Source organism: Rhinoderma darwinii, chromosome 1 (assembly GCF_050947455.1).
Source record: "Rhinoderma darwinii isolate aRhiDar2 chromosome 1, aRhiDar2.hap1, whole genome shotgun sequence".
Lineage (NCBI taxonomy): Eukaryota > Metazoa > Chordata > Amphibia > Anura > Rhinodermatidae > Rhinoderma > Rhinoderma darwinii.
Genome location: NC_134687.1, coordinates 338,456,836 through 338,528,924, shown reverse-complemented (window position 1 = coordinate 338,528,924; position 72,089 = coordinate 338,456,836). Strand labels below are relative to the sequence as shown.

At 43.9% G+C, this 72,089-nt stretch overlaps 1 protein-coding gene and 1 long non-coding RNA gene across 2 annotated transcripts; both read left to right on the top strand.

Annotated features, from left to right (window-relative positions):
- Positions 1–23,581: 23,581 nt before the first annotated feature.
- Positions 23,582–32,093, top strand: LOC142651263 (perilipin-2-like). The gene is made up of 8 exons (XM_075825725.1): positions 23,582–23,739; positions 24,458–24,653; positions 25,390–25,472; positions 25,982–26,234; positions 26,645–26,829; positions 28,445–28,576; positions 28,660–28,950; positions 31,610–32,093. Exons 1-8 carry the CDS (start codon positions 23,710–23,712, stop codon positions 31,724–31,726), a joined length of 1,287 nt encoding a protein of 428 aa, XP_075681840.1. The 5' UTR covers positions 23,582–23,709; the 3' UTR covers positions 31,727–32,093.
- An 11,543-nt stretch (positions 32,094–43,636) lies between these two features.
- Positions 43,637–45,611, top strand: LOC142742195 (uncharacterized). The gene is made up of 3 exons (XR_012881325.1): positions 43,637–43,721; positions 44,505–44,615; positions 45,392–45,611. It is a non-coding gene; the product is annotated as an uncharacterized LOC142742195 (long non-coding RNA).
- The last annotated feature ends 26,478 nt before the right edge of the window (positions 45,612–72,089 follow it).

Genomic DNA, 72,089 nt, shown 5'->3' with positions numbered 1-72,089 from the left:
TCCTGCTCCCTGACTACTCCCAAGCCCGATTAACAGCGTCTATTTGCGACACACATCGCACTAATGCGAAGGGGATCACGCACCAAACCCCCGACACCCGCAAGAAGCGACCAGACAAGGACGAGGAGCGGTATACCTCATTATTTCTCGGACCCGGGCCTGCCTGCATCTCCGGCCCGTCTCTCCAATATGGCGGACCGCACTGGCGCCTCAGGGACGCCGCCTCTGGGGAAGACAACTCCTCCAGCCCAGCCGCAGGATAGCTCGTCGGAGCCTCAGAGGGGTGAGTCAGCCTCTAACCCGGCATCAACACTTATTATGGGCCCTGAGCTGCAGGCACTAACGGCACAAATGGCGGCAATACCCACTAAACGGGATATGGAGGGTTATATTTCCCGCCTTGAAGCGGTGTGCAAAAATGCAAAAATGAGATCCGCTCCTTGAAAGAGGACATTACCCATATTAATGAATCTGTGGAAGCCATTGAGGTGCAAACACAGGAGTTGCAGCAGCACCAGGCCTCCCAGCAAATTTTATTGGATCAACACTCTGCACATATACAAATGCTGTTTGATATGACGGATGATGCAGAGAACAGAAATAGGAGGAACAATATCAGGGTCAGGGGTATTCCAGAAGCTACGGGGCCCCAGGACCTCGTTCACACGTTACAGGGTATATTTAACATGTTGCTGGAAAGACCTGCGGATTCCCCGGTGGAAATTGATAGAGCTCACCGCACCCTGGGTCCTAAAAGCACGGATTTGGCCAGACCGCGAGACGTGGTGTGTAGAATCCACTTTTTTCAACTTAAAGAATCTATAATGAGGCAAGCTCGTAACAGGGGTACACTGGACTTTGACGGGGCTCCGGTGCAATTGCTGGCGGATCTTTCTCGTTCCACTTTGGCAAAAAGGAGAGCCTTACGACCCCTACTTGTCGTACTTAGGGAAGATATCCAGTATTCATGGGGATACCCCTTCCAACTACAAGTACGCCGTGGATCCTCCATGTATTCGGTCTATTCTCCGGAAGATATCCCTGATTTCCTCGCTGCCCTGGATCTCCCATAGATTTCCATCTCAGATTGGCCGTATTTTCCTCCTATGTCGCAACGAACGCCAAGACATAATTATCGGATGGATCACTCCTTGACCCCTGCGAGACGCAGAAGAGTGCAGGGCCCGGGAGCTCCCGCTCATGCCTCTCAGGAATCTTGAGGTTGCTCCTTTGATGCGCCGTTGGCTGCCTCCATGGTGCCTTACTGAGTTATGCAGCGGTCAAGATAGTCATGGTTGCATATGTTGGACTCTGTTCCTCGGGTCCCGAGATATCACCTCTCTGCCAGGTATATTACAGGACTTGCCTGCCCCGCAGAATTGTCTATGAGAAGCACACATAGCAGCTACCTAGACATCGGCTACGACCAGGTCAAGATTGCTGGAATAAGATGTTGGAACATTCTGCTTCGCTGATAAGGAGTGGTTGGGGTTACTCTTTTTTGTCCTAATATGCTGCATTGGGGATGTGGGGGAAGGGGAATACATTGGGTATTTATGTTGTATTCATTACAGATCAGAATGAGCCCCAAGGTCGGGATCATGGGTACATACCTCCTCCCTGGCAATTGACCAGTTGGGTTTATATGGACCACCGCGCATCATGTCTGCAGCCCCTTTGGATATGGTGGGAGGGAGATGACAGAGCTTATGGCCTATATACAGTTCCGCCACGATGGTTTTCGGGATTAACCCCCCCCCCTCCCCTGGATAGGACCCTAGCCTGGAATAAATGGCAGTTTAGTCAGAATAGCAGCTGATATCCTTTCCTGTATGGTAATGGGAGCCGTTTAGATATGATACATGGCATCTTTGATAAGGGGCAGTTCCTCTTTATGGAGGCAGTTGGTGCTAGGCCTACATTAGCCAGGTACGGGTTGTTTGATCATTGTTATTTGACGATGTGGTAATTTACATGTGTGTCTATACAAGGCTTCGGGCATTTGGGAGTTGGTCGGGAGCTTCCTTCTTCCATAGTCCAGTCAAACCCACACTTAGGGCGTGTTCGTTTGAACACTTTACTTTAACTTCTTTCCCCTAAACAGAGTAGTTTTGGGGCTGGATCACTGTCTGTAGTGAATCCATTAGTTCACTGACTCTTTCTTTCTCCTGTTCCCTCTTACCCCTTTCCTTCTCTTTCCCAGATGGAGCCTTTAAAATGTTGCTCATTAAATGTTCGGGGATTTAATACCCCGCAAAAACGTGCTCAAATTTTGCATCATATGCACAAACAACGTGTCCAGATTTTACTTTTGCAGGAGACTCATGTCAGGAACGACCCCGTGCCCACTCTGAAACATCGATACTATACGCAGTGGTTCCATAGTGCCAACCCTGATGCGAAATCCAGAGGAGTGAGTATCGCTATACATAAATCTCTTCCAGTCTCGGTTGTTGCTACACAATATGATACCCAGGGGCGCTTTGTATTTCTGAAACTTCGAATCTGTGAGCGACTGTTCACTGTAGCGAACTTGTATCTCCCTAATCATGACCAGGTGCGCGTATGCAGGAGTTATTTAACGGAACTCTCCAAGTTTGCAGAAGGTCTCTTGGTAACTGCAGGAGATTTTAACTTCACAATGGACAGGGTTGCAGACTCCTCCTCGGGCAGATCCTCCGTTTCCGCTTCTCAATTGGCTTCCCTTAAGTCTAAGCTGTTCGCCATGCAAATGGTAGACATTTGGCGGATTCTCAACCCCCAAACACGGGACTACACCTTTTACTCTCCGGTACATGACATGTACAGCAGGATAGATTTGTTTCTTATTAGTCATCATCTACTTTCCTGGTCCCCGAAGTCTCAGATTGGAACTATGATCTGGGCGGATCATGCGCCTCTTTACTTGTCTCTTACCCTCCCAGACACTAAACAGAGGGAATGGCATTGGCGGTTGAACCCCCATCTTTTAAGGGACGCGGTATGCCAAACTGCGATTAATAGATCCATCTCTGAGTTTCCATCATGAGGTGGACTCCACTCCTCTGCCGGTTCAGTGGGAGGCGTTGAAAAGTGTATTAAGAGGTATATTTATACAGCAAGGCTCGAGACTAAAAAGGGAATGGGCGTTCAAAATTGAAAAGCTCTTGTCCCAGATAAGGACTCTAGAGACCACTCACAAACAGTCCCAACACCCCCAGACTTTAGCGGAGCTACTAGAAGCTCGAAATTCGCTGAGAGATTTATTAGACCAGGCGCATGCGTCTTTTCGAGACCGGATGAGGCGTTTCGCATACGAACATTCTAGTAAATGCGGTAGGGCATTAGCTAGATCATTACACCCACGGGCTCCTCAATCCTTTATACCGGCGATAAAAACGACACAGGGTGAGGTCAAACATAAGCCAGAAGACATTGTTAATACATTTAGGGACTACTATCAGGCCCTATACAACCTCAAGGGGCCTTTGGCAGATATGTCTCCAAGTGCCCTCCAACGGAGGATTGATTCCTATGTTGCACAGACGGCGTTGCCGACTTTAGAGGAGACCGAGACGGCCTCGCTAGGGGAGGCCTTCTCGGAATCGGAAATACAGGCAATCATAAAGTCAGCTCCGTCGGGTAAAAGTCCGGGTCTGGATGGATTCCCGGCGTCCTTTTACAAGACCTTTGTAACTAAACTTCTTCCCTATATGACTAAGGTATACAACGCAGTTACAACCTCCATGCCATTCACTCCGCAAACGTTAGCGGCCACAATTACTGTGATTCCCAAACCAGGGAAAGATCCCTCGGCCTGTCCTAATTACCGTCCAATCTCCCTGATAAATGTGGATGTAAAACATTATTCTAAGGCCATTGCAAATAGACTAGCCCCACTCCTACCACGTTGTATCCACGGAGATCAGGCAGGATTTGTTCGACACAGAGAGGCGAGGGATAATACCAATAAAACCACTCTCTTAATATCCTATGTCCTGAAAAAGTCTCTACCCACCTGTTTAATATCGATTGATGCGGAAAAAGCCTTTGATCGGGTACATTGGGGGTTCCTGAAATCGGCACTAACCCAGGTTGGGCTTGGCCCCATTATGCTGGATAAGATATTGTCCCTATACCAGACACCTACGGCACGAGTTAGGGCAAACGGGGTACTTCCAACAACATTCTCGATTGCCAACGGCACTAGACAGGGATGCCCCCTGTCACCATTACTTTATGTCATCACAATGGAGCACTTAGCTGTGGCTATCCGTAATTCCCCAGATATAACAGGGATAGGAATAGGTGGAGATTGTCATAAACTGGCTTTATATGCCGATGATCTCCTGCTCTTTGTGACAAACCCTGTGATTTCCTTACCAGTGCTCATCAGAGAATTCGAAGTATTTGGCCAGGTCAGCAACTTTAAGGTAAACTATACGAAAACTGAAGCACTCAACATTTCCTTATCTTCTGAGACACTGGAGCTCTTAAAGTCATCCTTTAATTTTAAATGGCAGACGAGGTCAATCAAATATTTGGGAGTCCAGATTCCTAGGGACCTAGTAGATCTTTACACTCTCAATTATCAGCCTTTATTGCAAACCACTCTCAAAAACCTACATTCATATGATCGAGCGCAACTCTCATAGTTTGGCCGCATAAACGCTATCAAAATGGATATCCTCCCTCGGTTTTTATATCTGTTTCAGGCTCTTCCAGTATTAATCCCCGGAACATTTTTTAAGGCATTGGAGAAAGCCTTTCGGAACTTTGTGTGGGGCACTTTGAGGCCGCGCCTTAATCTGAAGTCATTGTCCCGTCCAAAACTGAAGGGGGAGCTGGACTTCCGGACTTGCACACTTATCATCAGGCCGCAGTACTCGCAAGGTTGGTGGACTGGTTTCATAATGGATCCAAGAAACAGTGGGTAGAGATTGAGCAGTCCATAGTCACGCTCTCACTTAGATCGTTGCCATGGATTCTTCCTGATTATAAGCCGCCGCTTGCGACCCTGCCATTGCTAACCCAGCACTGTCTCACTTTGTGGGACAGACTGATGGTTAGAAAGGGCCTTTCACATAGACCCGGGCTCCTTAGCCCGCTGTTTGATAACCCGGAATTTTTACCAGCTGTCAATACGAAACAGTTTCTGATTTGGTCCTCTTCTGAAGACACGAGATTATGTCAGGTAATGTCGGATGGGGGAGGCTCCCTCCTTTGTCCGAGTTGCGCGGGACTTGCCCGGGGATGACGCTTTCTTGGATGGAACATACCCAATTGTCCACCTTTTTACGTTCGGCCCTACCGGGCGGGATGCATATCGTCACTAGCACTGCATTTGAGTCGTTGTTGCTTCAAACCGAGCCTCCGGCCCGGGTGATATCTAACCTGTATACCTTACTTCTAGAGGCCTGTGATGATCAGCCTCCTGCATACGTCAGCGCATGGGAGCGAGAACTAGGAGTAACCCTGTCACGGGCTGATTGGGATCTAATATTTTTTCTGTCTAACAAAATGCCGGTGGCATGTCATGCACAGGAAAAGAACTTCAAAATACTGACTAGATGGTACCGTTGCCCACAGATTCTGAGCAGAATGTACCCTGAGGTGTCAGACTTGTTTTGGCGGTGTGGGACTGAGACCGGAACAATGTTGCACATCTGGTGGTCATGTCAAGTATTGCAGACCTTCTGGAAAGCGATTTTTGAAATCTACACAGAGGTGGAAGGTACACAGCTGGTGCCCACTCCTCAGATGGCTTTGCTATCCCTAATTCCGGGCCCTTTGCCGAGTATTAGGAAGGGGCTACTACGGCATTTCTTGACTGCGGCACAAACAGTTATTCCTAGACATTGGAAGTCTACGGTGCCGCCTTCAGTTGTCGAATGGGTGGCGGAGATGGATTCTTTATGTCGAATGGAATCTCTGGTTGCAGAGGACAGTGATCGCTTTGGTAAAGTTCTTTCTCTGTGGAGTGCATGGTCGTCCTTCAAATCTGGTCCACACTTTGCTAAATGGCTAGGCGGAACCCCCCCATAGAGGGGTCGGTCAGGAGCAGTCTGCTAATTCAGTGGCTTCCGTCTGGGAGAAGGGAACCCCTTCTTTCCTTCCCAGTCCATCCTCTCATTGTCCCCACTGGGTAGGTGGGACACTGGGAGTCTCTTGGTGGCCCAGGGCGTATAGCTCGGGGCTTCTATCTCTTTCCTTGATCTTTCCCTACTTCTCTCTTTCCCTCTTCTTCTTCCTCCCTCCTTTCGTGGTACTTGGAATAATATCACACACTTTACACAAAGCCATGGATTTACTTTTATGATGAGACCTTATTAAGGAGAGACAATGCCTATTGTTTGAGACGTGAATTTCGCAGATAAGGTGTGTGTGTAATATATTGAAACATGCTAAAGTCTTACCTAGGAGAACTACAGACAATACAGACAATGCAAATAATAATATGTATGTATATTGAGATGTTTTCTTTGGCTTGTTTGCTTATGTATTTGTTAAAATTCCTAATAAAAATTTAGATTATGAAAAAAATTAAATAAATTAGATGTTACCTTTATTCTGCGGGTCCGGTTCCTGCCTCTTGGGCCCCGCTGACGACGGGGCATAGGAGGATTCCGTTACTTGCAGACCGGGAGGTAAGTATTAGGCCTCCGATCGCCATTGCAGCCACCGGCAACCCAGTGATCACGTTGCTGGGGTGCCGGTTGTTATAAACTCCTCACATGCTGCGATCTCTATTGAACACAGCATGTGAGGGGTTAATAGGTCGGATCGGAGGCTAGCTCCGGTCCTGGCCGATACCTTAGGGTGCCAGCCGTAACATACAGCTGTCATCCGGCGGTGATGTCGCTGGCTCAGCTCCGGAGCCAGCTCCATCTCTTTCACGTACAGTTACGTGGAATTGCGGGAAAACACCAGCTCCCATAACGTAACTGTACGTGAAAATGCGGGAAGGGGTTAATCCATTTTGGTCCGAGCTTAAAAAATGAAGATCCCTCATTAAAGGTCCAATATGTCCGATCACGAACACGACAACATCAGGCATCATGACATGCATGATCAAAACTAAAATGTGGAACTAAACAAAGAACATAAATTAGTAAACATACAGTTAAAAACATATAAAAAGAGAACATGTGCGTGATTTAATCGCTGCAAGAGAAATTGAGGATCTTACACTTTTAAAGACGATCCCCAGACATTTCAAGTTATAGGGTATGTTCACACACACTAATTACGAACGTAATTCAGGCGTTTTTGCCTCGATTTACGTCCGAAAAATGCGCCTCGATAGCGTTGACAAACATCTGCCCATTGAAAGCAATGGGCTGACGTTTGTCTGTTCACACGAGGCGTATATTTACGCGCTGCTGTCAAAAGACGGCGCGTAAATAGACGCCCGCGTCAAAGAAGTGACCTGTCACTTCTTGGGGCGTAATTGGAGCCGTTATTCATTGACTCCAATGAAAATCAGCGCCAATTACGTCCGTAATGGACGCGGCGTTCAAGCGCCTGCACATGCCGTTACGGCTGAAATGACGGGGCTGTTTTCTCCTGAAAACATCCCCGTAATTTCAGCCGTTACGGACGCTGCCGTGTGAACATACCCTTATTATGCTTGTGATCTAAAAACATTTAAGGCATGGGGGTATAGACAGAGTGCTCTGTGGCATCAGAGGAGGAGATGTAAATAAGTTATTGGCTCAGAGGGAATGTAAATGGATCATCACTCTTGGAACGATGGCCCCTGTTGGTTTCAATGAGACATTAAGCTTTGCGTCATTTCTGTAATTTCTCTACCTTTTGTAATGGCAAGAAGGAGGTGAAGGGAACAAGTGAGCCCTAATCTACCCACCGCCCTGTCCCTGCCTACTTGCAACGACCCGCCCTAGGCGACGGGGTACAACTTGGCGGCGGTCCCTACGCTGTCTAAGTGCAAGGGAGTACAAACAGGGAACACGCAAGGGAAGGGGCAGTAGCCCACGGAACGCCGCGAGGAAACGGAGCGGTGAATGAGTCAGTCAGGATCAGGATGTAGTGGAGTATACCAACGAGAGAACGGAGCAGGAAGCAAGCCAGGGGCAAAGCGAAGCAGGAGAAGCGGAACTGAAGCAAGGCAGAAGCACGGCAGAAGCAGGCTGGAGCAAGGCAGCAGTGGGGCCAGGAATCCAAGAAGAATAACAAGCACTGAGGAAGAGAACACGGCAGGTATAAATGGACAGGGGGCGGAGCTAACTCCGACTGACCAGGCCGCGATAGGCTCTCCCACTCCTGAGCCTGCCACCCTGGTTGGTGGGAGCCGGTATCAGTCTAAGAGGTCTGGCCTCAGGTGTCGACTGATTAATCCCGGGAGTATACACAGACGTAGTACCTGGCAGATCCTTTACAGTACTCCCCCTTTTATGAGGGGCCACTGGACCCTTACTAAGAGGACCCGGTTTAGTGGGGAAGAGAAGGTGGAACCTCCTGATCAATACCCCAGCGTGAACATCACGAGCAGGTACCCAAGTCCTCTCCTCCGGCCCGTATCCTCTCCAATGGACCAGGGACTGGAGGGAGCCCTGGATCATCCTACTGTCCATAATCTTGGCCACCTCGAATTCCACCCCCTCAGGGGTGAGAACGGGAACAGGAGGTTTCCTCGAGGGGGACCAGGACGGGGAGCAGCGTTTAAGGAGGGAGGCATGGAAGACGTCATGTATGCGAAAGGATGGGGGCAGCTCCAGACGGAAGGATACAGGGTTGAGGACTTCAATGATCTTATAAGGTCCAATAAATCGGGGAGCAAACTTCCTGGACGGGACCTTAAGGCGCAATTTCCTGGACGACAACCAGACCAGATCCCCGACGACAAATCGGGGGTTAGCAGAACGTCTACTATCAGCCTGAATCTTTTGTACGCTCTGGGACGCCTCTAGGTTCTTCTGAACCTGGGCCCAGACTGTGCACAGTTCCCGATGAACGTCCTCTACCTCAGGATTATTGGAACAACCAGGAGAAACGGAGGAGAACCTTGGGTTAAACCCGAAATTACAGAAAAACGGGGAGACCCCTGACGAGTTACTGACCCGGTTATTCAGGGAAAATTCGGCGAGGGGAAGGAATGAGACCCAATCAAATTGACAGTCAGAGATGAAACACCTTAAATATTGTTCCAGGGATTGGTTAGTCCTTTCCGTTTGGCCATTAGTTTCGGGATGGAAGGCGGAGGAGAAGGACAGATCAATCTCCAACTTTTTACAAAAAGCTCTCCAAAATAAGGAAACAAATTGTACCCCTCTGTCAGAAACTATATTGACTGGGGCCCCATGGAGACGCAGAATGTGTTTAACAAACAAAGAAGCTAACGTCTTGGCGTTAGGTAGTTTCTTGAGGGGCACAAAGTGGCACATCTTGCTGAAGCGGTCTACTACCACCCACACCACCGACTTGCCCTGAGATGGAGGCAAATCGGTGATAAAATCCATGGAGATATGGGTCCAAGGTCTCTGGGGAATGGGCAAGGAACGTAGTAAGCCCGCAGGTCGGGACCTAGGGGTCTTGGACCTAGCACAAACCTCACAAGCGGCGACGTAAGCCCTAACGTCTTTAGGCAACCCAGGCCACCAATAGTTTCTGGTAATGAGGTGTTTGGTACCCAAGATGCCAGGATGACCAGATAGTGCGGAGTCATGGTTTTCCCTGAGTACCCTTAGCCGGTATTGCAGGGGGACAAACAGTTTGTCCCCAGGGAGGTTCCCGGGAGCTGAACCTTGATCAGCCGCGATGTCAGAAGCTAAATCAGAATCAGTGGCAGAAACGATTATACAAGGGGGTAAAATACAAGCAGGATCCTTCTCGGAAGGAGGATTGGCCATGAAACTACGTGACAGTGCATCAGCCTTAATATTTTTGGACCCAGCACTATAGGTAACCAAGAAATTAAATCTGGTAAAGAATAGTGCCCAACGAGCTTGTCTAGGATTAAGCCTCCGGGCAGATTCTAGGAAAACCAGATTCTTGTGGTCAGTAAGGACCGTTACCTGGTGTCTGGCCCCCTCCAGGAAGTGACGCCACTCTTCAAAAGCCCATTTAATGGCTAAAAGTTCGCGGTTGCCAATATCATAGTTACTCTCCGTGGGCGAAAACTTCCTAGAGAAGTAAGCACAGGGGCGGAGATGGGTGAGGAAGCTGGTACCCTGGGACAAGACGGCCCCCACTCCGACCTCGGATGCGTCAACCTCCACAATAAATGGCTCCCTTTGGTTGGGCTGAACCAGCACGGGGGCCGAGATAAAGCACTTCTTGAGGGTCTCAAAAGCCTGGACGGCCTCAGGGGGCCAATGGAGGACATCAGCACCCTTGCGAGTAAGGTCCGTAAGAGGCTTAGCGACGACCGAGAAGTTGGCAATAAATCTCCTGTAATAGTTAGCGAACCCCAAAAAACACTGTAGCGCCTTCAGGGAGGCAGGTTGGACCCATTCCGCCACAGCCTGAACCTTGGCAGGGTCCATGTGGAATTCATGAGGAGTGAGGATTTGACCTAAAAATGGTATCTCCTGTACCCCAAACACACATTTTTCGGTCTTCGCAAACAGATTATTTTCCCGGAGGACCTGGAGGACCTTCCTGACATGCTCCACGTGGGAGGACCAGTCCTTGGAAAACACCAGTATGTCATCAAGGTACACTACAAGAAAATTACCCAGGTAATCTCTCAGAATTTCATTAATAAAATTCTGGAAGACGGCAGGGGCATTACACAACCCAAAGGGCATGACCAGGTATTCAAAATGACCTTCGGGTGTGTTGAACGCAGTTTTCCACTCATCCCCCTCTTTGATGCGGATAAGGTTATATGCCCCCCGTAGATCGAACTTAGAAAACCATTGGGCCCCCTGAACCTGATTAAAAAGATCCGGAATCAAAGGAAGGGGATACTGGTTCCTTACGGTGACCTTATTCAGGTTCCGATAATCAATGCACGGCCTAAGACCACCATCCTTCTTCCCCACGAAGAAGAAGCCAGCACCTACAGGAGAAGTCGAGGGGCGAATGAAACCCTTGGCCAGGCATTCTTGGATATACTCCCTCATAGCTTCACGTTCAGGACATGAAAGATTAAATATCCTACCCTTAGGAAGCTTGGCACCAGGCACCAAATCGATGGCGCAATCGTAATCTCTATGAGGGGGCAACACCTCGGAGGCCTCCTTAGAAAACACATCAGCGAAGTCCTGAACAAACTCAGGAAGCGTGTTTACCTCCTCCCGGGGGGAAATAGAGTTAACCGAAAGACATGACATCAGGCATTCACTACCCCATTTGGTGAGATCCCCAGTATTCCAATCAAACGTGGGATTATACAGCTGCAACCAGGGAAGACCTAATACCAGATCGGACGATAATCCCTGCATCACCAGTACAGAGCACTGCTCCAAATGCATGGAGCCAAGAAGGAGTTCAAAAACAGGAGTATGCTGAGTAAAATAAACATTAGCAAGAGGAGTGGAGTCGATACCCACTACCGGGATAGGATAAGGCAAATCAATAAAAGGCATTTTTAGAGACATAGCAAATTCCACAGACACGATATTAGCAGATGAGCCAGAATCCACGAAGGCACTGCCAGTGGCAGACGGGCCAGCAAACGAGACCTGAAAGGGAAGCAAAATTTTATTGCGTTTCATATTAACGGGAAATACCTGTGCGCCCAAGTGACCTCCCCGATGATCACTTAGGCGCGGAAGTTTTCCGGCTGTTTATTCTTGCGCCTGGGACAGGTGTTCAGTAGATGCTTGTCGTCCCCACAATAGAAGCAGAGACCATTCTTCCTGCGAAACTCTCTACGTTGTCGAGGGGACATGGAGGCCCCGAGTTGCATAGGTACCTCCGAGTCCTCCGTGAAAGAGCGAGGAGACGGGACCTCGGGGGGAATCGCAGGGAAGTCAGAGGGGAACACATTGAAACGTTCAAGCTGACGTTCCCTGAGACGTCGGTCAAGTCGTACTGCTAGGGCCATAACCTGGTCTAGGGAGTCAGAAGAGGGGTAGCTAACCAGCAGATCCTTCAGGGCGTCAGATAATCCTAACCTAAACTGGCACCTTAGGGCCGGGTCGTTCCACCGAGAAGCTACGCACCACTTTCTAAAATCAGAACAGTATTCCTCAACAGGTCTCCTACCCTGACATAAGGTCACCAGCTGACTCTCGGCTAAGGCAGTCCTGTCAGTCTCGTCGTAAATGAGTCAGAGGGCAGAGAAAAAACGATCAACGGAGGAAAGTTCAGGGGCGTCAGGAGCCAAGGAGAAGGCCCACTCTTGGGGCCCTTCCTGGAGTCGGGATATAATGATACCCACCCGCTGGTTCTCGGAACCTGAGGAGTGAGGTTTTAGGCGGAAATAAAGTCTGCAACTCTCCCGGAAGGAGAGAAAAGTCTTACGGTCCCCTGAGAACCGGTCAGGTAACTTGAGGTCGGGTTCTAGAGGTGAGGTGAGGGGTACTACTAAGGCAGCGTCACCCTGGTTGACCCTCTGAGCCAGGGCCTGTAGGGAGAGGCCCTGCATCTGCTGGGTCAGGGTCTCAAGGGGGTCCATGATAGCGTCAGCGTAGGAGAAATGGTAGACTAGGTATGGGCTTGTTATTATGTAATGGCAGGAAGGAGGTGAAGGGAACAAGTGAGCCCTAATCTACCCACCGCCCTGTCCCTGCCTACTTGCAACGACCCGCCCTAGGCGACGGGGTACAACTTGGCGGCGGTCCCTACGCTGTCTAAGTGCAAGGGAGTACAAACAGGGAACACGCAAGGGAAGGGGCAGTAGCCCACGGAACGACGCGAGGAAACGGAGCGGTGAATGAGTCAGTCAGGATCAGGATGTAGTGGAGTATACCAACGAGAGCACAGAGCAGGAAGCAAGCCAGGGGCAAAGCGAAGCAGGAGAAGCGGAACTGAAGCAAGGCAGAAGCACGGCAGAAGCAGGCTGGAGCAAGGCAGCAGTGGGGCCAGGAATCCAAGAAGAATAACAAGCACTGAGGAAGAGAACACGGCAGGAGCTAACTCCGACTGACCAGGCCGCGATAGGCTCTCCCACTCCTGAGCCTGCCACCCTGGTTGGTGGGAGCCGGTGTCAGTCTAAGAGGTCTGGCCTCAGGTGTCGACTGATTAATCCCGGGAGTATACACAGACGTAGTACCTGGCAGATCCTTTACACCTTTCTCTTTTTATATGTTTTTAACTGTATGTTTACTAATTTATGTTCTTTGTTTAGTTCCACATTTAAGCTTTGATCATGCATGTCATGATGCCTGATGTTGTCGTGTTCGTGATCGGACATATTGGACCTTTAATGAGGGATCTTTTTTAAGCTCGGACCAAAATGGATTAACAAGTACTTCAACATGCAGACATGTCATCTAATGTACTTCTATACGTACAAAATAAATGGATGAATTTCAATACAAACCTTTTTCTTAGTATATTATATATATATTTCCTTCACTTTCATACAATATGTATTCTCTGATTAACACTTCATTTATATATATTTTTTTATATATTTTTTCATAATCTTTATCACCGTCAATAAATATTTGAATATATATTTATATATATATTTTCCTTTATACATTATTCTATTGCTGACCGTTTCTTTTCTGGTCCGCATCTTATTAATGCACTATTTGTTCAATATTTATATTGACACTATATATTTCAGAACTCTTGGTTTATATTTATTATATAACACTATTAATCAATTTATTCTTATTTATTTTTTTTATATATACACAACGTTTCATTTTTTTACTCACATTTTTGAGAAAACATGAAATGTATATCTATTTTAATCTAATATATATTTTCTGTACTGTGTTGATATAGTACTGATTTTTTATTTCTCTTTTGGAATGAGATTTAATATTCTTTGTAGTACATAAATAAAGGCATTTTTTTATATGATCGGATGTCTGTGGAGGATGATGGGTCTTTTTATATAAAATACTTTAAAAGCTTTTTCTAATGGATAAACACTTATCTAGCTGATGTATACTATTTTTTCTATAGTTCCCACGTTATTACCTGGTTTGTGTCCTGCGTGCTGGACGTTCCATCCGGGATCTTCGTTCGGGCTGCTGATTGCACCCTTCTGCGCGTGTGCGGTTTCCGGAACCGAGCATGCGCAGTCGGGTCTCGGCGGTCTGTTACGTCGTTCTCGCGATGCCTTCGTCTGACACGCATAACCAGCCAAGTCAGGATCTCATTGGTGCTGTGCGTACCAGCTGATCAATCAAGTATTATATTTAAACGGTGCAATGAATATTTATTAAAACACCCCTTAATAAAGCCATCCACGCGAAACGCGCGTTGGGGTTTCTTCACCTTGGAGCCACTGGACACTTGGAGCGACATGGGTTAGTCATTCATGTTCTTTTAAACCTATATTACCATTGTAGCTTAGGGATTTCTTCCCCCTTGAGGTTTAGAAGCGTCAAGTATGATTACTGGCGCCTTACTGATTTGACCGCTTGAGTGCTACACAGCATTGTTACAAACTACCATTACCTCCACAGATATCATCATAGTATATACTCTCTCTGTGTTACGATATTGCTGTGTGGATTACTTCTGCATACCCTTTTTCTTGTCGATATAGTACATTGCCACTTTAGCTATTTTCAGATATGGCTATTTAGCCGTCTGTATTAGGCTTTATTCAGACGAACGGGAATTACGTCCGTGCAACGCGCGTGATTTGCACGCGCGTTGCACAGACCTATATTAGTCTATGGGGCCGTGCAGACATGTCCGTGATTTTTACTCAGCATGAGTCCGCTGAAAAAAAGTCACGACATGTCCGTTCTTTGGGCGCTTTGCGCGAATCACGCACCCATTGAAGTCAATGGGTGCGTGAAAACAACGCATGCCGCACGGAAGCACTTCCGTGCGAACTCCGTAATTCGCGCAACAGCTGTCAAAAGGATGAATGAAAACAGAAAAGCACCACGTGCTTTTCTGTTTACAAACATCCAAACGTAGTGTCATTATGATGGCGGCTGCGCGAAAAGCACGCAGCTACGCATCATATGCTGCAGCCACACGGAGCTGTTAAGTGGCTTTTGCGCACGCAAAACGCAGCGTTTTTGCGTGCGCAAAAACGCCACGCTCGTGTGAATGAGGCCTTAGGCCGGATTTACACGAGCGTGTGCGTTTTGCGCGTGGAAAAAACGCTTAGTTTTGTGCGCGCAAAATGTACTTAACAGCTCCGTGTGTCAGCAGCGTATGATGCGTGGCTGCGTGATTTTCCCGCAGCCACCATCATTATGACACTCTGTTTCAATGTTTGGAAACAGAAAAGCACGTGGTGCTTTTCTGTTTTCATTCATACTTTTTACTGCTGTTGCGCGAATCACGCGCGTCACACGTAAGTGCTTCTGTGTGCTGCGCGTGATTGACTTCAATGGGTGTGTGATGCGCGAACAACGCACAAATATCGGACATGTCGTGAGTTTTACGCAGCGGACACACGCTGCGTGAAACTCACGGACTGTCTGCACGGCCCCATAGACTAACATAGGTCCGTGCGAGGCGCGTGAAAATCAGGCGCGTTGCACGGTCGTATGACACGTCCGTCTAAATAAGCCCTTAGAGATTTTTTTGGCCATTTATGTGTATCTCATGTACAGTTGTCCGATTTGAATTCTCGATTTTATTATTATATGTAATTTTATCTGTAATTGTCCAATAAAGTTTGAACTTTTTCTATGCCTGTGGCATTTAAAACCAATATTGTATATGACTCCTTTTTTTCTTATGTTTCAAATTTGCAAAACCCTGAGGTACCAGAGTACAGTGGAAGCTCCCAAGAAGTGACCCCATTTTGAAAATTACACCCCTCAAGTAATTTATCATTTGCCTGGACATATGACCGAGCTCAGAAGTGAAGAGCACCATGCGCATTTAAGGTGTATTTTGGTGATTTTCGCAGCATTGGCCCACAATTTGCAGGGCTCTGAGGTCTAATAGTAAAACAAATCCCGAAATACTGACCCTTATTTTGGAAACTAGACCCCTTAACTGGTTCCCGACCGCTGGCTGTGTATTTACGGCCAGCGGTCAGGGTCCTTAAAACCTGAGCCATAGACTTTTTACGGCTTGGGTTTTAACTTGCTGCCCGAGCGATCGGGCAGCTGAATGTCGGGTCTCCAGCAGTCAGTGACTGTCAGTGACTGCCGGGGACCCTGAGGAGAGGATAGAAGCAGCTTTCGCTGCTTCTGTCTTCTCTGATCTCTTTTACACAACGCTCAATGAACACTGTGTATAGGAATAGAGGCAGCGGCCGCGCCGCTGTCTCTATTGCTCCCGGTGTTCATGTGACTGGTCACATGATCGCCGGGTGCCGTTAGTGGCAGACTGCTGCTGGGTCTTACTAGACCCAGCACAGCCCTATTAGTGACAATCGTCACTATGAGAGGGCTGCTGTGCAACTCCAGTTACAGTAGAAAAGCATGGTGTAAGGCTTTATGCACACGACCGTGCTCGTAATTACGACTCGTAATTACGAGCACGGGCGGGCACGGCCGGCCGCGGGCAGCCGGCCGCTTTTGCGAGCCGTGCTGTCATTATAAAGTATAGCAGCACGGCCCGTAAAATAGAAAAATAGAACATGTTCTATTTTTTTAACGGCACGGGCACCTTCCCGTGAGAAAACGGGAAGGTGCCCGTGGGTAACAGAAGTCTATGAGCCCGTTATTGCGGGTCGTAATTACGACCCGCAATAACGGGTGTTTTTACGGTCGTGTGCATGAGGCCTTAAAGGAAGAAAAAAATCTATAGAGTTCCCCAAAGGTCTTTTTTGACCTTTGAGGGACAGACCATAGCAATAAGAAAATAGTAAAGTAAAGTGCAAATTTTTTTTTATAATAAATACACATAAAATATCCACCCCCAAAAAAAAAGTCCCCCCCCGGCAATCATTGTTGTAACGCTAGCACTGACCCAATTACCCTAATATTTACATGTAATATATTAAAATTTACGGTAAACAATGACGATTACAAATAAAAGGTCTATTTTAGTGTAAAACTGTTATTACCAAAAAAAATATAGCTGAAACGTAAAAAAGCTTATTTTTTTACTATTATTTTCAAACTTTATGAATAAAAATTCTAAAATAGCAAAAAGGATGTGTATAAAAACGATAAAAAAAGAAACCTACATGGTCTACAGAAAAAACATCGCAAAAATCACGTCGCTAGCCCATCAAATAAAAAAGTTATAGCCATTTAACTAACACGTGTTAAAAAGGACAAAACGGTGTCTGGTCCTGAAGGCTCAAAATAGCCCGGTCCTGAACCGGTTAAGGCATTTTAAGGGGTGTAGTGAGCATTTTTCCGCCACAGGTGTTTTTTCATTAGTAAATAATGCGCAGCGGATGGTGCAAGTGTTTTTATTAACTTGAAACTTTTATACACTTTTTTGCAACTTTTTATTAACTTCTTTTTTTTGTCACACTAGGAGATTTGAAGTCCTGCATCTCTGAACTTTACTCTAAAACATTGCACTACCCACGTAGTGCAATGCATTAGAGCTGTCAGTCATTCACTGACAGTAAGCCTATTAGGTCCCGTCTCTGGGCGGGGCCTAATAGGCTATCGTATGTGGCAGACCAGACCATTGTTAGGCCTCCGGTTGCCATAGCAACGATCGGCAACCTCACGATCACATCGTGTCGATGCCAATCGCTACAAACCACTAAGGTCTAAGGAGTTATTGGCAGGAATCGCAGCTAGCTCCATTCCCTGCCGTTACAGCACAGTGTCAGCTGTAATATACAGCTGACACCAGCGGCTGATGTTGACGGCTCACCTCCTGAGCCTGCGCTATCTTCCTCATGCGGCGGGAAGCCTTCTGGGCGGGACCTAACAGGCTTTCGTACTTGGCAGACTGGAGGCCATTGTTAGGCCTCCGGTCTGCCAGAGCAGTCATCGGAAACCCCGCGATTGCATTGCGGGGTTCCGATCTGCTTGTAAACACCATAGATGCAGCAATGCATCTAAGAGGTTAATTGGCTGGATCAGGCTAGCTCCGGTCCTGGGCTAGAAGCAGTGATAGCGTTAAGCTATCATTGCTTTAAAACTGTTAACGCTATGACGTACGATTATGTCAGTTCACGTTAACAGGCCATCGCCCGTGACGTACTAGTAGGTCACAGGGCGTTAAGGAGTTAATGTTCTGCAGAAGACAGCGTTACATTGAGCAGTATTTTGTATTGTGGCATGGGCTTCGACTACGGGTGGTGAGGCCCCGGCGCCACCTTGTACTGCTTAGTGAAGTAGAAAGAGAAGCCGAGTTCTATAACATTTTATATTTACAAGCTAAACACAAATTCAAAGCTTCATTTTACAGAGAAATGTAATAAGAGGCTAATCTTTACTAAGGGGATTTATACTCATACGAGTAGAGATAATATCCATCGCAGCTCCTCAGCGTCACGCCAAATGTTCCTCAATTCGCCCCGAGAATACGCTTTTTAGTTCATTTGAAGGTCACTTTTTAACACTGGATCCACAATGCCGGTTTTTCTTTTCTAGAGTTTCTATTGACTGAAAAGTGGATGAAATTTGAGCTGCAGCTGCTGAGCTGCTTTGAACCTGCGGCTCTCCAGCACAGGAGACCTCTGTTATAGAGCAACTAATATAAAAGCTAATCCCTCCTCACCAGCTTCATCTCTTATTATCTAGCCTGTACTGGAACAATACATGAACTCAGGGCCGCCATCAGGGGGGTATTAGGGGTAGTGGTGTGAGGGGCCCGGCCAAACCTAACTGAAAGGGGGGCCCGGCAACTGCCGCAACATTCTTTTGGTAGGAAAAAACGGGCCCCTGTGATGGGGCCCGTTTTTTTCACCAAAAGAATGTCATGAGCTGCTGCTGCTGCTGCTGCGGGCCCCCTCCCCTCGTCATGGAGGGCCGTCAAACAGTCCGCCCGCGCGCGCGCACCCGATCGCGCGCACAAGGAAACTCCCGCGCGTGCGCACTCGCGAGCGCGCACCCACGAACGCCCGCACCCGCGATCAGCCGCGGACACACATGGACAAAACTTACCTGGAGCCTGGCTGGAGGTGAAGGACTGGACGTCTGGACCGAAGAGCTCGCCTGGAAGACATCGCCGGAAGAGGACTTGAGTGGGAGCAGCTCTTCTGACACGGTGAGTAAATTATCTCAAAGTGCTGTTTATGTATGGTCCTGTTCACACAGTATTTTGCAGGCAAAAAAAAATCTGCCTCAAAATTCCTTAAAGAATTTTGAGGCAGATTTTGACCTGCCCACACTATCTTGCCGCGTTTTTTTGCTGCGTTTTTTGCTCGCGGCGATTGAGGACAGCAGACAAAAAACGCAGCGAAAAATGCATTTTCTGCCTCCCATTGATTTCGATGGGAGGTCAGAGGCGGAACCGCGGCAAGAAAGGACGTGCTGCTTTTTCTTTTTTCCGCAACTGGCTCCCATTGATTTCAGATTAAATCAATGGGAGGCGGTTTTGGAAGTTTTTTGGTGCTGATTCTGACGCAGTGTCCGAGTCAATATCAAGGCCCAAAAACTCTGTGAACTTGGCCTTATTGTTAGGGCTTATTCAGACGAACGTGTAATACATCCGTGCAACGTGCGTGATTTTCACGCGCCTCGCACGGACCTACGTTACTCTATGGGGCCGTTCAGACTGTCAGTGATTTTCACGCGCCTGGCACGGACCTATGTTACTCTATGGGGCCGTGCGGACTGTCAGTGATTTTCACGCGCCTGGCACGGACCTATGTTACTCTATGGGGCCGTGCGGACTGTCAGTGATTTTCACGCAGCGTGTGTCCGTGTGTCCGCTGCGTAAAACTCACGACATGTCCTATATTTGTGCATTGTTCGCGCATCACGCACCCATTGAAGTCAATGGGTGGGTGAAAATCACGCCCAGCACTTCCGCAGCCGTATAAACTATGAATGAAAACAGAAAAGCACCACGTGCTACAAACATACAAACAGAGTGTCATAATGATGGCGGCTGCGCGAAAATCACGCAGCCGCGCATCATACGCTGCTGACACACGGTGCTGTTATGGATCTTTTGCAAGCGCAAAACGCCACGTTTTTTGCGCGTGCAAAAAGCACATGCTCGTGTGAATCCGGCCTTAGGGTAGGAACACAATAGGCATGAACACTGCGGATTTTATGCAACACATTTTATTGTGGATAATCCGCAGCGTATCACAGTCGCAGCCGAGTGGATGAGGTTTAAACAAATCTCATTCACACGCTGCAAAAATAATGGACCTGCAGTGTGGCTTTTGGCTTTTTAAGCCGCAGCGTGTCAATGTATTCTGTGGAATCGCTGCTCCTCTGTTGCGGAAATGCTGCGGTTCTGCCGCAAAAATCACAAATGAGAAAAAAAAAAGGTACTTTTTTAAATTGATAAAAAGTTTAGACTTACCCCGGCCGTAGTCCTGGTGACGCGATCCTCTATTCTTAGCGCAGCCCGGCCTCCTGTCATGACGTTTCATCCCATGTGACTGCTGCAGCGGTCACATGGTCTACAGCGTCATCCCAGGAGGCGGGGCTACGTTCAGAAGAGAGAGACGTGTCACCAGGACTACGGCCGGGGCAAGTCTAAACTTTTTTTCCCTGCAGGATTCCCGCAGCGGACATGCCTCACGAAACCTGTGCCACTATTTGGTGCGGTTTTGCTGGCAGAATTCCCTGCGGCTACCGGGGCGGATAAGCTGTGTAGTTTTACTCAGCATATCCGCCTAGTGTGTCCCTTATGATGTCGCTCCTGGAGCTGCTGCCGGTCTCTAAATAGGCAGTTGGTCCAGTAGAATTTGGAATTATTTTTTTTTGGGAACCAGCTTAAAAAAATACAAAACTTTTGTGTTAGGGCCTGTTCACATCACCGTTCGCTTCCGTTCCGGGGTTCCGTCTGAGGTTTCTGTCGGGTGAACCCCGCAACGGAAAGTGAAAGTGACAGCACAGCTTCTGTTTCCATCACCATTAGCGCAGTCGACTGCGCTATTGATTCCGTCCGAAAACCAGCCGGAATGGTGACGAACGGAAACCATTAGCGATGTTTCCGTCACCATTGAGATCAATGGTGACTGAAACGGAAGCTGTGCTGTCACTTTCACTTTCCGTTGCGGGGTTCACCCGACAGAAACCTCAGACGGAACGGAAGCGAACGGTGATGTGAACAGGCCCTAACACAAAAGTTTTGTATTTTTTTAAGCTGGTTCACAAAAAAAAATAATTCCAAATTCTACTGGACCAATTGCCTATTTAGAGACCGGCAGCAGCTCCAGGAGCGACATCATAAGGAACACACTAGGCGGATATGCTGAGTAAAACTACACAGCTTATCCGCCCCGGTAGCCGCAGGGAATTCTGCCAGCAAAACCGCACCAAATAGTGGCTCAGGTTTGGTGAGGCGTGTCCGCTGCGGGAATCCTGCAGGGAAAAAAAAGTTTAGACTTGCCCCGGCTGTAGTCATGGTGACGCATCTCTCTCTTCTGAACGTAGCCCCGCCTCCTGGGATGACGCTGTAGACCATGTGACCTGCAGCAATCACATGGGATGAAACGTCATGACAGGAGGCCGAGCTGCGCTAAGAATAGAGGATCGCGTCACCAGGACTACGGCCGGGGCAAGTCTAAACTTTTTTATAAATTTTAAAAAGTGCCTTTTTTTTTTTTCTCATGTGTGATTTTTGCGGCAGAACCGCAGCATTTCCGCAACAGAGGAGCAGCGATTCCACAGAATACATTGACATGCTGCGGCTTAAAAAGCCAAAAGCCACACTGCAGGTCCATTATTTTTGCAGCGTGTGGATGAGATTTGTTCATATCTCATCCTCTCTGCTGCGACTGTAATACGCTGCGGATTTTCCACAATAAAATGTGTTGCATAAAATCCGCAGTGTTCATGCCTAGCGTGTTCCTACCCTAAGGCCGGATTTACACAAGCGTGTGCTTTTTGCACGCGCAAAAACGTGGCGTTTTGCGCTTGCAAAAGGTCCATAACAGCTCCGTGTGTCAGCAGCGTATGATGCGCGGCTGCGTGATTTTCGCGCAGCCGCCATCATTATGATACTCTGTTTGTATGTTTGTAGCACGTGGTGCTTTTCTGTTTTCATTCATAGTTTATACGGCTGCGGAAGTGCTGGGCGTGATTTTCACGCACCCATTGACTTCAATGGGTGCGTGATGCGCGAACAATGCACAAATATCGGACATGTCGTGAGTTTTACGCAGCGGACACACGGACACACGCTGCATGAAAATCACTGACAGTCTGCACGGCCCCATAGAGTAACACAGGCCCGTGCGAGGCGCGTGAAAATCACTGACAGTCTGCACGGCCCCATAGAGTAACATAGGTCCGTGCGAGGCGAGTGAAAATCACTGACAGTCTGCACGGCCCCATAGAGTAACATAGGTCCGTGCGAGGCGCGTGAAAATCACACACGTTGCACGGATGTATTACACGTTCGTCTGAATAAGCCCTAACAATAAGGCCCAGTTCACAGAGTTTTTGGCCTTTGATATTGACTCGGACACTGCGTCAGAATCAGCACCAAAAAACTTCCAAAACCGCCTCCCATTGATTTAATCTGAAATCAATGGGAGCCAGTCGCGGAAAAAAGAAAAAGCAGCACGTCCTTTCTTGCCGCGGTTCCGCCTCTGACCTGCCATCGAAATCAATGGGAGGCAGAAAATGCATTTTTCGCTGCGTTTTCTGTCTGCTGTCCTCAATCGCCGCAGGCAAAAAACGCGGCAAGATAGTGTGGGCAGGTCAAAATCTGCCTCAAAATTCGGTGCGCGGTTCCAGGCGGTCGCCGGTGCGCATGCGCGGGAGTTTGCGGGTGCGCGTGATCGGTCGCACGGGCGGCGGTGTTTGACGGCCCCCATGACAACCCCCATGCTACCCAGGGCCGCCATCAGGGGGGGTATTAGGGGTACTGATGTGAGAGGCCCGGCCAAACCTAATTGAAAGGGGGGCCCGCAGCTCATGACATTCTTTTGGTGAAAAAAACGGGCCCCATTGGCAGGGGCCTGTTTTTTTTTTCTACCAAAGGCAAGTCGCGGCAGTTTGCCGGGCCCCCCTTTCAATTAGGTTTGGCCGGGCCTCTCACATCAGTACTCCTAATACCCCCCCCTGATGGCGGCCCTGGGTACCATGATATAGTGCTGGACGGAGTACCGTTAACAGGCGGTGCCACGGTAGGGGGGCCCCGAAAATTTAGCTGTAGGGGGCCCTGAAATTCCTGATGGCGGCCCTGCATGAACTGCTCTATTGCCATGGACATACAGTGTAGAAATCACAATGTGCCGCTGACTTATGCTCTTTCCACACACGCACTCCCTCATACCCTGGACCCCTGCCTGTCGCGCGCCGCCACACTTCCAGCACTCAGGCGAGCAGACTGCATGACGTCACCGCGCCGTCTCACCAGTCAGCTGACTGACGGGAAGATTCTAGGTAACGGCGCCTAGGCAGGTGGGCGTGGCCATCCGCCTATAAATACGCAGACTCCCTGAGCTCCCTCATTCGTTCTTTCCTGCTCGTAGTTTCCTGTGCGGTACGGCTGTGGAGGCGTAAGGTGGATGTCATTAGTTGTGTGCTTGTTTAGTCGGCGGCTTGAGGTTGTTGTCAGTTCTTGTGTTTGACTGTGCTTCTTGCTTTCTATAGTGTTTTTCCTAGCAATATGGCTGAAATGGTGGAGCAGCAGCAACAGGTAACTATTAAGTGTTATGTATGGTGGAAGGAAGAAACTGCTGTTTTCATCTCCACCCTGTTACTAATAGATGTATACTATGGCTGGGAGTCTTGTCAATGCAGTGCACATATTTATAGTGTGAATTGTGCTACAGATCCGTCATAGGAAACGCATGCGATCTTTATATTGATTTGTCTATAACCGCTTATTGTTTATGGTCTAAACTTCTTTATGTTTATTCAATCAGATAGTAATATGTACCAGTAAGTATTCTCAGCTGAGTGGAGTACATATGTAGCAGTGGAAACACACAACTTCCATAGTTACTATTAGTAATCTACTGGTGGTGGTGGTTTCAGGTTGGGCTTTACTGTTTGGTTCTGAGAGCCTCCTAAGATGTATCTGGAATACCCCCGGGACCCAGCTGATCAGAATAGAGGGGCTGTATTGCTCCAGCGATCACTGCTGTCCCTTTAATGCTTGTGGCGTCCCCTCTCATTATATTGGTTGCCAGTGTTTGCTGTAAGAGCCCCCCCCCCATACTGGTGCCCTATCCAAAGGACCGGCTATCAATGTGTTCCTGTTAACCCTCTGTGGGTTCTGCTTTATAAAACAACTCCTCTAATCTTGGATTATGACTACGAGGTTTCTGTGCTTTATTAGGGACTATTTACAGGCATGTTTCGAGTCCTGGCCTTCCATTGTATTTCAGCGTGTTCTGCTCTTTGTACCTTAGAATGTGGTGGTAAGGCTGATAAACCTCCCATTGGTGAGCTCTACCTATGATATGGTGTCTTCTGTCTACGTGAACACCAGAGACAACCATCCGTACTTGAAGTCTGTATGTGACGTCGCAGAGAAAAGTGTGAGGACGATCACGTCTGTGGCTGTGACCAGTGCCATGCCAATCCTCCAGAAACTTGAGCCTCAAAGTATGTTTACGTATAAAGTGCAATTCTTTACCAATGAAAGGGAGTAACTATCGTTTAGATGTTTGGGGTTAGGCACTACTCTGTATTGAAATGATGGTTTGCATGTGTGGTTCTGTTCAATTCTATGGGAACCTATGGGTATGCCATAATCTTGTGAATGTTCTTTTAAGGTGGTCTAGAAATAGAAGGGGGTGAGCAAGGCAATGTGTGCTTCACACTATGGCTGGATTCACACAAGCTTGTTCGGTCCGTATAGGACGGAACGTGTTTCGGCCGCAAGTCCCGGACCGAACACACTGCAGGGAGCCAGGCTCCTAGCATCATAGTTATGTACGACGCTAGGAGTCCCTGCCTCTCTGTGGAACTACTGTCCCGTACTGAAAACATGATTACAGTACGGGACCGTTGTCCTGCAGCAAGGCAGGGACTCCTAGCGTCGTACATAACTATGATGCTAGGAGCCCGGCTCCCTGCAGTGTGTTCAGTATGGGACTTGCGGCCGAAATACGTTCCGTCCTATACGGACGTAACCTGCTTGTGTGAATCCAACCATAGTGTGAAGCAGAGACGGCATGAGAAGCTTCTGCCAGGAGATCTGCAGTTCATTCCATCCTAGCATTGGAAGTGGGTTAGATGTCATGTTGGCTAACCGTCCCTGTATTAACAAGCTAGCCAAGTTCCTGGTAAAGACGTACGAATGACGCTGAGAATATTTACGTGCTTTCTCCTCCCTCAGTTGCTATGGCTAATACCATTGCCTGCGTTGGACTGGATAAGATTGAAGAGAAGCTGCCTATTCTCTATCAGCCGACTGACAAGGTAACTATTGGGGTATGTTCACACGCAGGGTTTTCAGGTGTATTTCTGGGCGTTTACGCCTTTGAAAAAAGGGAAGCTGAACGTCGACTAACATCTGCCCACTGAAATCAATGGGAGAAACAGCATTTAGTTCATACGGGTTGACATTATGCTGCTGTTAAAAGACAGAGCATAAATAGACACTCTGTACAAAGAAGTGCATGTCACTTAAGGCTTGTTTTGCCACTGATTTTTTTCCATTGAACATTATGAAAAACTCCTTAAAAGAAGCTTCATTTTCAGCTGCGTAACGCCTGAGAATCAGAGGCTGGTTTCTCTCTAAGCCGCTCCGTATCTTCAGACGTTCCTTATTTTGTGTGTGCACATACCCTTAGAATAATTCTATGGTCCCTTATAAATGTTATTACAACTAACCTAGATTGCAAAACTGCAGTATCAATTGATGGGTGGGAGTTGATTTGGTGTGCATGAATCTAAAATGTATAAATTGTATTTGTTCCCTTTCCTAGGTTGTAGCGAACGCCTCAGAAGCAGTTGTTGGTGCCAAAGATGCTGTGATTCAGGGTTTCACAGGAGTAGTTGATAAAACTAAGGTGGCTGTGCAGGATAGTGTGGCGATGACCAAGTCTGTTGTGAACGGCAGCATTAACACTGTTCTGGGTAGCAGTGTAGTAAAGATTATGAGCAATCGTGTGGACGCTGCACTAACCAAGTCTGAAACTCTTCTGGAACAATACCTGCCGCCAACAGATGAAGAGTTGGGTAAGCCGAAACCTGCTTTAAACCAAGCTTGGGTATGTGAATTTTGGTCCCTGCAGCGCACTTGGTAGTTACCTCATCAGAGGTACAACTCCTTTGCATAGGAGGGAAATGTTAAATTATCTGTAAGTAACATCACGTGAGCCTCTCTGGAGGTTGAGGCTTCCTAGATCAAGACCTACCCACTGGGGCAGTTCTCATATCAAACTTTCTTTTTTTGAGGCGTAGCTTCTATAAATCTACTTTACCTAAAGCTGCATCTCTAAAAGTAAGGTGTCTTTATCTTGAAAACCAAGCAGACTGCTATGAAGATATATTCTTTTTAGTTAGTATGTGAGTTCACCCTAAGGCTGAAATTCATGTGAAACGTGGCTTGTACTGTTATGTGGGTGTAACTAATTTCTCAATTTTAGCTAAGGAAGCCACAAAAACAGAAGGCTTTGAATTGTCCGTTGATCAGCCAAGCTATTATGTTCGTCTGGGATCCCTCTCGGCGAAGGCCCGCAAACGTGCTTATCAACAAGCTTTGACCCGAATCAAGGATGTGAAGTGCAGAAGTCAGGAATCCATTGGTCAGCTCCAGAACACCGTGGACCTGGTTAGTAAATCTGCTTCTGTTCTTTACTAATCTTAAAGCATCTGCATGAAAAATGCTGTTTTGTATAAGTTTCCACAAACTGTAGTTGTGTGTGTATATAACAAATCTAACTTGCAATGTAAAGGTCCTATTATGTGGGCTGCCAGGTCTCAAAGAAACCACATACTCCTTTCTTTTTGGAGGTAGGCCTTTACCCAATCCATGCATAATGGGATAAGACTAAGGGTATGTTCACACGGCCTTTTTTCGGGCCGTAAACGCCCGAAAAATCGGAAGCAGAATGCCTCCAAACATCTGCCCATTGATTTTGAAAATGGTGGTCTGTTCCGACAGAGCGTTTTTGCTGCATTTTGCACGTCAAAAAAAAAACCGGCTGCGAATCAAGTGCAGGACACTACTTGGGATGTTTTTGGAGCCGGTTTCCAAAGACTATTGAAAAAAGCTCCCAAAAAGGCCGTATAAAAAGCAGTGACAAGCGTGAGGGGCACAAAATGTCTGAATCAGGAGCTGTTTTCTCTTGAACAGCTTTGTTTTTTTACTATGCGTGCGAGCATACCCTGAGGCTGGGTTCACACGAGCACATTAACGTCTGTAATGGATGGATGTATTTTGGCTGGAAGTCCCGGACTGAACTCAGTGCAGGGAGCCGGGCTCCTAGCATCGTAGTTATGTACGACGCTAGGAGTCCCTGCCTCTCCGTGGAACTACTGTCCCGTACTGAAAACATGATTACAGTATGGGACAGTTGTCCTGCAGAGAGGCAGGGACTCCTAGCATCGTACATAACTACGATGCTAGGAGCCCGGCTCCCTGCACGGAGTTCGGTCCGGGACTTCCAGCCAAAATACATCCATCCATTACAGACGTTAATGTGCTCGTGTGAACCCAGCCTAACTCTTCTAAAATAAATGGAGGGATGAGATGTCTGGGCCCAGCCAGGTTTGCAGGATAGTTTTTAGGGCAGCAGAAAATTAGTTTCTTGTAGAGCATGGGGACAGGAGGCAGATGACCAAGAAGTGCATTCCACCCCCCCCCCCTTCCTATTGGGACCCTCGCAAGGTCCATAAGCAGTGGTACATGTCAGCCACATCTGCCCTACTCATGAAGCAAGCCGGGGTTGCTCAGACTTTCTATTGAGTCCGTACACCACTAAACTGATTTCCTGAAAGCCTAACCAACTAAGCGGCTGAGCACTTTTGTGCTTCGTTTTAGTGATTGTTGGTCTCAGTGCTCAGACTGCCACCAGTCCAGACTTCCAATGTGTCATTCATGTCTGAACATTAGTTGCCCTTTTAAGGAGATCTGTCAACAAAAGAGCCCTTTATAAGATGCTCAGCAGGTGACCAGCCAAGAGGCACCATATTTTGTGTACTAGGTCTAGTACCACCTTCTAAATTGTTCTAGAGCCATCATAGATTGTCTTGATAAAAGGAGTATGTACGGGTGGTGGTGAAGCTGCCTGAAAAGGGAGTACTGTATAGAACAGTGGGTTTTGGTGCTAGAACTCATATTGTAAATGCATACCAGGCTTACTGTTTAATCCATATTGAGGGTGGGTAATCTTTGTAGTCTCTCCCACAACATCTTTCATATGAACATTACCCTGTTCTCTAAGATTGAATATGCAAGGAAGAACATGAATGATGCTAATAATAAAATCCATGATGCACAGGAGAAAATCTACAATAAGTGGGTGGAGTGGACAAAAGGCACAGGACAAGATAGTGGAGAAACTGAAAGCACTGAGGTAATGGTCCCTTCTATAAAATGTATGCTACATCAGATCTGGTACACTGAACTTCTGTGTAATATGTTACTTTCCCTTCACAGCAAATTGAATCCCGCACTCTGAATATTGCCCGACACCTCACTCAGCAACTGCAAACCACATGTCTCTCCCTGGTCACAAGTGTTCAAGGACTTCCAAACAACATTCAGAACAAAGCTCAAAATGTTAGTGCCTTGGCTGCAGATGTCTATCAAAACTTCCGTTCTGCCTCTTCCTTCAGAGAAATGTCTGATGGCCTCTTAACCACCAGTAAGGACCAGTTCACAAAAATGAAGGACTCTATGGATGATGTGATGGACTACTTGGTTAACAACACTCCACTAAATTGGCTGGTAGGTCCCTTTTACCCACAACTGGCTGATAGCCAACATGGGGAGCAACAAGTTGATGGGGGTGACTCTGCCAACAAGGAATGAGAAATTCTTCATTTGCATAAGTCACTTTACACTTGGTCAATGAAGTGGGCAAACCCTAACTAATACTACACCGTTTATTACACTTCCAACCCCTTGTGCTGACTTGTGAGGGACAGAAATGGTTGCAACGGGCCACATTGCAGTTATGAGGATTTGTCTATCATTGGCCTCTGCCTTGCGCTTGGGTGTTGATGCCAATATGTCACTTGTATCACTGATTTTGTGTAAATGCTACTCTTTATACTGTTTTTGTGCACCTTTTGTATTAATAAACTACCTGCATTGATTGGTCTGTGTTAAGGTCCTGTGTTCATAGAACTGATCAACAAAACCGATATTAAATTAGGTAGTGCACACTGGTTCTATTTGAGAATTTCAATGAATGGTGCCCCTGAAGTAAGACAAGTCCTCACACTAATGAGGCAAGCGCTACGTAGTGGTAGCAGTACCTAGCTACTGTGGACACCCACTTAGGCCGTATATGTCTCAGTGACCAGGATAGCAAACGTCCGGTTAAGGGAAGGAACGCACACAGCATATTCAGGGCGGATATGCCGTGTCACGCTTTGCAGCGTATTCGCCCTGAAAACCGTAGGGAAAGCTGTCTGAAATTCTGCACCACTATCATGTGTTTTCCAGGTGTAAATTATTGCACGTGCTTACTTCCTCTGACTACTGCTCCGGCCTACTTGGATGACACTACAAGCAATGTGACCACTGCAGCCTATGATTGGCTGCAGTGGTCACATGGCCTGCAACATCATCCAGGGAGGCTGGACTGGTTAAGCAGGGAACTGTGGGTAACTGTGTTCACTGCTTCTGCTGCAAATGTCACAACACCACTTTGCTTGCGGGTTTAAGCACCCCATTGAATTCAATGGGGCAAACCTGCACCGGAAGAGCTGAAAACACACATCAATTGGCATGCTGCGGTTGAAGAAACTGCACTGCAGGTCAAATGATGTGCATATTTTTCCAGTGTGGGATGAGATTTGTTGAATTCCCACCCACACTGCTGCGTCTGTAATATGTGGCGGAGTTTCCGCAGTGATTGCGTTGTGGCAAATCAGCAATGTTTACGCTGTCTGTACCCTTAAACTCCGGTTTTGTGGCTTCTATTGCCAAAACTGGTACGTCTGGTAACGTAAGACAGTAGAATTTGGGACTGCATTGCCACGTGGGTTCTGACTGACTCCCTGTATGCAGAGTTTCTACCCTAGAAGTACTGCTTCTGGAGATTTTGTTTGGGCCTACACAATTTAAAGAAAAAAACAAAACAAACCCTTTGGATAAACTGACGCATATGGCAGAGGTATTGGGCTCTTAGACATCTTGGCAACCAAATTACAGCTCCACTAGGTACACTGACTTAATACAGTGAGCACAAAGCAACCTGTGGTTTACACTTTAAAGCCCAAAATAAAAAGTAACCAGTAACATTAAACACCCTACACCCTGAATTTACATCTGAAATGGCTGTTAGAAGCTGACTGGCTGCCAAGATGTTTGTGTAGCCCAATGTGGTCTGGAGGAAATAGGGTCATAGTCCTGCTCTAAAAGTGCTACAACTATGCAGTAATACTGGGATTTACATTAACCTGGTCCACTTTCCTTGTGTTGTAGGTTTTGTTGTAAAAATGTTTCTGTTGGAATTAAGAGCTATTGGGCTCTGTGCACAATTTCATAGTATGAGGGAGCAGATACTACTATAGTCAGTGAACTGGCCAAATCTGAGGGGATAAATATCTTTGGGTAGCATTACTGCTGAAAATGCACCAACTCTGGCATTCAGGCCGTGCACTCCATTAATGGTTTTAGACACTGGCAAAAGGGTGTGACTTGTCAGTGGAGTGGAAAGTTAGCATGGCTTAAGATGCACCATGTGTACATTTTGGCACAAGTAATTGGTGTCAACTAATAGGTGGAGTAAGGAAGTAGCTAGATGTGTTATGCACACAAATATGGAGTTATTTATCCAAGCAAATTTTATTTGTAGCCAGTGAGTGCGACGTTTCGGTCAAAACATTGACCTTCCTCAGGCACTTAAGTCAATAGTACTTAATAGTACATAGTACTTTTCTCTACTGGATAGGGATGGGCCCCTACTCATGCACCCACACCATTACCTAGTGCTATCCGAACCTTGTAACGAAGTAGCTAGATGTGTCACGTTGATCATACAGCTTGAACCACCGACACTTAGTGTAAGCTTGTTAGTTAATATAGTCTGAAGCTTAGACTCGATTAGTAAATTTGCCCTGTTAGTCAATACTGTCCAAATGAATTGTGAATATTAGGAATGTAGAAAAATGATATAGCAGAAAATAAAAGCCAGCACTCATTTATAAACCAGCTGAACAGTGTTTGTGCTTTTTGTTTAACGGGAGCTATGATCTAATGTACTCCATCTGCAGAATGCTCATATTACATATTAAACCGCTTTGCAAGGCAAGCCACTAAGTTCCACATGCAACGCAACTGTTCAGTGATTTTTTTTTTTTTTTATTTTTTTTTTTTTATTTCTGCTTAATATAGTCTGTCAAAAAACCTAACTTTATTTTAACATTTTCATTAGGTACCTGACTTCAGCATCAATGACCTTGCGGCTGAAACTGATGGAAACGCAGATGTATTGGAGAAAGAACTGCAAGATTTCTCCCGAGCTAATGGCTGTGAAATAAGCAGAGAATAACAGAACATTCGAAACCCTCTTTTGAAAACCACTTTGCCAATTATACACACGCTAACATTGGAAGCAGTGTCTCAAATTTACAAATGGCTTATACTGTAAATGCATTATAAAATTTGAGGTGACATAAATCCATTTGAAAGCACTGTAGACTAGGTACAGTATAAGCAACGTGCTTTGCAGAAAACTTGTGTACGGGGATCTTGGCAGAATTTAGATCGTAAGCGATTTGCTTCATACAATTCTATGGAATGATTTAGCTGGCTATGCAGCCAGTATATTGTCTTAACACCAATAGTGAGTAACTGTATTGCCTTTTACAGCTTATTTTGCGGTTTTCTATATAGAAGACCAAATGTTTTTGTTCATTTGTTTTGGTTTTTTTTTTAAAAACACTACACACTTCTGCCTTTGCGAAGAAGTATTGTATATTAAAGAATCTTGTTCACAGCAGAGTTCAGTCTTTTCATTATATACAAGTCAGCCATAAAGCTCAGGTGGTTGAGAAACGCTAGTTTGCAGATTGTGTAGCTGGAATCAGAAAAACAATACACTTATGTTCTTTCTTGGGATACAATCCTAGTGTTGTAATAAATATAGTAACTACCATTGAGACTATAAAATCATAACTTTGATACCCTTACTGATACCAGGAATAGAAGAGAGGCTATGTTCACGCGTAGTGTTCTCAGCTGTTTTTCAGGCCATAAACGTCCTGAAAAATCGGAAGCAGGTCGCCTCCAAACATCTGCGCATTGACTTTAATGGGAAAAATGGCGGTCTGTTTTGACGGGGCTTTTTTTTTTTTTTTTTTTTTTTTAAACGTGTTGTCCAAAGACATCCGCGAAAAAGTGCATGTCACCTCTTGGGACGTTTTTGGAGCCGGTTTTTATTTTCTATAGAAAAACAGCTCTGAAAATCGTGAGTGGCTTAAAAATTGTGTTTCACTTGAAAACAGCTCTGTATTTGAGTTTGTGTGCACATACCCTCAGGATCTTATGAACAAAGTGCTGGTGACAAACCTATACTCCCTCAGGGGGGCTTTGCAACGTGGGATAAATAGACCCACATCTCTGTAGCGCATACTTGAAACCTGTGATTTTATAATCCAGATCAGTTGTGCTGCTCCCCAACTACTCTCCCTCATGTTCTAGAAGGAGGGGGCAGAATTCGAGGAGCAACAAGGGTCGAATTAAAGACCAGTCGGCAATTGAACTACTGCAAGAATATTCCCTTGGTAACATAAAAGATGGCACTTGATCTCCCCACCTAGCATGTCTGATACCACTACTGAGGAGCCTGAACGTAAGCTGAAACAGGTCATAAAATAGCTATCGGCTGAGATCTCATCCTGCAAAACTCCTCTTACTAGTAAACTAGAGGAGGTTAAAATTGATAATTCACTAATAAGGCAGGATATGCAGGCCTTAAGAAGCCACATGGCTAATGTAGAAGATTGTATTTCTGGCATTGAATACAGGATAATGCCTGTATTGTTGGCCATTTCGTCCGTAGAGCAAACAGATTTATGGGAGTAGAAGGTCGATGAGCTAGAAAACCAGCTCTGCCAAAATAAAGATTGTAGGCATACTAGAAAAGGTGGAGGGACAATAACCTGAGATTTTTGTTGAAAACTGCCTACAAAAGCGTCGTACTCAACTGCCTATGGTGTAGGGTGGGCCCATAGAGTGCCATTCAGACCGACATCTCCTGGACAATTGCCTAGGCCTGCCTGCTAGCTTTAGTGCAATGATCGAGATCTAATACTTAAGGTGGCTAGTAGAGTTAAAGGTAAAACCGACAGCAATGTGGCTGTGTCCCTTTCCTAATTTATCAGTGGACCTACAGAAGAAAAGGGCTACTTTCATGACTGTAAAAAAGGCAACTGAGCGTTCTGAATAGTGTATGTATGTGTATATATATATATATATATATATATATATATATATATATATATATATATATAATGGCCTACCTAGCTCAGCTGCATTTGGTTGAAGAAGAAAGGGCCTTGGTATTTTATTAATACCCAAGAGGCTGATGACTGTGTGCAGGCGACAAAGAGCACCATGCTGTTAGAAGATGCATGACATTTCGCTCATCCTGGGACAGATCACTTGTAATCATCGTAAAATGAATTCTTTGGCTTTAGTCCTTTGCTACAAGGAGACTGACACTAGGTAGGGAAAAGTGTTTGCTCTGCCCAAGCACACCATAACCTTCCCACCGGGACTAGGCTAGTGTTAACGCCTGTATCAAATCCTGAGTTTGGTGGCTGAAACAATCTTGTAGGAGTGTGATAATAGCAAGATCAGTAAAGTAACAGTCCAGGTTTGATACACAGATAAGTGGAAACAGGTTGTAGCATAAGGCAGAGACATGATCAGAAAACAATCCTAGTTTGTTACAGACCTAATCGGCAACAGGTTGTAGCATGAGGCAGAGATGTGGTCAGGAAATAGTCCAAGTTCGGTGCAAAGATAAGCGGCAACAAGTTTTAGCATGAGGCAGAGATGTGTACAGGAAGCAAACCAAGTTCAGTACACAACTAAGCAGCAACAGGTTGTAGCATGACGCATAGACAAAGTCAGGTAACAATCCAAGTTCGGTACACAGATAAGCATGAGGTAGACACGTGTAACGTCTATGGCCACGGCCCGTCGTTCTGACTTGAACCTCGACGGCCGTGGCCATGGACATGTTCAGCGTCGTCCTGTGAGGCGCCGGCACTCACTTCCGGACATCGAGTCTGTCTCCGGAAGGCACGCGCACGGTCTTAAAAGGCCAGTGCGCGCATTTTGCAGGAAGTCTGCAATTTAGCCCAGGATGCCCTGGGCTATAAAAAGGGCTCTGCCCTCTTGCTCTTTGCCAGAGCGTTGTTTGTTACCCATAGTTTGTCATGCTAATGGTCTCCCGGTGTCTTCCAGTTTCCCAGTGTACCTTGTTCCTGTATCCGTATCCTGTTTCCGTGTTACCCAGTTGTAGTGCCGTGCTGTGCTGTTGCCGTGCTGCAGTCTACGCTTGTTTTGCTATGCCTCACCTGACGTTTTCCTGCCGCCTGGTCCTGAACGTGCCTGCCTTGCTGCTGTCTACATTGCCTCGGGTATCCTCACTGAACTATTGAACTCTGTACCTTACCTGTTTGGCCAGCTGCCATCCCGCTACACGGTACGGCCCAGTGGGTCCACACCCTGCTTCGTAACAACACGTAGTCAGGAAACTATCGAAGTTCGGTACACAAATTAGCAGCATCACTTTGTAGAGAAGCGGAAATTAACTAGACAACAGGCAAGATGCTCAATAATGTGGCAGTTAGGAAATGCAGGGGTCAGACTTCTATAGTAAGCGAAAAGGCAAGGAATCCAGAGAGGCAAAAATCAAGAATACCTAGACAATAGTTTCAGCAGTGGAGCAGCATTTTAGATGGCTTAGTAAGAAGAGCTACTGCTGTGTATACAGGAGTTTCTGGGCTCAAATCATGATATTACTCCCCTTCTTCCCGGACGTTCTGTTGGCTTGTTAGGATATCTCTGATGAAATTCTTATGTAAGCCTAGGAGCATGAACATTTTCTTCTGGTTTCCAAGAATTCTCCTCCGATCTGTACTCCTTCCACCTGATCAAGTCCTGCAGTTTATTCCGATTTTGTGGTCCAAGGTCTTTACAACAATATATTCTTCTTCACCTTGAACATTCACTGGTGGGGGAGGAGGCAAATTGCAGCATGGAAAAGGATTTACCCAGGGAGATGTGCTGCAGACAATGATAATACTTTGAATACCTATAAGTGTACTGGAGGACATATCAGATATCCCTAACAGAATAAATGCCACACAGTACACAATATGTACCATGAAAAAAATAGAAATAGTTTATTACAATAATCATAACATATTGGCCATCAAGAGTGAAAAAACAATTATACAAACAGATTAAAAATAGTGTGGAGATACGATGAAGACTACACAAATGACATGCTACAGTACCATATAAACGTCATGTGATAGGATAATATACAGAAAACTAGGTTCAAAAGAGATGTATATGCACTTAATTTATTTATTCAAAAAGTGCAAAAAATATCATAGGGCAAAGTGCCATAGATTATATAAGTCCAATATAAGAGCATAGAGGTCAAAGAAGAGATCACCCAAACTAAAGGACCAAAGAACTGTACCGACCCATTTATTGCATGGTGAGTCAAAAGCAATCTATCTCCACACGCAACGCCCCGACGCGCGTTTCGCCGTCAGCTTTCTCAAGGGGTACTGACTGATGGGATAACAGTCATTATAAATACAAAATGTGATGGGAGGAGATTCAAAGAGATCCACGTGTGCGGGCGCCATGAAGGTGTGCACTGCACATGCGCACCAGCATCATCCAGGAGCGCCGGAAGTAGAGTACAATGTGACCCGCATATCAGGTGAATAGAGGGTGGTGGCCATTTTGGAAACTGGCATACATGCCAGAAGTGCAAGTTTAAAAATCGGAGCAAGAGGGACATGCTGGACAATGCTGAGGCAGACCCGCCACCCCAGATCGCCCCAAACGAATAGGGGAGAGAGGGATGGAGGATGTGCCTCAGTGCTCCAGCACAATATAAACAATATAAAGAAGCAAAACTTTGAGCGAACATCTAGTTCGGAACCACTATAGTACTCCAAATTCTAATACTTATCTTTATGGTTCCAAGGGACGGAAGTGGGGATCATTCCCCTGTGGTCATTGTTCTATCTGCAATTTGATAGTTAAGACGGATGTATTTTTAGACTCCGGAAACAAAAAATTTTACAAAATTGTACATTTTATCAACTGCAGTACCTCTGGGGTGGTTTATATGGCAACATGTCCGTGTGGCCTCTCTTATATAGGTATGACCATGAGAGAATTGAAAATCAGAGTTCAGGAACATGTGAGAGACATCAAAAAGGCTGGAAGAATTGAGGGTAATGATTGGGAGACAATTAACAAACTTAAATCTATTCCCAGGCACTTTCGCGACCATCATAACAACAGATGGCAAGATTTGAAAGTACATGGCATTGATAAAATCATTATCGGATCTCGGGGTGGTGATACTTTCCGAAAACTTGAGCTCATCGAATGTAAGTGGATAACTAAATTGAATACCAGCTCTCCACACGGTTTAAATGAAAAAATGTCCATCGCGTCCTTTCTTTCATTATTTAGGTCCTATAGCATCATTAGTTTTAATTTTGTATGTTTACATGTGTCTGATGGGATGACTTGTAGTATATTTTTAATACCATGTTTGTGTTTGGGACATATTATGCATTTCTCATTTTGTATGATATATGTACTATGGCGGAGATTTTTTTGATACAGCTCTTTATTCTTTCTACAGGTGTTATAGTTTTCTATGCTCTTTTTGACTGGTTGATCTGTAAGCGATGTTTATAGTGCTTCTATTTGTGACTGATTCTTCTATCTTCAGTATCATGTAGTATACTCTGATGGTCATGTGTGGGTGTTGCATATTTATGAGGGTTACTTTATACTCTTTTATTTGCATTGGTTTTGCTATACGTTCTTCGGCTTTCTCAAGCGGTATGTATTGGTAAACTTTTTGTTTACCTCATTGCAGCTTAATTATTGTATGTATTTTTTCATTATTTTTATATTCACACACTATTAAATATGTATGATATTTATATTTATATATATTATTGTATTTATTGTATATACACAGTATTATTAATTATTACATTTATTAATTTTTATTACATATTTATAGTTTTATTCACTTATCATATATATATTTATATTCATATATATTTTTGTATTTATCACTCATATATAATATTATGATTATATATTTTTCATTACACAATTATAGTCTTATTGATTCTGCAGTGTTATATCTGTTTAATAATATTGTTAATTGGTGTCTTTTGATTAATAATGTTTCTTTTTCAGGTGCAGTCCTAATCACGTTTTTTCACATTTATTTATTTATATATATATTTTTAATCACCATCACGTGCACGTGTGTTCACTCAACTCACTTATATGTTTCACTCTCACTTTTATTTTATTATTTAGTATTGATTTATCTAATTTATTTATTTCAGTATTATATATAAAATAATTTTTTTATATTTTATTAATGTTCATATTATATGTATGTATATATATAATTTTTTTATTAATTGTCTGTGTTTTAGCACATATGCATATATATGCATATATGCTTGTAAACAATATGTAATATGTATGCATTAAATTGTGTAACACTTTATGAAATGTTGTTAATGAATGTGTTCTGCCAGTATATATTAATAATCTTGAATTAGTGTGTTTATATTGTGCTGGAGCACTGAGGCACATCCTCCATCCCTCTCTCCCCTATTCGTTTGGGGCGATCTGGGGTGGCGGGTCTGCCTCGGCATTGTCCAGCATGTCCCTCTTGCTCCGATTTTTAAACTTGCACTTCTGGCATGTATGCCAGTTTCCAAAATGGCCACCCTCCTCTCTTCACCTGATATGCGGGCCGCATTGTGCTCTACTTCCGGCGCTCCTGGATGTTGCTGGTGCGCATGCGTAGTGCGCACCTTCATGGCGCCCGCACACGTGGATCTCTTTGAATCTCCTCCCATCACATTTTGTATTTATAATGACTGTTATCCCATCAGTCAGTACCCCTTGAGAAAGCTGACTGCGAAACGCGCGTCGGCGCGTTGCGTGTGGAGATAGGTTGCTTTTGACTCACCATGCAACAAACGGGTCGGTACAGTTCTTTGGTCCTTTAGTTTGGGTGATCTCTTCTTTGAACTACATACTCTTATATTGTACTTATATCATCTATGGCACTTTGCCCTATGATATTTTTTGCACTTTTTGAATAAATAAATTTAGTGCATATACACTCTTTTGAACCTAGTTTTCTGTATATTATCGCATCACATGACGTTTATATGGTACTAGCATGTCATTTGTGTAGTCTTCATCATATCTCCACACTATTTTTAATCTGTTTGTATAATTGTTTTTTAACTCTTGATGGCCAATATGTTCTTATGATTATTGTAATAAAGTATTTCTATTTTTTCATGGTACATATTATGTACTTTGTGACATTTTTTCCATTAGGGATATCTGATATGTCCTCATGTACACTTATGGGCATTCTATGACTGCTATGTCTGCCTGATAATCACCCAGTGTAAAACCCCCTTAACTAATAAAGCACCGGGATATTACTGTTCAAGACTTTGATTAGTTTCTTCAGTTTGTCTATTTGATTAAACATGAAAGGCAAAAAACAAAGAGGCAGAAGACAAATTTGCTCTTATCCCAAGAGTAGAGCAACAACTTTTCCAGATTTTGAAGGTGAACCGTACCCCTTGATCAGAGACCACATTTTTCGGACTTTCTAGATGGAATGGGGAGTGGCTGTAGCAAACCTAAAGGAGAATAGCATGCTGTTTTATTTTGAGCACATGATGTAACATTCTTCTGGATATAGCAAGCTATGAGTAAGAAAACTTCTGTTCGCAAAACTTCAGCTGTGACACGCCCTACCTGTGTCCTCTATGTATTTTTTTTAAAGATGACTTAATAAAGCTCTTTTTTTATACCATATTTTGCGGCTGTGCTGAGGAAAAATTTCTCTTCTTTAAAATATTATCTGGGGATGGTGAAGCTGACATATGCAATGCTTGTTTACATCAGAAAAATTATGATAAGGATGATGAGGATTATGACTATGTCTTTCCAGTAAAGCAGCAGGCTAAAACGTTATTTGGCTGGTTTAAAGGCCAACTTGTAGAAGCTTTTAAGAGGCTCAAAGGGAATGCAATATACTGCTGGGGAGAATTTGTCTTCAGTAGATTAGTCCTCCCAGTCTTGGTCTGAAGGTGAGGTGGGGTCTGAATCGGACTCTGATCTAGGCGTTTCTGATTAGCAGCAGTTATTCCACTTTCCAAAAAAACAAGAAAAATATTTTCCTGAGCATTACAAAAACCTATAAATCCGAGTCTGACACACCAAAAATAACTTTAAAATAGAAAATTTATTGAATACATCTAAAAAATGCCACAAAAGTTAAAACAGAGATGATATCCACAGTACAGAAAGACAACCAGATTAATTGTATATAATAATTCCAGATATATGGGTAAAGGGCAACACTGTTCAGATACAGGAATACATCCACAGTGGGTTACAATTGTGTAGCGTCATATACATATTCTGATACATTCACCAGCAAAATGGGCTATTCAGCACATAGGGCAAAACTCCCCCGTATGTATCTCTTTCACATTTTTAAAGTATAAATTAAGTAAGCATCAATGAGTGACGTACAAAAGTATAAATACCCCTGAATAAGGCCAGATGCAAAAATCAGTAAAGAAACAATACAAATACTAGTACCATGCACAAGTAAAATACATGGCTCAAATTTAAACAAGTGAAAACAGACACATGAAATACGAGCAGGGCAATAGCTGTAATGTCAGCCCCAGTTACAGACACTCAAACACCCATTAGGTTAAATATGGTAGAAAAAAGCTTTTGCTGGAACACAGACATATGCTGGAAGCGGAGTTCATACCCATTGTGACAGGTCACCGTCTCTGGTGTCAACCCCGACGTGCGTTTCGGCCCGGAAGCCTTCGTCTGGGGGTGGTGTTGTGATTGAAGATGCCGTCCCTATAAAGCTGCCCTCGTCCAATCACCTTCTATATTAGAAGGATACAGCAGCTGTGTCTCGGTGCAGGAGATTGTACTGACGTCGTTGCAGGAGATAAATGCCGGTGTGTTAAATCCGAACACACTGGAGAGTGAGATGCGCTTGTATTCATATACGCATACTATTTACCACTGTTCACACACCAATAGGGAAAGGTTAGGGAAAGTAATAAAAATTAATAAAAATCTTTTTTAAAAATCTTTTTAAACAACAATATTCATAAATGAAATATACATATATATTTGTACTTGTGATCTAATGTGTGTTGTGTGTGTATGTATTCACTTATACACTCTGTATTTATTTTAGGAGTAAGTATTTGTTTTGGCATTGTGTATTCATTTATTTATTTTTTATTAATTTTTGATCCATTTTCTTTAGAAGTTATTCACTTATTTAATATTCGTTATTTATTAATTTTGTTGGCAAGTATGCATGTATGTATATATAACTCGTTTTCATGAATTCCATCTTTAATTGTAATGTTATTTTTGTGCTAGATCACTAGTGCATGATACGGCCCGTAGTATATATTTTAATTTATCTTTTGAGCTGTTTTTCTTTCTCTCCCATGTTCCGCTTTGCCTCCCCCGTCCCTTTCGTACATCTGGTTTTTATGTAGTAACCTTTGTGTATTCGTCTTGTCACTGTGTCTTGATGTGCGGCAAGCGTTGCTATGGTTGCATCTTCCGGCTTGGGGCCGGATCGTGGGTCAGGTGATCTCACTCTCCAGTGTGTTCGGATTTAACACACCGGCATTTATCTCCTGCAACGACGTCAGTACAATCTCCTGCACCGAGACACAGCTGCTGTATCCTTCTAATATAGAAGGTGATTGGACGAGGGCAGCTTTATAGGGACGGCATCTTCAATCACAACACCACCCCCAGACGAAGGCTTCCGGGCCGAAACGCGCGTCGGGGTTGACACCAGAGACGGTGACCTGTCACAATGGGTATGAACTCCGCTTCCAGCATATGTCTGTGTTCCAGCAAAAGCTTTTTTCTACCATATTTAACCTAATGGGTGTTTGAGTGTCTGTAACTGGGGCTGACATTACAGCTATTGCCCTGCTCGTATTTCATGTGTCTGTTTTCACTTGTTTAAATTTGAGCCATGTATTTTACTTGTGCATGGTACTAGTATTTGTATTGTTTCTTTACTGATTTTTGCATCTGGCCTTATTCAGGGGTATTTATACTTTTGTACGTCACTCATTGATGCTTACTTAATTTATACTTTAAAAATGTGAAAGAGATACATACGGGGGAGTTTTGCCCTATGTGCTGAATAGCCCATTTTGCTGGTGAATGTATCAGAATATGTATATGACGCTACACAATTGTAACCCACTGTGGATGTATTCCTGTATCTGAACAGTGTTGCCCTTTACCCATATATCTGGAATTATTATATACAATTAATCTGGTTGTCTTTCTGTACTGTGGATATCATCTCTGTTTTAACTTTTGTGGCATTTTTTAGATGTATTCAATACATTTTCTATTTTAAAGTTATTTTTGGTGTGTCAGACTCGGATTTATAGGTTTTTGTAATTAATCAGCGGGTTCACCGTTATTACCATGCGTCTTTCCCCATGGGTTATTATGTGATGGGTCAGATTTTGTGACTGTGATAAATGTATCTGGGGAATTTCTTTCGTGGTGTTCTTCATGTAGGTATACTACTATTATTATCTGTTTGTTTTGCAGATTCTGGGAGGTCCACCAGCATGGACTTTAGAGCCAGGGAAAAAGCCTGGCTGACCAAATTAGATACGGTCTTCAGAGATGAACCCATGGTTGGAGATTCTGACACTCTGGGAAATTTTGCTGCTATTAGGAATAGTCTAAAGGCATTACTCCACAAACGTACAAAAACGTGGTGGAATAAGGCTTTTCTAGAAAAGTATTTACAAAGGGGCCTCATACCTAGAGGTCTCCGTATTCAAGTGTTCCCGACTCTTAACAGTTTAGATGAGAGCTTCATTAGCCGATGGGAGGATAATTGTAGATCTTCCTCCCAGACCTTTATGGAGCTATTGATAGGCCTAGACAAACAGTCTCTTGAGTTACTGGATGTTGAAATAGATAAGGTACAGGCTCAATTGAAAGCCAAATGCAGTGAAGATGAATGGATTGCTATCTCACAGCAATTTAATACGGAAATGGATAAGTGGGAAAAGGGTATACAAGACATCAAGAGCCGTAAATTTCAGCGGGATTTAAATGATAAATTGACAAACAGGATGTATAAATGGCAATACTCCAAAGCACAGAACAGGGTCACCAGTAGATCCCCTTCAGTATCCTCGGGCAGCTCTTTTTCAGAATCCAATGATAATGGGCAGAGAGGTAAAACACGTAGTGGTATGGATTACAGGAGATACAACATACCCAACCAAAGGGGTAGACAGAGATTCCGTACGGATGAACGACGTACGCAACCGTATGGGTTTGATCCCCCTGGTAGACAAAGAGATGAAATGAGGGGTTTTCCAATATCTGACAACCAACGTATGAAGGTAATTAATTTATCGACCCATCAACTGTCTTCTATTGATATTGGGGTATTATCAAGGGGTTTAACATTTGCACCCTCAAATCAATTTGATGCCTTCACAGCCATAAAGGATTTACACCTTTTCGCTAGAGGCCTGTTATTTAAAAGGTGGTTCCACAGGAAGACTGATAACAATTTTACCACACCAGAGGAAATAGAGGCTTTGCATTCTTTAGAACAACTACTGAATGAGCAGGAATCCCATGAGACAGGTATGATTCCACAATCTATTAGGAAACGATCGACTAAATTTCCTCCTTTGACTATATGTCCAGCAATTGATTTATTTGTCAAACTAGTCACGCAGGATATGGAGAAAATGTCCAGTAGGATTAGACACGATAATTTGACGATTAGTGAACGAATTAGTTTAAAGAAACTAAAATCTCTTGAGGATACGGTTTATAAACCAGCGGACAAGGGAGGAAATATAGTTGTCTGGCCTAGAGACTTATATGAGAAAGAAGCATATCGTCAATTGAGAAACCCCACGTGTTATAAAAAGCTAACGTTCAATCCCTTATCTGCTTTCAGTAGATCACTTCATCGTATATTAAGAGAAGCCCTTGACGCGGGCACCATCTCTCCGGCCTTGATGGATTGTCTGGTGGTTCAGGATCCCAAAGTGTCAAGTCTATATTTATTACCGAAAATACACAAAAATCTTAACCTACCACCAGGGCGACCTATCATCTCCGGGAGAGAGAATGTTTGTGATAATGTGAGTAAATACATTGACACAATTCTGAAACCAATAGTGGAGACTTTACCATCTTATCTCCGTGATTCGGCTGATCTCCTTAAAAAATTGGAAGGTGTTCAACTTGAACCCAATATGCTACTGGCAACATGTGACGTTGAATCACTGTATACAAATATCCGCCACCAAGATGGCCTTCAGGCAGTGGCTTATTTTCTAAGGATGACAGACAATGATTTGGCCAAATCACAGTTGGTTTTAACTCTATTGGAATTTGTGCTCTCACACAATTTTTTCACTTTCAACGGATCTTTCTACCTCCAGCTCCAGGGAACGGCGATGGGGTCAGCTTGTGCTCCCTCATACGCTAATTTGTTCTTGGGGCTGTGGGAGAGGGACCTTTTCCTGTCAGACCGCTTGTCATCTATGAGTAAGGTGGTCCTCTGGACCAGATTCATCGATGACATTTTCATCATCTGGCAGGGCACCCAAGGGGAATTTGATTTCTTCATGGGTGAGTTGAATGTAAATGAGGTCAATATACGATTGACTTGGAAAACTAGCTCAACAGCCATCGATTTTTTTGGATGTTTTGATCAAAAGTGATAGGACTGGCTGTATTCAAACTGATTTACACAGAAAGGAAACGTCGGTTAACTCCTATTTGCATGCCTCTTCTTCGCATCCTCCACATATGATTCGATCTATCCCGATCGGACAATTCTTGAGAATACGTAGATTATGCTCATCTGATGATGATTTTGAAAGACAAGCGACCATCCTTAAACAGCGTTTCTCCGATAGGGGCTACACCAGGAGATGCATTAATCGAGCGTACAATAGGGCGTGCAGAGCTACACGGACTCAATTGCTTCATCCCACTACTACAAAGAAAACTGCTGACACTAAAATCAGGTATGTCACTACGTATCATGATAGATGGGGTGAGATGCAGAAATGTCTGTCTAAGCATTGGTCAGTTTTACAAACTGATGGTGTTTTAGCTGAGCTATTACCGGTCAAACCAGCATTTGCATCAAGAAGAGCTAGGAACCTTCGTGACACTCTGGTTTAAAGCTATCATCAACCCCAGTTAGCTAAAACCATATTCGGAGCATCCAAACCCAGATGGGGGTGTAAACCATGTGGGAGATGCATTGCATGCCCGAATGTTGTTTGCAGTGATGACTTTGTGGACTCATCAGGGCAATGTAAATATAAGATCACTTGGCCCATTAATTGTAACACAAAGGGTGTAATTTATTATGCTTATTGCCCCTGCCCTAAGATCTATATTGGGCTTACGACTAGAGAATTGAAAACACGTACGAGGGAGCATGTCAATAGTATTGAGGCAGCTAGGGGAACAGCTTTGGACAAAATTGAATTTTTGAAAACCCTGCCACGACATTTTGCTCAGTACCATAATTGCGCATCCAAATCTTTGAAGATTAAGGGCATTGACCATGTACAACTGGATATGAGGGGAGGATCCCTAATGAAGAAATTGTTAAGAGTTGAATCCAAATGGATTTGGAAATTAAAAACATTACAACCTAATGGCTTAAATGAAAGCCTGGGTTTCGCAGCTTTCCTGTAGAGTGTCAGTATCTTTCATGGTGTTGTTTTTAATATGTCCGTGGTTCGTGTATAAGTTTTAATATAAATATGCTTTGTGCTTTTGTTTTTAGTTATATGGATTGACTTTCCAACCTTTTGAGAACCTGATATGATCCACAATTCTGATGCTTCCCTATTTGGTTGAATGAGATTTTCCACCTTCCCATCCTTCTAATCTGTTTACTAAACGGGCCATTGGAAGAGAGAAATTTGTTTAGCGATTTATGTATTTTTATGTATTTAAGTGTGGTCTTTACAACTCTTATGGATGGATCTATGTATTCACTTATTATAGCAGTAAAATATGAATATTAATATATATACGGATATATGGATTGACTTATGTGTTGACTTAGTGCCAATCATGTGTTGATCATTCATTCATTCATTAAATTGAAAGAAATGTATATATCTTGGCAATATCTTATTGTATGCATTGGTTTTTGCTATATTGAATGGTATTCACACATATATGCATATATATATATGCATATGTGTTGTGAAGATATTTTTGTTGCAATAAAATCTACATAATGTTTACATAATATTTATTTAATATTTATCTGATGGTTGATTTGTGTAGAAGTGTATGGTTTATAGTTTATAGTTTATAGTTTATTTTGCATTAATGTAAATGGACTGACAACAATTAGTTTTCCAATTCTTGTATTATATTTTAAATATATTGCAATATCATGGATTTTTTTATGTGATATAAATATATACATATATTTTCCACCTACTATATAATTGTTTTTCTATATTATATTTATTTATTTATAATTGTGTATCCAATGCCTAGATAGATATACTTTATTATAGTTTATATATGATATTTATCATTATATTCATATATTTTCTATTTTATTTTATTAAATTTATTCACATATTCTTATATATGTTTGTTTTGGGTATGATAGCTTCTGTATTTAATGTATGATTAATCACACTTTTATTGGTGTTAAATAAGATATAAGTTTTCACTTTTATTTTCACTCTTGTTGTTGTAATCTTGCATTTATTTATTATTGGTATATGTTTGATATTATGTACCTCTTGTTGTATGTCTTCACTTTACATTATTTGTTGGTATGCGCTTGTATTCATATACGCATACTATTTACCACTGTTCACACACCAATAGGGAAAGGTTAGGGAAAGTAATACAAATTAATAAAAATATTTTTTAAAAATCTTTTTAAACAACAATATTCATAAATGAAATATACATATATATTTGTACTTGTGATCTAATGTGTGTTGTGTATGTATGTATTCACTTATACACTCTATTTATTTTAGGAGTAAGTATTTGTTTTGGCATTGTGTATTCATTTATTTATTTTTTATTAATTTTTGATCCATTTTCTTTAGAAGTTATTCACTTATTTAATATTCGTTATTTATTAATTTTGTTGGCAAGTATGCATGTATGTATATATAACTCGTTTTCATGAATTCCATCTTTAATTGTAATGTTATTTTTGTGCTAGATCACTAGTGCATGATACGGCCCGTAGTATATATTTTAATTTATCTTTTGAGCTGTTTTTCTTTCTCTCCCATGTTCCGCTTTGCCTCCCCCGTCCCTTTCGTACATCTGGTTTTTATGTAGTAACCTTTGTGTATTCGTCTTGTCACTGTGTCTTGATGTGCGGCAAGCGTTGCTATGGTTGCATCTTCCGGCTTGGGGCCGGATCGTGGGTCAGGTGATCTCACTCTCCAGTGTGTTCGGATTTAACACACCGGCATTTATCTCCTGCAACGACGTCAGTACAATCTCCTGCAACGACGTCAGTACAATCTCCTGCACCGAGACACAGCTGCTGTATCCTTCTAATATAGAAGGTGATTGGACGAGGGCAGCTTTATAGGGACGGCATCTTCAATCACAACACCACCCCCAGACGAAGGCTTCCGGGCCGAAACGCGCGTCGGGGTTGACACCAGAGACGGTGACCTGTCACAATGGGTATGAACTCCGCTTCCAGCATATGTCTGTGTTCCAGCAAAAGCTTTTTTCTACCATATTTAACCTAATGGGTGTTTGAGTGTCTGTAACTGGGGCTGACATTACAGCTATTGCCCTGCTCGTATTTCATGTGTCTGTTTTCACTTGTTTAAATTTGAGCCATGTATTTTACTTGTGCATGGTACTAGTATTTGTATTGTTTCTTTACTGATTTTTGCATCTGGCCTTATTCAGGGGTATTTATACTTTTGTACGTCACTCATTGATGCTTACTTAATTTATACTTTAAAAATGTGAAAGAGATACATACGGGGGAGTTTTGCCCTATGTGCTGAATAGCCCATTTTGCTGGTGAATGTATCAGAATATGTATATGACGCTACACAATTGTAACCCACTGTGGATGTATTCCTGTATCTGAACAGTGTTGCCCTTTACCCATATATCTGGAATTATTATATACAATTAATCTGGTTGTCTTTCTGTACTGTGGATATCATCTCTGTTTTAACTTTTGTGGCATTTTTTAGATGTATTCAATACATTTTCTATTTTAAAGTTATTTTTGGTGTGTCAGACTCGGATTTATAGGTTTTTGTAATTAATCAGCGGGTTCACCGTTATTACCATGCGTCTTTCCCCATGGGTTATTATGTGATGGGTCAGATTTTGTGACTGCGATAAATGTATCTGCGGAATTTCTTTCGTGGTGTTCTTCATGTAGGTATACTATTTTCCTGAGCATGATTTACTTATAGATTTTTTTCAAATTAGACTGGCAGAAGCCAGAGAAAAAAATTGATATGGACCATAGGTTCAGATCTTTGCATAGATTGGATCCGTCTTATACAGCTCAATGGAAGACCCCCTTAAAGTGGATCTGGCAGCACCCTATCTTTCTAAAAAAAAAGCCTCGGATGAGTCCTCCCTTCTTAGGGAACCTATGGATAGAAAGGTAGACTCACTACTCAAAAGAGCTTACTCCTTGTCTGCAGATGTATGTAAAGCTTCATTTTCCTCAGTCCCTGTAGCTAGGGCCTTAAGGATTTGGCTCAGTGATTTGTCCAAAGGTTTGCAGGAGGGTCACTTCTAGAAATGAATTTACTACATTTACTTCCCAAAATGAAATTAGCTGCTGAATTTTTGACAGATTTTCCCTCAGACACGATACGATGTTAAGAATATGGCACTATCTACAGCAGCCAGAAGGTCTTTGTGGTTGAAGAAATGGAGAAAGGGTGATGTACCCTCTAAACATAATTTTTGTTCCATTCCTTTTCATCCTAGCAGCTTGTTTGGCCCAAATCTAGATAGCATTCTTAAATCCCTGAATGACAACAAAGGTGTCCCCTTTCTGCAGGCTAATTATGGAAGACTCCGTTGTTTTCGTGGTCAACCCAGAAGGTTACTGGCATTTAAAAGGTCTTATTCTAACCCAAAATGTAATTGTAGATTCACCCAGAGAAAAGGCCAAACATTTGCCTCCTCTTTTGTTAAAAGACGCCAGGAGGAGCACAGAAGAAATATCCAATGACGTCATGTCTCTTCCTCCAGTGGGTGCTCGTCTGCAAAAAAAAATCATCAATTGGCATGTGGTCACGTCAGACGCATGGGTACTATCTACAAAAAAAAAGAGAGTACACACTGGAGTTAGAGTATTTTCCCTCAAACAATTTTTCCTAAATTTTCCAGACAATCTGTCCACTGGACTTTAACATATATTCTATGTCATGTTCACTGAGGTGCAATACCATTCTTGGCCCCTTGGTGTATTTATGGGTTCTTTTCAATACATATGTGTCACAGTTATAGGATATGTGGACCCACGAGGCCGTGCCACCGTAGCAGAGTAGCAGTTGGCCAAACAATAGTCAATAACAGTCTTTAGGACAAGAGAACCTGGATAGATGATTTGGCAGACATTCGGCGTGGCAGATACCTAGTGTAGCAAATACGTGACGTAGCAGACACGTGGCATAGCAAACCTGTGGCACAGATGACACTTGGCTTCGCACTGGAACAAACACAATTACTGGATACAGGGCACAGGAACACAGGATACAACTAAGGGACCGTTTGCAATAACAAACATGGGCAGACACAGCAACGCTCAGGCAAGGAGGAAGAGGGCAGAATCCTTTTTATACATGGGGTGAGAAGAGATTGGAAAGGGAGCTTAATACTGGTGCGCACACTAGCCCTTTCAGGCCTGGAGCGTGCGCGCACCCTATGCACAGCAGCAGCACCCGAGGACAGTCTTGTGTGCCGGCATCTCAGAGGAGGGAGACGCCAGCAAGAGCTCACAGGCCTGCGGTCACGGCCGTTGGCGGGTAAATAATACCGACGGTCCGTTGCCACGGCTATTACAGTACCCCCCCTTACGCCCCCTCTTCTTAGGTCCAGAGCATGAAAGGAATCTCTTGATCAGAGCTGGGGCATCCACAATCGCTTCAGGTTCCCATGACCTCTCCTCAGGACCAAACCGTTTTCTGTCCACTAGGTAGAAGGTCCTTCCTCCTACCCTCTTGTAATCCAGGATCTCTTTTACTTCAAAGATGTCAGAAGAACGGCAGGTAGCAACTGTAGAACCAGGGGATTTGCTGAATCGATTCACGACCACAGACTTTAGGAGGGAGACATGAAATGAGTTGGGGATTTTGAGGGTAGGAGGCAGCCGAAGTTTATAGGATACAGAGTTTATCTGTTGCAAAACTTTGAAGGGTCCGAGGAATCTGGGAGCGAATTCGTGGGAAGGGGTCTTAAGGCGAATGTTTCTGGAGGACAACCAAACCTCAACTCCAAAAGAAACCTGAAGAGGAATTTTTCTTCTCCTATCTGCATATCTCTTCGATCTCTGCGATCAACTGCCTGAAGGATCATAGACTTAGTTTGCTGCCAGATGTGAAGAAAACCTCCGAAGGTTGAATTAGCTGCAGGCACAGGAAGAGGAACATGTGGATGTTGACTGTACACAATGAAGAATGGAGAAGAAGCAGTAGATTCACTAGTATTATTGTTGTAGGAGAATTCGGCCCATGGCAGGAACTGTACCCAATTGTCCTGTTGAACGGAAACGAAATGATGAAGATAATTCTCAAGTATCTAGTTGATCCTTTCAACTTGGCCATTACACTGCGGGTGATAAGCGGAAGAAAAGTCCAATTTCACATTTAATAGTCTACATAGGGCACACAAGAACTTAGATGTGAATTGTACACCCCGATCTGACACAATATGGAGGGAAAGACCGTGACCACGAAAGATGTGCTGGATGAACAAACTTGCCAGATCAGGAGCAGAGGGGAGGCCGGTTCAAGGAACGAAATGTGCCATCTTGGAGAAGCAGTCCACCACGACTCAGAGCGTAGTACATCCAGAAGAAGGGGGGAGGTCAGTAATAAAATCCATGGCTATGTGTTGCCAGGGAGCATCAGGAACTGGGAGAGGTAGGAGCAGGCCAGCAGGTTTAGAATGAGTAGCCTTGTTTTGGGCACAGTTCGTACAGGAAGAGACTTAGTCCAAGGAATGTCCTTGATTTGCAGAGGGTTAAGAGCAATAATCCTAGAAGGATCAATAACATGCTGAGTACTAACTTCAGAGTCATTAGTCTCAAACAACCGGGACAGAGCATCGGCCTTGATGTTTTTGACCGCAGGACGAAAGTGAAGTAGGAGTTGAAATCTGGTGAAGAACAATGACAATCTGGCTTGACGTGGGTTCAGTAGTTGTGCAGACTGTAGATAAGTAAGATTTTTGTGATCTGTGAAGATGATGATGAGATGAGGAGCCCCCTCACGCAGGAGTCTTCACTCTTCTAAGGCCAACTTGACGGCAAGTAATTTTCGATCTCCAATAGAATATTTGCGCTCTGCAGGAGAGAAGAGTTTCAAAAAAAAATCCACATGACTCTGCCTTACCCTTGGAATTTTTTTGAAACAGGAGTGCTCCAGCACCTATGGAAGAGGCGTGAACCTCCAATAAAAACTGTGGTGCCACATCAGGATGATGAAGAACGGAAACAGAGGTAAAGGCGCTCTTGGGGTTGGAGAATGCCTCAGGGGTCCAGTCCTTAGCAATCACTCCCTTCTTGGTAATAGCTGAGATAGGGGCAGTTAGTGACGAAAAATTTGGGATGAACTGTCGATTAGTGAATCCTAGAAATCTCTGTATGGCTCTGAGCCCTTGAGGACGTGGCCACACCATGGCCACACCATGACGGACTTCACTTTCTCCAGATCAATTTGTAGACCATGATCAGAGATAATATAGCCCAGGAAGGGCAAAGATTTTCTTTCAAATACGCACTTCTCAAGTTTAGCTTATAAGTTGTTACCCCTTATCCGTCACAGGGTTTTGGCGAACATGCTTCCGATGCGTCGTCATATCAGGTGAGAAAATCAAGATAAATGACCACACAGACATACAGAAGATCACCAAAGATGTTGTTTACAAACTCCTGAAACACCGCTGGAGAGTTGCACACTCCAAAGGGCATTACGAGATACTCGTAGTGACCATCTTGGACGTTGAATCCGGTCTTCCATTGGTCACCCTTGCGAATACGGATTAGGTTATAGGCCCTGCGTAGATCCAGCTTCGTGAAAATCTTGGCTCCACAAATCCTATTGAAGAGCTCGGAGATTACGTTTATGAACACCTATATTAGAAATCACATATGAACCATTATTAGCGAAAAAAAAAGACAATATTTTATTGAAAGACAAAATCATTAAAAATAAGTACATTGGCAGTAACATTACCCATAGAAAAAGGATCCCCACATAGGTCGGGTCCCACAGCCTCTATAGTAAAGTGCAAATAGTGCATGCAAAGACTGGTACAGAAGTAATACGATGAATATGGATAGGAACCATCCAAAACAAAAGTAATATAAAAAAACAGACAGCAAAAAGGTACAATTAAGGAGGCATACAGACCAGAACTATGGGGGGGGGGGGGGGGATCAAACCCAACACGTGTTTCACACGTAGCTTCTTCCGGGGGCTGTTTATAGCTAAAATAATTATATTGTAAAATATAATAGTGTATTACTGCTAAATTTAAAGAAGCTGTTATGTATTGTGACATTTCAGTATTTCTTTATGGCTTCTCAAAATATCCATCACCCTGTATATTAGAGGACATTTTTTATAACAGTGATAGTGCTACAACAACAAAGAGACAGCTGGAATCTGGTTACTATGGGTAACAGACTTAAGTGACATTAAAAATAATCCTCTCTGCTTTTGATACGCCATATGGCCAAACGTATGTGGTCATCCCTCCTAATTATTGAGTTCAGGTTTTTCAGCCACACCAATTGAAAACGGGTGCATAAAATCAAGCACACAGCCGTGCAATCTCCATAGATAAAACATCGCCAGTAGTGTTCGTTGTACTGAAGAGCTCACTGACTTTAATCATGGCATTCTCGAAAGGATGCCACTTTTGCCAAATTTCTGCGGTAGACCCTGCAAACTCATAGAGTATTGCTGAAGCAGGTAGCGCACATATATCTCTAGTGCTCTGTTGCATCACTACTACACAGTTTCAAACTCCCTCTGAAAGTGACATTGGCACAAGAATTAGTCAGGAGTGTCATGAAATGGGTTTTAATGGTCGAACAGTTGCACACAAGCCTAAGATCACTGTGCACAATGCCAAGCATCAGCTGGTGTGGTGTAAAGCACTCCACCACTGGCGGAAACAAGTGTCCTAGAGTGATGAATCATGTTTCACTACCTGGCAGTCTGGTGGATTAATTTGGTGGATGCCAGAACACTACTTACCGAAATGCATTGTGCCTATTGTAACATTTGGTGGAAGAGGGATAATAGTCAGGGGTTGTTTCTCAGGGTTTGGGCCAACCCCTTTTTTCCCAGTGAAGGGTAATGTTACTGCTACATCATACAACAACATTTTGGACAATTGTATGCTGTTAACTTTGTGGTAACAGTTTGGGGTTGGCCCTTTTCTATTACAGAATGACTGTGCCCGTGTACAAAGTAAGGTCCATAAAGACATGGTTTAATGATTGGTTTGGAGGAACTCGAGTGGTCAGCACAGAGCCCTGAACTACTTTGGGATTAATTAGAATACCGATTGCAGGTCAGACCTCCGTGCCTGACCTCACAAAGGCTATTTTGGCTGATTGGGCACAAATTCCCACAGACATACTCCAAAGACTTTTTCAGAAGAGTGGAGACGGTTATAGCCACAAAAAGAAGCCCAACTCCATATTAACGCCAATAGTTTTGCAATGGTATGTCCAACAAGCCCATATAGGTGTGATAGTTAGGGGTTTACATACTTTTAACCATAAAGTTTATGTCTACATTTTCTATTTAAGAAGAGAGATAGAGTAAAAGAGGTAAAGCTCTTCATTTCAGTAAACATATAACAGTCTCACACATCGGTGTAGTATAATGAAATTATATGCATGTGATCAGTCTAAACAGTCATTTACGCTTGAAACAGATGGGACGTTCTTTCCTCTTAATCTCATGACAGGGAGGATAATCTGTTCATTTAGGTGGGCTTGCTCGCCTGATTGAGCAATTCTGCCATTATCTCACATAAAAGAAAGGATGCGGCCGCTGTCATGCTGGCAGGGTTCTTAGGACAAGCAGATATTTTACCAACAGTATCATTTAAATGTTAACTTTACCACTATTGCACAGCGGCAGAAGGCGGCTAAATTCACACCACATCTATGGTGCACGTTCGGCATATACTCTGGGAAAATCTCCCGACATATGCGCCAACATGCCCATAGACTTCTATAGCTAAATGTAAATGAAACCTCTGAACATGCCCATAGACTTCTATAGCTAAATGTAAATGAAACCTACGGGGCACCTTACCTGACCCTGGTAATGGTAGCAGGGGAGGAGAACCGCCTGTTGGAGCATCCCCCGTTCGTCTAGGTCCGTAGTGGATTCCGGTCGACCGCCCGCGGTCTCCCGATTACCCGGAAGTGCTGCTCGGCGTTACAGAGGCATGGATGGGGCGGAAGTGATGTCATCGTTGGCCCCGCCTCTGGGTTGGCCCCGCCCCCGGATGTGACGCGCGGACGCAGCAGACCTGGCACGCTCTGCCTCTGGACAGCCCTCTGCTTGCTAAGGTTAGTAAGGCTGTTTACATTGATGGGTCCTGATGTATCTTGATGCTGATGGCTATGCACATTTTCCTACCATGCGTTTCTTTCTGACTCTTCCCTAGATGTCTGCCATAAGAGAAGGTAGGAAAAGGACCCACAAATCCAGGCACAGGCTTTGCAGGGGATGCCTCCAGCCTCTGCCTGATGACATTGTGTCAGATCTGTGTATCTCATGCTCCATCCCAGTCGCCTCCCCTCCCAGGGAAGATTCTAGAGGATTTATGCAATGGTTTAAACAACAGCTGTCTGTAGTTTTTGAGGATGTAAAATCATCACACCATGCTAAGAGGGCACTATCCCTCTCCACCTCCTCCTCAATACCAGGAGGATTCCTCCTCTGCAGGAGGTTCAGATTCAGAGGTGGTCTCTGACTCCCCAGACTCTGACGACCCCAAGGAATGTTACATCCTGAGTAAGGATAAGCTCCATGATCTCCTCAGTGCGGTGAAGGATACATTGGAGACGGGGAAGGAGGTTGAGCATAAGTCTAAAAAGGACAGACTGTTTTATTTTCCCATTACCAAGGGGAAACATTTTCCCAGCCATCCTGTCCTAATGGAATGGATGAAACCGGATTGGGATAAGCCTGAGAGGAAATCAGAACTCGGCTCTCGGTTCCAAAACCTCTACAGACTGGATAAAACTGGCTCCAAAGATTGGGAGAATATTCCAAAACTGGACTTGCCAGTGGTTAAATTGGCAAAGAAAGCCGTTTTTCCACCCGATGAATCAGCCCTGCTGAAAGACCCCATGGATCGCAAGGCGGATTCCCTTCTGTAGAAGGTGTATACTTTAGCAGTGGGCTCGTGCAAAGCCTCCTTGTCTTCAGTACCGGTGGCTAGAGAACTCCGGGTCTGGCTAAGCCACCTGTCAAAGGATCTAGAAGATGGAGTCCCAAGGGCAGAAATTCTCCAGTCCCTCCCAGTAATGAAGTCAGCTTCGGAGTTCCTCTGTGACTCCCAGCTGGATAACATCAAGTATGCATCCAGGGCCTTGTCCCTATCGAATGCGGCCAGAAGGGCTCATTGGCTTAAGTTATGGTCTGGGAATAATCTCTCCAAAAATAATTTTTGTAGCCTCTCTTTTCAGCCAGAATCTCTCTTTGGTCCCCAATTAACAGATTTTTTGAATTCCTTAGGGGAAGGCAAAGGTGCTAGGTTTCCTGTACCTAAAAGGAAGGATGCCAGGTGTTCCTTTCGGGATCAGAGAAGAAAATCCACGAAGTTCAAAAGAAGGTTTCCAGACCGTCAGCGCACGTTTAAAACTAAGCGGGAAAACCCTTCCTCCTTTCAGAAGAAAAACTCTGCTCAAAATCCAAACAGTTTATGACGCCCAGCCAATCCTACAAGTAGGAGCAAGGCTTCAGAGTTTCTCCTCTCGGTGGTCGGTGACATCATCCGACGACTGGGTGACGGCAACCATCACGAGAGGATACTCTTTGGAGTTCAGAACTCTCCCCCCAGACCACTTTTTCCTCAATAGGCATCACAACCTGATAGTCCATCAGCTTCTGCAGGTCTTTCTCCAGAAAGCAGCCCTGGAAGATGTCCCAGTCTCAGAAAAAGGGCAAGGAGTTTACTCCAGAGTGTTCCCTGTGCCCAAATCAGACGGCAGTTGGAGGCTGGTAATAGACCTGACTTTCCTCAATCAATATCTGGTGAGGAAAACCTTCAAGATGGAGACTATCTGGTCAGTGATGAAACTTCTGGAAAGGAACGACGTGCTGGCAACAATCGACCTCACGGACGCATACTTGCATGTCCCGATTCTGGCCGCGCACAAAAGGTTCCTCCGATTGGCGGTCCAGACGCAAGGCGAAGTACAACACTTCCAATTTACCTGCCTACCCTTCGGGATTTCGTCGGCCCCCCGTGTGTTCACAAAAATCGTGGTGGTCCTAACAGCAGCACTGAGGCTGAAAGGGATATGTGTGGTCCCCTACTTGGACGACTGGCTAATAAAAGCATCATCAGAGTCCCTTCTACAAGAACATCTCCAAACCACATTGGAGTTTCTTGACTTTTACGGGTTCCTGGTGAACTTCAGAAAGTCACAGCTCTAACCATCACAGAATCTGACATTTTTAGGGTTCATGGTGAATTCCCAGTCGATGACAGTCAAGTTGTCTCCAGAGAGGATTGCTGCAATCCGGGGTTCAATAGAACACCTTATTTGCCATCTGAATATATCGGTTCGAGGAGCTATGAATATCCTAGGTCTAATGACCTCATCCATAGATGCGGTCCCCTGGGCCAAAGCCACTTGAGATCATTACAGCTCGACATCCTCAGAGCCTGGGACAAAAATGTCAGAAATCTGGACGCCCTCTTCAAAGTCTCCAACTTCACCCTTCAAGACCTCAGCTGGTGGTTATCCCGGACACTCTCCGATCAGGCAAGTATCTGGTTTCCCCACCACAGAAAGTTCTCACAAAGGATGCCTCCTCCTGGGGCTGGGGTGCCCATGTAGATCACCTATGGGTTCAGAACAGATGGAGTCAGAGGCATGTGTCACTGTCCTCCAACATGAAGGAACTCAGAGCAGTGTCCTTTCAATCCCATCTGAGAAATACCCAAATCCTGATCTAGTCAGACAAACTTGCAACTGTGTTCTATGTAAACAAACAGGGAGGAACGAGGAGTGCCTCAATGTCAACCGAGTGCAGACGACTTATGAGTTGGGCAGAACAACATTCATTGGGAATTTCAGCAGTTCACATCAAGGGCTCCTTGAACCACACTGCAGACTTCCTCAGACGCAATATCCTCCATCCAGGGGAGTGGAGCTTCAACCCTCAGGTTTTCAGCAGCTTAGCTGCCACATGGGAAATGCCAGATGTGGATGTGATGGCATCAGAAGAGAACAACAAAGTCCTCAGCTTCTGTTCTCTGTACCACATCCGCCATGCAGTAGCATTAGTTGGCCTGTCTGTCAGTTGGGGAGGAAAATTAATTTACATTTTTCCTCCCCTCCCCTTAATACCCAGAGTATTGAAAAAAAGTTCGGGACAAGAAAGCGGAAGCTATTGCAATCCTGCCATTTTGGCCCCGCAGGGCCTGGTTCTCCCTAGCATTGTCTCTCTCGAAGGGCAGGTTCCTTAAACTACCAGTATGACCGGATCTCCTGTCCCAGAAAGGGATGTATCACCTGAACCCTCGCAGTCTACATTTGACGACCTGGAGACTGACCGGGAGAACCTGACAGAAATGGGACTTTCATCAGAAGTTATTAACACCTTGCTTTCAGCTAGACGACCTTCAATCGTCAAAGTATACAACAGAGTTTGGACCCTGTTTACCTCCTGGTGCTCTAAAAATTCTGCAAACGTACTCTCTCTTAATACTATCCTACAATTTCCTCAGGATGGCTTCAATAAAGGTTTGAAGCTAAATACCCTTAAGGTGCAGTTCACGGCAATTAATGCCCAATTGCAAAATCGTTTCTCCAACCAGCAGTTGGTGAAGACCTTCTTCAAGGTTTTAAGAAACCTTAGCACAGTCTCTCAGGTACCCTCTCCTTCCTGGGACCTTTCAATTGTGGTGTCGGCTCCAACAAAGCCACCGTTTGAACCCATGCAAGAGTCATCCATCAGATTTCTCTCCTTCAAGACCTTCTTCCTGGTGGCTATCACGTCGGCCAGGCGCATAAGTGAGCTGCAGGCCTTTTCCTTCAAAGAACCATATTTGAGGGACCTGGGAGATTGTCTTCTACTACGTACCATGCCTGGGTTCTTGCCTACAGTTCCTTCCTTTAGGAATATAAATCAAGAGATATTATTGCCAGTTCTCTTCCCTCATCCTCAAGGTGAAGATCAGGAAAACGAAAATGTACTCACCAAAATTTTTTTTCCCTGGATCCGTAGGCAGCACAAGCTTCCCCCCTGGCAGGACTTATGACTATTGCTTCGCAAAAATACGCTGGGGCCCGGTAATGAGAGTCACAGAACACTGACCAGAGTTACAGACCACTAATCCAGCAGCGATAAAAACTGTCCGTAGGTGACAGAGGTTGGATATTCGTAGGTATTATCCTGTAGTACTTGTAGTAAAGTCAAGGACTTCTGCAGTTAAGTCCTGATAATGGAGAATTCAGAGAGCAGAGCGACGGGGGAACAGAACCCTGTGTTATACTGCCAAAAGAAATTGTGACATACAGGGTAAGAAAGATACTATAACAACTACAAAGGGGTCCTGTAACAATCACGTCCTTTGTCAGGATTGTAATTATCATATGGATATATATGGGAGTGCATGTGACAAGTGTGATAAATGTGTATGTACCATTACCCAGTGCAATAGGGAAAACGTTGAATGTTTTATTGAGTAACCATTTATACGTTCCTAGCACACTGCCAGCTTGTAAAATTGTGTTTAAAGAGGCTCTGTCACCACTATCTCCTACATAATGCGATTGGCGCTGTAATGTAGATAACAACTGTGTTTCTTATTTTGAAAAACGAACATTTTTCACACAAGTTATGAGCAATTTTAGATTTATGCTAATTACTTTCTTAATGCCCAACTGGGCGTTTTTTAACTTTTGACCAAGTGGGCGTATTGAAGAGAAGTGTATGGCGCTGACCAATCAGCGTCATACACTTCTCTCCATTCATGTCCATTTGTACTCAGCCCAGCGTGATCTAGCGCGATCATGCTGTGCTGTCACATACACCCACATTAACTTTACTGAAGTCTCTTGAGAGTGAATAGACATCACCTCCAGCCAGGACGCGATGTCTATTCACACTTCGTTAAAACTTGTGTGGGACTTAATTTCTGTACAGCGTGATCTCGCGAGATCACGCTGTGAATGACAGCGAATTTTACCGAAGTGTCGGGAGTGTGAATAGACACTGGAGGTGATGTCTATTCACTCTCGAGACACTTCAGTAAAGTTAATGTGGGTGTATGTGACAGCACAGCATGATATCGCAAAATCACGCTGGGCTGAGTACAAATGGACATGAATGGAGAGAAGTGTATGACGCTGATTGGTCAGCATCATACACTTCTCTTCACAACGCCCACTTGGTCAAAAGTTTAAAAAATGCCCAGTTGGGCATTAAGAAAGTAATTAGAATAAATCTAAAATTGCTCATAACTTGGTTAAAAATGATAATTTTTCAAAATAAAACACACTGTTGTTATCTACATTACAGCGCGGATCACATTATGTAGGAGATAGGGTACTTATAATGTGGTGACAGAGCCTCTTTAAGGGTCCTTTAAAACCGTCAGTTATGTGCTTTGTCAGACAGGCATAAGGTAGGAATCAGTACAGACTGATTTCTAGCGCGCATTTGATAATCAGGCATATAGACTTTGTTGTAGTATAACCACCAAGTTAGGAGTAGTTTAACATCAGACCGTCCGGAACTGAATATGGTTGTAAAATAACAACCGGTGTTCAATGAATGACCCACCTGTGACGTAGTAGTATAACTACCTACACAAATTACAGTGAAGGAGATTGGTATTGGCTCGCTCCCAGGGCCCCTAAGGAAAATCATCACCAAAATACATAGCAAACCCCTAGACTACAACACATAGAATGAATGGTTGTGCGGGGAGGATGAGATATGTGATCAAGAATAATTTGTATATTCAAAAATATAGGCTGTGTGGATGTTAATAAATGGCTGTTTGTGAATAGACAGAGACAGAGTAAATGAATCCGGAATGCTGCGTGTAAGGAATTGATGATGATGACTAATGTAGATTGTGATGAGGAGGGGGAGGGGTCTGATGTAATATGTGTGCAGTGTGAAGTTTGATGAGACCAGTGGCTACAATATACAGTGAAGGAAATAAGTATTTGATCCCTTGCTGATTTTGTAAGTTTGCCCACTGTCAAAGACATGAACAGTCTAGAATTTTTAGGCTAGGTTAATTTTACCAGTGAGCGATAGATTATATAAAAAAGAAAAAAAAAAGAAAATCACATTGTCAAAATTATATATATTTATTTGCATTGTGCACAGAGAAATAAGTATTTGATCCCCTACCAACCATTAAGAGTTCAGCCTCCTCCAGACCAGTTACACGCTCCAAATCAACTTGGTGCCTGCATTAAAGACAGCTGTCTTAAATGGTCACCTGTATAAAAGACTCCTGTCCACAGACTCAATTAATCAGTCTGACTCTAACCTCTACAACATGAGCAAGACCAAAGAGCTTTCTAAGGATGTCAGGGACAAGATCATAGACCTGCACAAGGCTGGAATGGGCTCCAAAACCATAAGTAAGACGCTGGGTGAGAAGGAGACAACTGTTGGTGCAATAGTAAGAAAATGGAAGACATACAAAATGACTGTCAATCGACATCGATCTGGGGCTCCATGCTAAATCTCACCTCGTGGGGTATCCTTGATCCTGAGGAAGGTGAGAGCTCAGCCGAAAACTACACGGGGGGAACTTGTTAATGATCTCAAGGCAGCTGGGACCACAGTCACCAAGAAAACCATTGGTAACACATTACGCCGTAATGGATTAAAATCCTGCAGTGCCCGCAAGGTTCCCCTGCTCAAGAAGGCACATGTACAGGCCCGTCTGAAGTTTGCAAATGAACATCTGGATGATTCTGAGAGTGATTGGGAGAAGGTGCTGTGGTCAGATGAGACTAAAATTGAGCTCTTTGGCATTAACTCAACTCGCCATGTTTGGAGGAAGAGAAATGCTGCCTATGACCCAAAGAACACCGTCCCCACTGTCAAGCATGGAGGTGGAAACATTATTTTTTGGGGGTGTTTCTCTGCTAAGGGCACAGGACTACTTCACCACATCAATGGGAGAATGGATGGAGCCATGTACCGTCAAATCCTGAGTGACAACCTCCTTCCCTCCACCAGGACATTAAAAATGGCTCGTGGCTGGGTCTTCCAGCACGACAATGACCCGAAACATACAGCCAAGGCAACAAAGGAGTGGCTCAAAAAGAAGCACATTAAGGTCATGGAGTGGCCTAGCCAGTCTCCAGACCTTAATCCCATCGAAAACTTATGGAGGGAGCTGAAGATCCGAGTTGCCAAGCGACAGCCTCGAAATCTTAATGATTTACAGATGATATGCAAAGAGGAGTGGGCCAAAATTCCATCTAATATGTGTGCAAACCTCATCATCAACTACAAAAAACGTCTGACTGCTGTGCTTGCCAACAAGGGTTTTGCCACCAAGTATTTAGTCTTGTTTGCCAAAGGGATCAAATACTTATTTCTCTGTGCACAATGCAAATAAATACATATAATTTTGACAATGTGATTTTCTTTTTTTTTTTTATAATCTATCTCTCACTGGTAAAATTAACCTAGCCTAAAAATTCTAGACTGTTCATGTCTTTGACAGTGGGCAAACTTACAAAATCAGCAAGGGATCAAATACTTATTTCCTTCACTGTAGTATTGATTTTAGATTTATATTGTATGCGCTAATTCTTAACAGCAGTACTGTGTAAAGTTGTGTATTAAAATTAAGTTCAAGGTGTAAATGCTTCTGTTTTTTTGGTGTGCCTTGTGTGTAGGGTTAAATAATTACAGTTAACTGTGTAAAGTCCAGCACAGCATGGGTCTGAAGAAAGGGGGGTTACAATTAGGGATGTCACGATACCAGAATTTGGACTTCGATACCGATACTTTGTGTAGTATTGCGATTTCGATACCAAAACGATACTTTGCCAACAGTAATAAAAAAAATACAATTCTTCCATTTTCTGATGTGAGGCACGAGGTGTGATGAATTTTGAATGTGCCTCACATTAATAGTAATTAACCCCATCATGTTTCTCAGTCATAATGGGTTAATGTGTAAGGTACATGATGGGGTTAGTTACTATTAGGCCTCATTTACACGAGCGTGTGCGTTTTGCGCGCGCAAAAAACGCTGCGTTTTGCGCGCGCAAAAGGCACTTGGCAGCTCCGTGTGTCATCCGTGTATGATGCGCGGCTGCGTGATTTTCGCGCAGCCGCCATCATAGAGATGAGGCTAGTCGACGCCCGTCACTGTCCAAGGTGCTGAAAGAGCTAACTGATCGGCAGTAACTCTTTCAGCACCCTCGACAGTGAATGCCGATCACAATATACACCAACCTGTGAATAAAAAAAGATGTTCAAACTTACCATGAACTGCCTGCTTCCTCCAGTCCGGTCTCCCGGCCGTTGCCTTGGTGACGCGTCCCTCTCTCGTCATCCGGCCCCACCTCCCAGGATGACGCCGCAGTCCATGAGACCGCTGCAGCCTGTGATTGGCTGCAGCCTGTGCTTGGCCTGTGATTGGCTGCAGCTGTCACTTGGACTTAACTGTCATCCCGGGAGGTCGGACCGGAGTTATCGGTAAGTCAGAACGTCTTTTTTTTTTTACAGGTTCATGGATTTTCGGAGCGGAAGTCACTGTCCATGGTGCTGAACCAGTTTAACGCTTTCAGCACCGTGGACAGAGACTGTCTCCTGACGTCGCGTACCCGAACATTTTTTACCGGTTTCGGTCAAAACGAGTTTTGCCGAACCCGGTGAAGTTCGGTGCGCTCATCTCTAATTTGACACTCCGTTTGGATGTTTGTAACCAGAAAAGCACGTGGTGCTTTTCTGTTTACATTCAGGAGTTTGACAGCTCTTGCGTGATTTTCGCGCATGCAACGCAGGACCGTCAGTGTGGCATGCGTTGTTTTCACGCACCCATTGAAGTCAATGGGTGCGTGTTGCGTGAAAAACGCAAGAATATAGAACATGTCGTGAGTTTTACGCAACGCACTCACGCTGCGCAAAATTCACGCATCGTCTAAACAGCCCCATAGACTATTATAGGTGCGTACGACACGCGTGAAAAGCACGCGCGTCGCACGCGCGTATAATACGCTCGTGTAAATGAGGCCTTAATGTCAGACACTTGTGCCTTACATTATTAAGTGAAAGAAAGAAGTTTATTTTTATTTTTTTACAGCGTACATATCATAAATAATGCAAAAAAATAGTTGTGCAGGTTATTACGGTCGCGCCAATACCGAATATGTGTATGTTTTATGTATTGAGACTTATTTTAATGTGTATTGTAAAAAAGGTGTACGTGTATTTTATTAAAATGTATTATTACTTGTGTTTTTACTTTAATTTTAAGCTTTAATGTACTGGTATATATCTATATGCCAGTACATTAGCCTGTGTACGGATAGTACACAGGCAGTTGTTAGGACATACCTAAGTATGCCCTAACAACAGGAAATATGGTAAGACAGCCCTGCGGTCCTTCAATGGATCCTGGGCAGTCTGGCCATATATTGTATGTCCCTCAATCGCGTTACAGGGATTCCTGTGAAATGCGATCCAAGGGGCATTCCCCCTTCTAATTTTCCCCTGAATGCTGCAGTCAGTTTTGATCGCAGCATTCAGGGGAATAGCGGCGGAGGTCAGAGGTTTCTGTGTAATACAGCCATCGCCCAGCTCCTGACATTAAATGCGCGCGCGGTCAACCGTTTTCCATGTCCGAGGTGGACCCGTGCGGGACCCGTTGTCACGGATTCCCCACAGACTAGAGTTTGCATTTGGATCATCGGGTAAGCCAATTGAGAGAGCAAGAGATGGCACACCTGGCAAGGAGAGTATGTGCAGCCAGGTATCAGCAAATTGGCTTGACCCTGGATTCAATAATGGCAACACTAGGTTTGTAGTAGCCTGCATGAATGTGCACGGCATGACATAGGTAAAAAAGAAAAGGTACCTGTGAAAAGTGCACCCTGGCTAGATTACCCGTTCCAGCGACTGCAGAACATACAACTAGCTGAGGTAGATGTGTATGAAAATGTGCTCGTATGTGTAGAGCTCCGGCTGGTCCTGATAGGTTTCCTGTCAGTGACAGGAAGTCACTGTGTTGTTACCGATTCAGTGTGCATTGGGAACCGAGAGGTCAGCTGTCCCCGACAGCTGACACTCCAGTGTTGCCGATCAGTAGCTCATCACTGCTAATTTAGACAATTAACCCCTTAAATGCAGAAATCGATTGCAATCACCGAATTTAGGGGGTTTGTAGCACATAGGCAGCCCCCATGCAATCGCCAGACAACGGCCTCCGGGTCTGCCATGTATGGAAGCCTATGAGGACCAGCCTCTGGCTGTCAGAGTGACTAATGTCACACTGACAGTTGGAATACATTACACTACTAGGTAGTGCAATATATTGTAGCAGCGATCAGTACTGCAGGTAAAAAAAGAAATTGTAAAAAGTATAAAAAAATATGTTAATAAAAATGTTTTATAAAAGTGTAAAAATAAAAGTTTCTTTTTTCATAAAATAAGTCTTTTATTATAGGAAAAAAATTAAAACGTTAAAAAAAGTACACATATTTGGTATCACCACGTCCGTAACGACCCAAACTATAATTTTATTTTGAAACAAGTAGAAATTATCGAGGCACTCACCGGATATTCAACAAACTTCTTTATTTCTGGATCTCGGTCAGGATGTGGAATTACACATCCTGACCGAGATCCAGAAATAAAGAAGTTTGTTGAATATCCGGTGAGTGCCTCGATAATTTCTACTTGTTTCATTCAAGCTACATTGTGCTGTACTGATCGATGAGCACCTCCGGGCAACTTGGCTGCTACAATCAGCAAAGATAAGAAAACCATTTTATATACTCCGTTTATATAAGCGATTCTGGTTCAGCAGTGGCAGCCGTTTTTTCCTTCTTCCTAATCTATAATTTTATTTTTCCCGCATGGTGAAGACCGCAAAAAAAAAACAAAAACAAAAAACTATGCCAGCATCGCTATTTTTTCGTCAACACCCCTCCCAAGATATAGAATAAAAAGTGATCAAAAACTCGCATGTACCCCAAAATAGTACCAATAAAAACTGGCACCCGTCACACAAAAAACAAGCCCTTACACAGCTTTTTTGACTGAAAAATAAAGAAAATGGCTCTCAGAATATGGCAATACAAAAAATAAATTTTATAAAAATTATATTTTATTGTGCAAACGCTGCAAAACATAAAAAAACTATATACATATGGTATTGCCGTAATCGTACCAACTTGCAGAAGTAAAACGTAATTTATTGAGCACAGACAACGCCGTAAGAAATTAATAATTTAAACCGCCAAAATCGCTGTTTTTTGGTCACCTTAGCTCTACAAAAAATTTAATAAAAAGTGATCAAGAAGTTGTATGTACCATAAAATGGTACCAATAAAATGTACAGCTCGCCCCGTCAAACATAAGCCCTCACATCGCTCAATCGACCAAAAAATAAAAAAGTTATGGCTCTCAGAATGCGGTGATACAAAATGTTTTTTTTCTTTTTAACAAATAACCTTTTCATTGTAAAAGTAGTAAAATATAAAAAAAACTATATAAATTTGGTATCACCGTAATTGTATTGATACGCAGAATAAAGTTAAGTTGTCATTTTTACCGCACGGTGAAAGACGTAAAAACAAAACCCAAAAAACAATGGAGGAATCACAGTTTTTTGTAATTTCAGCCCACCAAGAATTTTTTTCAGTTTCCAGTACATTATATGGTACTTTAAATGGTGTCAATAGAAACTACAACTCCTCCTGCAAAAAATAAGCCCTCACACCACTCTATTTGAAAAAATAAAAAAGTTATGGCGCTTGGAAGGTGGGGAGTGAAAAACGAAAAAGCAAAAAAGGCGAAGTCCTGAAAGGGTTAATTCATTTCTAATAAAACAACATTTATGGCCACATATGGGGTATTGCCATACTCGGGAGAAATTGCTTTACAAATATTGGGGTGCTTTTTCTCTTTTATCCCTGGTGAAAATTAAAAAATTCAACATTTTAGAGGACAAAAATGTTGATATTAACCCCTTCCCCCTGCTTGCATTCTGGGCCCTAATGACCAAGCAATTTTTATAGTTTTTCCATCGTCACATTCGAAGAGTTATAACTTTTTTATTTTCACGTTGACATGGCTGTATGAGAACTTGTTTTTTGCGGGATGAGTTGTATTTTTTAATGGCACCGTTTTGGGGTATGTAGAATTTTTAAATTAACTGTTATTAACTTTTTTGGGGGGGGAGGGGAATATTAAAAAAACAGCAATTTAGCCATTGTTCTATGCGCTTTCCATTTACGGCAATTACTGTGCGGCATAAATAACATGCTACCTTTATTCTATGGGTCGGTACGATTACGACAATACCAAAGATGGATCTTTTTTTTTATGTTTTACTACTTTTGCAGAATAAAAACACTTCTGTACTAAAATATTTTTACTTTGCATCGCTGCTTTCCAAGAGCCATAACGGTTTTATTTTTCTGTCAATGTCGCCATATGAGGGTTTTTTGCGGGACTTCATTGCTACCATTTTGGGGTACATGGGACTTATTGATTAATCTTTTATTATTATTATTATTTTGGGGGAAAATGGGAATAAAATAGCAATTTTGCCGTTGTTTTTTGCGTTTTTTTTTACGGGGCTCACCTTGCGGTTTAAATAATATGATAACTTTATTTTTTGGGTCATTACGATTGCGGGGATACCATATATGTGTAGTTTTTATTTTATTTTTACACTTTTACTAAATAAAAACCATTGTTTTTATGGCAAAAAAAATTGTTTGATTTTTTTTAATGTGTACCTAATTAATTTTTATTTCACATTAATTATTTTTTCAGTCCCACTAGGAGACTTCACTATGCGATCCTCAAATCACTGCTATAATGCTTTGGTATACTTCATATACCAGAGCATTATTGCCTGTCAGTAAAGAACGGACAGGCATCTATTAGGACATACCTCGGGCACGTCCTAATAGGTATATAGCCAGGGCAGACCTGGGGGCCTTTGCTAGGCCCCCGGCTGCCATGGCACCCCATCGGATGCCCGCAATTGCATTTGCGGGCCGCCGATGGGTGACAGAGGGAGCTCACTTCCTCTGTAAACAACTCAAATACAGTGGTCGCTAATGACTGCGAAATTTGAAGGGTTAAACGGCCGTGATCAAAGTAAACTTCGATCGCTACCGTTGGAGCAGGAGCCCGGCTGACAGACAGCCGAGCCCCGGCTCCAGCCTGCACGGGAGACCCGTGCAGGACGTTGATTAGGCCACCGTGAAAAGGCGGCGGCCTAGAATAAAGGCCATTAATGACCGCCGTGAAAAGGCTTATCGGCGGTCATTAAGGGGTTAATTTTCACGGCCCAATTCCACTAAATTCTACAAAAAACCTGTGGGGTCAAAATGCTAACTATACCCCTAGAAAAATTCCTTAACGGGTGTAGGTTTCAAAATGGGGTCACTTTTGGGGGGTTTCCAATGTTTGGGTCCCTCCAGGGTGTTGCAAACGAGACATGGCACTGAAAAAAATTCCAGAAAAATCTGCGCTCCAAAAGGTGCTCCTTCCCTTCTGAGCACTGCTGTGAGTCCAAACATCAGTTTACGACCACATATGGGGTATTGCAGTAATCGGGAGAAAATTCTTTATAAAATGATGGGGTGCTCTTTCTCCTTTATTTCTTGTAAAAATGAAAAAGTTCTATGTTTTACAGACTAATTCCACTAAATTCTGCAAAAAAAATGTGGGGTCAAAATGCTAACTATACCCCGAGATAGGCACCACAAGACGTCTTCAAACCTGACATGGTGCCTAAAATATATTCTAAAAAAAAGCAGGCCCCAAAATCCACTAGGGGCTCCTTTGCTTCTGAGGCCTGTGCTTCAGTCCATTAGCCTACTAGGGCCACATGTGGAATATTTCCCAAAAATTTAAAATCTGGGCAATAAATATTGAGTTGTGTTTCTCTGGTAAAACCTTCTGTGTTACAGAAAAAAATGTAAAACAAATTAATTTTGGCAAAAATAAATGTAATTTGTAAATTTCACCTCTACTTTGCTTTAACAGGTTCCCGACCACTGGCTGTGTTTTTAAGGCCAGCGGTCAAGTCTCTGAAGTCCGCCGTATATACTAATTACGGCGGATCTTCTCCTCACTCATTGTTTCAGTGTGAGGAGAATAAGAGACTAAGGTTATGTTCACACGCCCTATTTATGGACGTAATTCGGGCGTTTTACGCCTCGAATTACGTCCAAAAATACGGCTCCAAACCGTCGGCAAACATCTGCCCATTGAAATCAATGGGGTTACGATATTCTGTGCACATGGTCATTTTTTTTACGCGCCGCTGTCAAAAGACGGCGCGTAAAGAGACGCCCGCGTCAAAGAAGTGCATGTCACTTCTTGAGACGTAATTGGAGCCATTTTTCATTGGCTCCATTGAAAAACAGCTCCAATTACGTCCGTAATAGCCGCCGCGAAAAACGCGAGTATGAGCAATTACGTCTGAAATTCAGGAGCTGTTTTCTCCTGAAAACAGCTCCGTAATTTCAGCCGTAATGGACGTTGCCGTGTGAACATACCCTTAGAGAGAATTGCTGGCAGAAGAATACTGTGTAAAAAAAAAAAATATATAGTGTAAGGCCCCATGTACACGAATGTATTTTTTTTCTCCCGTAAATACTGGCGTAAATACGAGTCCCTTGTCACACGTATTCCACCCGTATTCCACTAGTATTTAAGGACCCGTATTTACGGACCCGTTTACTCTGCACTAATCGGCAGCCCCTTCTCTCTATCAGTGCTGGATAGAGAGAAGGGGCAGCCCTTTCGGGCAGAGTTTACGCAGCGATTGAAAGTAAAAGAAGTTTATACTTACCCCGGCCCTTGTCTTGGTGACGTGTCCCTCTTTTGACATCCAGTCAGACCTCCCTGGATGACGCGGCAGTCCATGTGACCGCTGCAGCCTGTGAATAGCTGCAGCGGTCACATGGGATGAAACGTCATCCCGGGAGGCCGGACTGGAGGAAGAAGCAGGGAGTTCCTGGTAAGTTAACTTTTAATACTATTAACTCCAACGGTAGTCACTGTCCCGGGTGCTGAAAGAGTTATTGCCGATCAGTTAACTCTTTCAGCACCCTGGACAGTGACAATCCCCTGACGTCGCCTAGCAATGCTCCCGTATTTACGGGTGCACACCCGTAATTAGACTTTTATGGGCCTGCCCGTGCCGTAATTACGGCCTGAAATAGGACAGGTTCCATATTTTTACACGGCCCGGGCACCTCTCTGTAAGCAAATGGGAAGGTACCCGTGGCCAATAGAAGTCTATGGGCCCGTAATTACGGGCCGTAATTACGGGCGTTTTTACGTTCGAATGCATGGGGCCTTACACAGAGGCGTAGCTAGGTTCTCCAGCACCCGGGGCAAAGATTCAGTTTGGCGCCCTCCCCCCCCCCCCCAACGTCTTTCCCGACATCTCCTTCCCCCTCGCCGTGTTTGTTTTCTCTACCAATCGACGTGTCATTTATTTTTATGTTAAATTCAAAAGAGGCTGCCTGCCGGCAGAAATAAGCCCTGTTTTCCAACTATTATGTAAAGAAAAAATAAAAAAGTCTTGTCCCGCCCAATACCGGGTCGACCAATCGTGTCTGGCAACGATAGTCTTACCCAAGGCATTAGTATGTACTTGGATGAAATTCTTTCGCCATTCGTCACCTCCCTGCCCTCTTTTCTAAGGGACACGAAGGATACCATCAACAGGATCCAGGAGATTCATGTGACTTCTTCTACATTTATTGCTAGCATAGATGTAGAATCACTTTACACCAATATTCAACACCAATTTGGCCTCACAGCAGTCGCACATTTCTTGGGTACCAAGGGAGTTCAATTTCATGCACATAACAAATTCCTACTATCACTACTCCGGTTTCTTCTCACTCATAACTACTTTTTATTTGATCACAAATTTTATTTGCAGACCAAAGGAACAGCTATGGGCACTGTTTGTGCACCTACCTATGCAAATTTATTTTTGGGGTGGTGGGAGGATACTTTGGTTTTTACTGACACTTTAGCCTCATATACCTGTCACATCCTGTTTTGGGGTAGACATATTGACGATATTCTCCTCCTATGGGATGGGGACTTAAACACATTTCACGAATTTATGCACACACTCAACTCGAACCATATTGGTATGAAATTCACCCACGTGATTCATAAAAAGGAGATCACTTTTTTGGACCTAAAGATCTCTCTGGATCCTGCTGGTGGTATCCACACGGACATTTCACGAAAATCTACGTCCACTAATAGCCTTCTACACTGGGACAGTTATCACCCCCCCCTGCTTTAAAGAAGGGAATCCCTATTGGGCAATATCTCCGTGCCAAACGTAACTGCTCGGATGAGCAATCCTTTGAATTGGAGTGTAGTGGTCTTTTCACCAAATTCTTGGCACGAGGATACCCCAAAAAATGGCTACACAAAGCGTATGCCAGAGCGAGAGCCACTGATAGAGGGGATCTATTATGTGAACGTAAACCCGTTACTGACCAACAATTAACGGTCATTGGCAAATCTGCTGGAATGACTAGTGTAAGATGTATTGGGACCTTTGATACTGGTTCCCAACAGGTTAGTGATATTCTTGTACGCCACTGGCCTGTTCTTTTGGCAGACCCTGAATTACAGGGTGTCGTTCCCCCCACACAAAACATTACCTATCGTAGAGGTAGAAATCTACGTGGTTATTTGGTGCATAGTCATCATTCTGGAGCGACCTCTGTGTCAAAAAATTGGCTGAAGACATCGGTCACTGGTTCTCATCCATGTGGCCGATGTTCTTTTTGCCATCTAATGGCTACTACGAAGGAATTTATCAACCCACTTGATAACAGATAATACCGGATCAAACAATTTATTAACTGTCGTAGCAAGGGAGTTATTTATATAGCTAGTTGCTCTTGTCCTAAGCTATATGTAGGTAAGACAATACAAGAATTACGGAGGAGAATTTCTAAACATCTGAGCACCATAAACCAAAAGGAGGATACACCATTGTCTAGGCATATTCGTCTTGTACATGATGGGGATGTCCGCTCTTTGAAATTTTGGGGCATTACGCAGGTCAAACTTGGCCCAAGAGCAGGTAACCTGGACCGTAAGGTGCTACAGGAGGAGGCACGTTGGATCCATCGCCTGGGATCTCTCAGCCCAGGAGGCCTCAATGAGGGATTTACTTTTGCGGCTTTTCTGTGAACCCCACATGTAATTAATATACTGGAGCTACACTCCAGTTCTTGTGACCATTCAGGTATTATACTGACAATATAGGAATTGAACTCTTAACAATCTGTCTTTTCATCAATTTTTTGTACAAATATACCATGACTAATTATACTTAGTATTTGCTTCAGGTACCCCCCAGGCTACAGCTTGGTAAGCGACACAGCGGCGGTGTTGGCATTTTGACCAATTTTAATTCTCTGCATTTTTTTAGTTCTTCTTGTGTCATGTTGATAGTAATCGACTCCGATTGTTTGGTTCTTACCGTACCTGATGAGTGCAATATCTTACACCCCTTCATTTATTTACATATGTCTTTTACAAAAAAATTCTTTATATCTTCTACATTGCTGTCTGGCATATATAATATTCTCAATTATGTCACCCCAGCATACTAGTGCGATTATTTCGTGCGTGTAGACTCGGATACCGATTTCTGTTTTTTATTTTTATTTTATTTTTGACTTTGCCTATTATCTTGATTTACCTGAGTATGTCAGCGCATCTTCTATAAGCGTACTGATAGCCTTTTTGGATTATAATAATATCACTGTGCTG

Bases quoted from the DNA above. Each gene is read 5' to 3' on its own strand.
- LOC142651263 (XM_075825725.1), top strand. From the start codon at position 23,710: ATGGCTGAAATGGTGGAGCAGCAGCAACAG. The intron at 23,740-24,457 runs GTAACTATTAAG...TTTGTACCTTAG, and splicing joins TGGTGGAGCAGCAGCAACAG to AATGTGGTGGTAAGGCTGAT. The intron at 28,577-28,659 runs GTAATGGTCCCT...TTCCCTTCACAG, and splicing joins GAGAAACTGAAAGCACTGAG to CAAATTGAATCCCGCACTCT.